Source organism: Lepisosteus platostomus, chromosome 5, assembly GCF_059453375.1.
Source record: "Lepisosteus platostomus isolate fLepPlt1 chromosome 5, fLepPlt1.hap1, whole genome shotgun sequence".
NCBI lineage: Eukaryota > Metazoa > Chordata > Actinopteri > Semionotiformes > Lepisosteidae > Lepisosteus > Lepisosteus platostomus.
This window is the reverse complement of record NC_142615.1, coordinates 37,061,435-37,133,038: the sequence shown is the minus strand read 5'-3', so window position 1 is coordinate 37,133,038 and position 71,604 is coordinate 37,061,435. Positions and strand designations below refer to the sequence as shown.

Here is a 71,604-nt window from a genome sequence, read left to right as displayed (position 1 = left end):
CACCAGTATTCCATTTCTCCCTAAACATTGTAAACTTCGAAGTCTTTAACTAACGTGATACCGGAGTCAACAAGCATACTTTTAGAATTTGATTAAAAGGGAATATAATATGGAATCGCGTATCTCAAGAATTTAATAACGGTATGATTATATCCATGTACTGCGACAGGGCTCTGTAGGGCTGTTTCGCCTATGTATTCATGTGAGCTCTCTTTTAGCCCACTGGTCTAGGTGCGTGACTACCAACTGGCAGGTTGTGTGTTCGAATCCAGCTGGTGCTGGACTTTTCATTTTTATTTATTTATTTTTTAATCACGTAACATAAACATATTACCGTATGCAAACTGTATACAGTATGAATATGTATATTTAATGTCTTAACTGTGCCCATTTAAGTATTGAATATTCATATCTAATTTTACCACTGATGGGAAATTTTATTACATGGGGATTCAGTTGTCTGAAAAAACGCGTTTATTTCGGGCTGAAAAACACGTTTTGAAAAGTGTGCTGTTACTGCCCCATAACTTACATGGGGTTGACCAAACTTGCAGAAACATGTTTATTTCTGCTGAGAAACACGTTTTGACCCTTTCTGCACACTGGGGTTAAGAGCTGAGTGTGTGGGCTCTTCTGAGCATAAAAAGAATAGGAGCATACTGTAACGCGTGTGAAGGCCATAAACGATATTAATTTTGGAACATAAACATACAGTATATGGCTGGTCTCGGTACTTTAAAGAAAAAAATACACACCAGTATTTCATTTCTTCATAAACATTGTAAGCTTCGAAGTCTTTAACTAACGCGATACCGGAGTCAACAAGCATACTTTTAGAATTTGATTAAAAGGGAATATAATATGGAATCGCGTATCTCAAGAAATTAATAACGATATAATTATATTCATGTTGCAAAAGAACTGCAACGGACATAAACACTCCCTTGCTTTTAACAGAGCGTTCCATAATTTCTAACTACGAAAATGCCAGGTGAAAGGATTTGTAAACATATTTTGTTAAAGCAAGTCAGTTTTTTTCCGCAACACATAAAATACATTTTTCCAAGAAAGTTTAGCCTTTGTCACTAATGAAACCACTAAATAAAGACATAAATATAGAAATCTTAAGATTTGTTTTATTTAATGTTGGTAGCAGGATGAACTGTCAGAGTGTATATTTTGTCGCAGAGTTGCTACAAGATGTTAACAGTGAAAAAGGTATTTAGAAATGAGTTATTTCAAGATGAAAAAGAAAACATACACGAAACATGGTTTCATTATGACCAGAATCGGTCTTGAGATATTTTTAACTTGATTTACAGTATTTGAAAGGTATGTCTTAACACCGATACTACAGTGCTTAAGTACTGCTCATGTATATGTTTCTAGGTTTATATTATGCATTTCATATGGTCAAATTACTTTTTGAGCAACTAATAAGAAGCGCGAAACGGTATCTGTTTTAGTTTCGTTTTGTGCTGGGACCCGTGGATTGATTAGAGATATCAAGTACATACAAGTCATTTTTTAAATGTTGTAGTTCATCTTGAAAAAATGTTACGAGTACATCATCTATCAACAATTACACAGGTTCTGTTTCCATATTGCGGATTTTGGTTACGTAATATTATTTTCTAGATTTCACGTTGTGAATATATGATTTGGGCAAACAGAGCCGCAAAGAAGTACATTATTGGTTGTTGTTTTTTTTTTGCAGTTTTATCTAGAACAAGCGATGCTTAAACCTTTGTCTGATTCTTGTGAAACTATCCACACGACAGTTACAGTACCTAGGAGTTGACTTCAGTGATGTCACTGATGGGATGTTTCTAAAAATCCATCCTCTGTAAAACGTCTTCTCTGGTTGTCCTGCATATGTATTCGCTAATGAAGCTGTGTGTTCTGAGCCTGGATCTCTACATTTCTGTATGAACCAGCTTAGAGGGCTAAAGACAGCTTGTGTTTAAATTGAGTGTAAGGCAATTTATGCTTCTAAAGTCATGGTCAGCATTTATTTTTGTACTGTGCTGTAAACTTGTTCTGTTAAAGTCACATTATTTTATAGCGTTTTTATAGCGTTATCAAATCCAGTGGCGCTGTGTGTTAGTTTCCTGACTCCCATGTCACATGGTCTGTGATTGAAACCTGTAAAACCGGTTTAATTCGCCACAGCCAGCACTCTTCAGGTGTGAGGGTCTTCTGCTCAGAATGAAACGCTAAAATGTTTGTGTATATTCTAATGGTAGTGGGGGCAGGGTGTGTGGGAACAGGTTTGGTTGAAATTGCATTGGAGATCTATGTTCTTCACACCTGAAACATTTTCTCTGAAAGCATTTTCTTCACAGTTTAACCGATCTTGTTACAGCATGTTACAGTTTACTATTATTAACCATATTAATTTTAAGTGCTTAATGTAAAATCTTGTAAAAATATATTTTCATTGTTCAAATAAACATTAAGTCTGACTATCATATAATAAGTTAAATACAAAACTAAAGAAAAAATAGGGTTAAATATAATTCAAAATATTTTGCTAACAATGTTAACTGTTGATGAATAATAAAATTTATTAACTAAGGTGTAGGATGGCACAGTTGTTAGTATGTTTTTTGTTTTGTTTCTTTTTCATAAATACAACAGTAGTACCTGATGTCTCAGTGGCTTTCAAAATTAAATTATGCATGCAAACCTGTGAACTAGAAAGATAACTAAGATATCCATCCATTATATTCCATAATATCCATGAAATATATGGCGCTGAAATATGTGTGACGCAGTGGTGGCCTGACACGGTGAGGTGCCCTGGCAGCTGTATGATGCAGTGGTGGCCTGGCACGGTGAGGTGCGCTTGCAGCTATGTGGCACGGTGAGGTGCGCTGGCAGCTGTGTGATGCAGTGGTGGTCAGGTATGTAGAGGTGTCGAGCGAGGCATGCTTTTTGCACGCATGAAGTAAATCCCACGATCGCTTTTGAACTTGGACAAAGTCCTTCCAAAGGAGCGCTATGCGCAAAGATTTAACAAGCTCAACCCCCGCCGACGATTTGGTGTGAAGAAGCAGAACATTCAAGTTTCACAGACAGAAGCAGCACGCCAGCACAGCCAACATTAAAACGGAGGGCACACTACGATTTGCATTGACACAAAAGTGATCTGGGCAGACGTCATTCCCTGCATAACGCAAAAAGTGGCAAGGCGCTTTTGGGTTGAGAGGACGCAAGAAGGTTTTTGTTTTGTGCCTTGATGTCAAGCTGAGAAAGTATCTTTAAACACTTTGCTTAGTTTCTCGAGAGACTGCCAAAAAGCAGTTCCCTCCCTTTCGTCTGAAGCCAGCTGAAAGGGGGTCTCGACAGAAGCACCTGGCAGCGGTGGGATTCGAACCCACGCCCCCGAAGAGACTGGAGCCTTAATCCAGCGCCTTAGACCGCTCGGCCACGCTACCCGCTGTGTGTTGTCTCTTTGTCTCATTACTTGCCTGGAGGAAGCCGGGTGGGTTTTGCTCTTGTCGCCCGACTTAGTGGCGTTATGACCGTGGAACCGACTGCACCTGCTTTTTCTGAGATGCTTCCCCTCTCATGGCGAGATCTCGACTTCTTTAACACCTCTGGATAAAGATCTTCTGTGGAGCAGGTTTCAGACCTCTGCGTACAGCACCCTTGATGTCATTTTATTTTTACAGCAGCCGCATCTGGAAATTTGTGTCTTTTACGTTTTATTTGAACAACAAAACTACATACAATACAAACAAGAGCACATATAACGTATCAAGAAAATCGTCAGGGGCACATGCTATAATACAATTACACTTTATGAAAAACGATTACACAAGGTAAATAAAGATAAGGTCCGCACAGCTTGTTCTTACATTTCGAAAGAGTCCGTAAATACCCCTTTACGTCTATTTTGAACTGTTCAAACGTAGGACTCTTCCCAGACCATTTCACTTTATACCACATTCCTAAACGAGGATGCTTCTCCTGTTTTAGAACTATTTTGGGCGGTATGGCTTATACAGCACACCCACAGTATTCTAATGGTGGACTGCAGATCTGTGCTATAGTTCAGTCGAATTCAAAGGATCCAGCAATCGTACTGGATTTGACTGGGATTCTGAAATGTCTCTTGCAAAAGTATTCGGGTTTGCTTGAACCTTTGATACAAAATGTGATCTGATCTGAAACTAGCCAGCTTACAATCTCTGAGGTAGTTGTCACTAAACTCGGACGTGATGTGGCACACATGTGCCGTGTGCCTTTACTTTTGTAAAAAACTGGTACTGGGAAAAGTTTCTTAATATTTCTTTTGATTAGCATGCAAGAAAATGTGATTTTACCTATGGAATTTCCCGCCAGTGTGGAGCTTGAATTCACAACCTTGAGACTCAGTGTTCAAGAGTCACAGAAGAGGTCAGCCTGGTCTTCAGTTTGCCAAAGATAAGCTCAGGCAGTGCTCCTCTGTAAAGCAGATTGTTCGGATCGGTTATGTAGGACGGTACTTCGATACTAAGATCGTTTGCAGCACACGCATGGTTTCCCCCTTCACGCAAAAAACATAGACGAAGGAAGCTCTATTGTCTTGGGCTGCTGACTCCCGGATTTAAAGTGCTCTGGGTGCCAGCTAAGTCTCTAACAAGCACACTATAAAGACAGGAATTACACTTTGCTCACGTCACGCATGGAATGGCGAGGCTTCTTGATCCAATATTATCTAGTCTTACCTCATATGGTGCCGATTCCTGGTTTTCATTTAAGAAAGAGCACTGCAAACACCGTAAACAGTGCAAAACGTGTGATGAAAGAAGTCTTTTCCCCCCTTTGTCTAAAGCAGAACACAGCGGAGTCATGCCGAGGGTTGTGAGATCAAGATTTCAGTGGAGCACTGTCGTCTACGTCTTTAGCTACATGAGTTGGACATCCTCTTGTACACGGAAAGCAGATTGAGATCCTCTGACATGAAAAGTGCCAGATAAAAGCCATTTCTCATCCTTTCTCTTAGTGGTGGAGCTATCGCATGTAAATGAGGCAACTTGCAAGCCGAGCATGCTCGGTGCACACCGAACGCAGATGTCTCAGAGCAGTTGAGACGTGTCCAAGTGGCTGTCAAAGGACAGCACTTTGCTGGCACCGTGGCTTAGTTGGCTAAAGTGCCTGTTTAGTAAACAGGAGATCCTGGGTCCGAATCCCAGCGGTGCCTTTCTTCCTGTCTTACTGTACAGAATTTATCCTTATGGGCAAATCCCATACCTTTTAATTCAGGTGAATGCAAGTGTTCGTTTCCTTTCTGGAACAACTTGTTTTGAAAGAAATCTATACAGCTTGAGAAAGATGAAACACAAATCTTGCTTATCAGTGAAGAAGAGGTGCTCCCAGCAGGCCAGCTAATACCAGCAAGTTTTTTTTCACCCTGACCCAGAGAATGGAGAAAAGTGAGGCGCCTGTGGCTCTGCAGTGTAATCAGTTCGGGAGTTCGGCGGTTAGCTGAAAGAGTGGTAAATGGAGCTCGCCCCAGCCCGTCCTTATTCTTTTAAAGAGGATAAAAAATTAACTTCGCCGCCACTACTACCGGTTTTTAAAGACTGCCATGGGCACGGAAAAAAACACACCACAGATGACTTTTCTGGAACCGAAGCAGAGATTCCTTTACGAACCAACTGATAAAGCTCAGCCAGTGAATACTGTTAACAGAATGTGAAAGCACGATCAACTTTGTAACTGCAACCACAGGAAAAACAGCAAGAAGCAGGCTCCATTCCCCATTTAAATCTGTCGTGCGAAGCATGCTTTTTGCACGCATGAAGTAAATCCCACGATCGCTTTTGAACGTGGACAAAGTACTTCCAAAGGAGCGCTATGCGCAAAGATTTAACAAGCTCAACCCCCGCCGATGATTTGGTGTGAAGAAGCAGAACATTCAAGTTTCACAGACAGAAGCAGCACGCCAGCACAGCCAACATTAAAACGGAGGGCACACTACGATTTGCATTGACACAAAAGTGATCTGGGCAGACGTCGTTCCCTGCATAACGCAAAAAGTGGCAAAGCGCTTTTGGGTTGAGAGGACGCAAGAAGGTTTTTGTTTTGTGCCTTGATGTCAAGCTGAGAAAGTATCTTTAAACACTTTGCTTAGTTTCTCGAGAGACTGCCAAAAAGCAGTTCCCTTCGTCTGAAGCCAGCTGAAAGGGGGTCTCGACAGAAGCACCTGGCAGCGGTGGGATTTGAACCCACGCCCCCGAAGAGCCTGGAGCCTTAATCCAGCGCCTTAGACCGCTCGGCCACGCTACCTCCGATGTACTTTGACAACTTAACTTCTGGATTTAGAGACATTTACCTTAGTGTCGGTATACTAAGATGTTTTGGTAACGAGGAAGGAGGGACAAAGCAAATTGGCAGAATGTGTGCTATTTTTAGTCCTCACATGCCAGAGGGTCAATATTAAAAAAAATGTAACAGTATAATCTCTTGTACTTCACAATTTAATAGTGTCTGTTACATTGTGTCTCACACCTCAGTGTCAGAATTGTGAGACGAGTTTGTAATCAGGAGGGAGGGCCATAGCAATTCAGCAGAAATTGCATTCATCTTTTCCCAATGCATTCTCACATGGCATTTTCTCACATGCCATGTTCAGAGGGTCATATTTTTAAAATGGTACCGTAAAATGTCCTGAAGTTCAGGATTTTGACAGTCTGTTATATTGTGTCTCACACCTTGATGTCAGAAATATGAGACGATTTTAAAATCAGGAGGGAGAGCCCTAGCAATATAGCAAACAGTGCATTTACCATTTGCCAATGTATTCTCTCATGCCATGTTCAGAGGGTCGTATTTAAAAAAACAGTACAGTAAAATGTCCTGAAGTTCAGGATTTTGATAGTCTTTTCCATTGTCTCTCACACATCTGTGTCAGAATTTTTAGACATTTTTATAACTAGGAGGTAGGTTCACAGCAATAAGCAGAAAGTGCGATCACGCCCTGCTCATCCTCAGTTAACCATATATTCTCATATACCATGTTCTAAATGTCCCATTTAAAACTGCTATATTAAAATTTCTTGCAAAAAGCAAGAGTTTGAGACTTTTTATGATCAGAAGGCAAGGTCGTGGAAAATATGCAGAAAGTTCCAGTGAATTTACGTTTTGCCTTTGTCTTATTTACTCGTGGTATAACATGCCAGTTTGTTTTATTGTGAGTTGTGTTTCTGAAATGTGTTTCATACAAAAATGCAATTTGGACAGTCTCTACTTACATATTCCATTTTACTGAGGATATGTACAGTAATACATCTGGATAAGTATTTTTAAAAATGACTGTAGAGAGCCATCTACAGGCGAAAGATGACATAACATCACAGCAGCAGCATTTAAAATGGAATGAGAAACGCGAAGCAGCAGCTGGTGAATAAGAAGCCAACTTCAGCCTCGTTAATGCAATAGCATTAGGTGAGGTGGAAAAATATTTCTTGCTCTGAATCTTAACATTTTTATAGGAGGTGTTCTAGGACTTCTTGCCTCAGAAAAAAAAACTGCCAGTACATCACTTATTTTTACTCCATCAATAGCAGCAGTGTTATCAGTACTGAGCCCTAAATGTAGGTCCTGTCATCATATAAAAAGTCGAAAGTATCGACTGCATTCAACTGATAAAATGTATCTTCTATGAGAGTTACATCTTTATCCAAAATACATCGGAAACAAATTTGCACATTTTTTTGGGGATCCTGAAGACTGAGAATCAAAACATTTTTTTCCCTTCTTTCCAGGACGAAGGATTATTCAGATGCAAACATTGTCCCAAAATCAATGTACTTTCCTATCGCTGTTGCTTCTTCAAATCCCTCATCTGAACGTCGATATTGAAATATGATATCGTACAAATTGTGGTTTTCTTTTTAAAGCAAATTTTATGCTTCAAATTAAATAAATGTTATTTATTATGAATATGCCAGAACTTTTTCAGTACTTAAGAGGGTTCTGCCATTTTAGATGTTATGCTGTTCCTGTCTGATTTATCAAATGTGTCATTTAAATCTCCCGTCATTTCTATATCAGTCTGAAGGCCTTGAAGTAAAGATTGCAATTCATCCAAAAATGCAATTCATCCAAAAAAAGTTTCCCACTGGTGATACATACAAGGAAATGAATGTACATTTTCCCCCCAAATCAACAAATTTAAAATCAAATACCTCCCTCATCTGCAGGTGGAGAGAATAATGTCAGAATAAATACAGGATTAAAAGTCAGGAGCATTGATAGTCCTATTTTAAAATGACACTAAAATGCTCACAATATATTAAAAAGCTCTGTAAAATAATAAAAAAATTAAAACAAGGTAAAAAGAAATAATACACAGTTATAAAGCTCAGGAATTATCAATGGGAACATACAATGGGTTGATATGATTTAAAAAAAAATATTTGAAAAAATCCACTTACAATATGCTAAAAATGGCAAGAATACTTAAAACAGGTTTTAAAATTAAAAAAAAATAAAACAAGTTAAAAATAAATACTAAATGGGTTTAAAATTCAGGAATGTGATTGGTCAGATGCTTACAATGAGTGTTGCTGGTGTTTCGTGTGATTTACTGAAATGAAAAAAAATTCAATTTAAAAACGGCAAGAGCTCATATGAAAAAAAAGGTCTTAAGTATCTTTGTTGTAAGAGCTGCACCAGAACTAGTGTATTCATATACATCAGAAAAGTAGCTGAACTTGACTGGTTTATATTCAGTTATATGCATTGGGGACGAAAAGGAGACTTACATGGATTTTATTAGGTTTTAGGAATCAGAAAATTTATTTTTACACATTTATGCCTACGAGCAGAAATAACTTCCTGCTTTCAGCGCTTTTATTGTTTCTGCTTGTAACCTCGAACAGAGAAACCTAGTACTGACTCACAGAAACGCCCCGGAGTTTCTGTGTTTCTGGGATTTAAGAGGGATGTACTGTATGAAGACAGTAAAGGGAGTTTTTTTTTCCCGCTGTAGAGTATGAAGGCGGTTTGATGAGTCTGGAGGGAGGAGACGAGCATTCCGCACGGGGAGCGCAGAACAACGAGTTTCACCTGCAGCTCGCCGAGTCCTGTCCTATATAACCGCTGAGCCTGGGACACACTGAGTCTCTAACCAGTGTTGGAGATGTAAAGGGTTAAACCCAGAAGTCAAGAGTGGAGTTTTTGTATAAGTGTAAGATTAAGGGAATAGGGCTTTGGTGGGTTTGGTGCACAGAAGAGGTTTCGGTTTAGGTTTAGTTTGCTTTTGACACATTTGTAACGGCCATGGCGGCCTGTAGAGTCGGCATGCGCCGTTACTTTTGCTCACGTTTGGTGTATAAGGGTGGTGAGGGTTCGGCTCACTCTGGTGATATTTCACGGTTGGACTTTTCAAGGAAGGTGTTACAGAAAGGATTAAGGCATTAGATGTCAAATGCTTAATCACTTTGCTGAAGGGAATTGGTTTTGACATTACTTTCAATCGGCGAAGTTACTGGAAGAATTTTGGATGAAAATAGAGGAGAAAAAAAGATGTGGGCCTGATTAGAATGTTTGAATGGCAGAAGCTGATGGATCTTTCTAATGTGGTGTGAGCCTGATCAGTACCTGGATGGGAGACCTCCTGGGAAAAACCAAGGTTGCTGCTGGAAGAGGTGTTAGTGAGGCCAGCAGGGGGCCCTCACCCTGTGGTCTGTGTGGGTCCTAATGCCCCAGTATAGTGACGGGGACACTATACTGTAAACAGGCGCCGTCCTTCGGATGAGATGTAAAACCGAGGTCTTGACTCTCTGTGGTCATTAAAAATCCCAGGGCGTTTCTCGAAAAGAGTAGGGGTGTAACCCCAGCATCCTGACCAAATTTCCCATTGGCCCTTACCAATCATGGCCTCCTAATAATCCCCCTCTATGAATTGGCTACATTACTCTGCTCTCCTCCCCACTGATAGCTGATGTGTGGTGAGCGTTCTGGTGCACTATGGCTGCCGTCGCATCATCCAGGTGGATGCTGCACATTGTTGGTGGTGGTGGAGGGGAGTCCCCATTACCTGTAAAGCGCTTTGAGTGGAGTGTCCAGAAAAGTGCTATATAAGTGTAAGCAATTATTATTAATTCATAGAACTGTGATTGTTCGCATGTTTAATGAGATGGTGATGAAGGAAGATGTTGTGACATGGTTGTCTAAGTATTGTTTAGTGAAAGGTGAGCTTCAGAAAGTCTTGGATGATGATGGCATCTGGAACTGTGCATGGAGAGTACCTGTTTCATTGCATGAAGACAAAAAATGGTTATGGTGGATTTAAACACATTCCTTCTTTGATTGGATTAGGTGAAAATAGAGGCCTTGTGTTCTACCAAGGGCAGCCAAAACTGTGCAGGAGATGTGGGGAGCTGGGTCACTTTGTGGATGCCTGTACAAAGGTGGTGTGTGGTAAGTGCAAGGAAATTGGACATGCATATACTGAATGTACAAGCGTGAGGAAATGTAATCTCTGTGAGTGTGAAGGTCATGTGTTTAAAGACTGTCCAAATTCCTTTGCAAATAGAACAAAACTGGGAAGACCAATGCTCTTCCAATAGCCTGCCACCTGTGGAGACTGAAAGTGCTCAAATGAAATGTACAGAACACAGGGTGCAGTCTAAAAGAGACATTAGATTTAGAAAATGATTTAACTCTGAGCAGAAGAGTGAGGGAAGATCATTTTCCAAGTCCTCAGGTAGGTTTTCCCATGGGTTTAGATGTCTCCAATATATGTGATCTTACTGACCAAGCTTTAGAACCAGAGACTCAAGGAGGGCAGGTGGAGGTATATCCTATGGATTGTGGGGGTGGTGGAGGAGGAGACAATTAAAGCAAAAGGGGGGGGAGGCCTGTTGGGTAGGTGTCACCTACTGAATGATTGTAGCCAGAGCTTTAAGTCTCCCCTGGTCCTACTTTAAGTATGGCTCTTAATATTGTGTCCATAAATGTGAGAAGCATTCGCTCCAAGTTAAGGGCAAGGAATATACTATCATTTGTGAGGAAGGTAAATGCTGATATTGTGTTGTTACAGGAGTGTGGGTTACCCTTTAAAAACTGCCATAAGGATATGGAAGAACTGGGGACATTGGGCCCATCAATCTGGAGTGGGTCCAAAGAAAATAAATCTGATGGTATAGCTGTTCTAATTAAAAATAAGATGGTAGAGGTACGTCAGCACCTTGTAGTGAAACCAGGGAGAGCACTGGTGGTGTATCTGGGTTTCATGAATGTCTGAGTTGCTCACATGACAGATATGTCCTAATTCAGGAACTGAGTATATTGACTGGGATGGGATTTTAATTCTCTTTTAGAAAGAGAAGGCAGAATGAGGGGCGAGAGACGGGTCCAATTTGATAAATCATCAATATTATTGCAAACATTATGTAAAGATTTTAAACTGAAAGATGGCTTCAAACTTCATAGTCAGGGGAGGGCAGGTTTCACATGGCACTAGTCTAATGGGACCCAAGCCTCACGCATTTTGTTTTGATACGTGATTTTACTTGCACGACCGCAGGCCTAACCCCTGTTTTTTTTTCTCTGACCATTGTCTGCTGTCATGTACAATTTCTATTCCAACAGCTTTTACTGTGGGGAAGGGTGTGTGGAAGCTCGATATTTTGCTTCTGGAAGGTGAGGAAGTGACGCACAGGTTCAGGGAAAGATATAAGGAATGGCGGTCTTTGTATGACCTGTTTGGCACAAGAGCACAGCGGCCGACCCTGCGCTCTGACCCCCAGCTTCTCTCCCTGTCTGTGTGTCTCATGGAGTTAGAAAGACTACAAGCTGTGCAAACTTCCAAATCTTTAACATCATTTCAAGGGTGTATGATAGATCATTCACAAGATCAAATGACTGTTTATTATTGTAAGAACTGTAGTTCACTACTGTTCTTTTTACTCTTTTGCTTGCATTATACAGCCGTTAAGTGCATTTAGAACCTAAGAGATATCCAACTGATTAACCTGTCTGATGAATGTTAAATGGGTTGTGACATTTGGCAAAGTTTTTTGCAACATTATTTGTTTCATGAATACCATTCATCTCTATAACAACTTTCCTGTACCCTGAACATATGTTTTAAATTGCTTGATCCCATTTGGTGCAACCTTTCCGTTGTACTCGTAATGTGTTGTTTGCATTAGGAGTGTGTTAAATAAGCAGAAAAGAAGCCCGTTTCTTCTACTGCTTCTGATCTTATACAGTGGTCAGAATCTCTCATCCAAAAGCTGATGAGTGGGAGGGGGGGAAATTAGTGTGTAAAAAAACATTAAAGAGCATAAGGGTTTTCATCACATGGACTTGTTTGACTGTTTAGGATTAATGTTTTGGTGCCAGATCAATTAAAGGACAACAACCAGAAACACTGGTTCTCACACTGAACATATTCTCCTTCAATAATCTTTTTTACCAACAGGTGAGTGGAGTTGCCATGGGCACCAGAATGGGACCCAGCTATGCCAATATCTTTGTTGGCTGGGTAGAAGAACTCTTCTTCGCTTCCTACACTGGCTATGTCCCTGACCTCTACAAGCGATATATTGATGACTGCGTCAGTGCCGCCACATGCTCCAACGATCAGCTTAAGTGTTTCCTGCACCATTTCACCAACTTCCACCTGTCCCTCAAATATATGGTTAACATATCTTCCACTACTCTTCCGTTTCTGGACATCAACTTCTCCATCAACTACCCCAGACTCTCCACTTCTGTTTATTACAAACCCACGGATTCACACAGCTATCTCTTGTTTTCACCCCAAACATACTAAAAATTCTCTCCCTTTTTCACAGTTCCTTCGGCTACAACAAATATGCAGCAACGACATCGACTTCCAGAATCAAACCCTCAAAATCTACTCCTTTTTCATCAACAGAGGATACCCCAGCAGTGTTATTGACAGGGCCCTTGCCCGAGCCAAAAACACCCCTCGGACCATCAACCCAATCAGGAACTCCCACCATAACAACCGCATTCCTTTGGTGCTTCCCTAACACACTTCCTATCCCCAGGACTGTTAACGACAACTTTTCCATCCTACAGGATGATCCCTCCATTGGGGCCCTCTTTTCTGACCACCCCATCATCTCATATCGCCAATCACCTAATCTGCGCAACCTTCGTGTTCACAGCTCCCTTGACCGCTCTCAGCAACCATCCACACCAGGTACTTTCCCCTGCAACAGAGCTCGCTGTATCGCCTGCAAGTACACATCCAACACCACACTCATTCAAGGCCCCTCAGGACAATTCTGGATCACCCAGATGGCATCTTGTACCTCCAGCAACCTTATTTACTGTATCTCTTGCAGTAAGCGCCCAGTTTCTCTCTATATTGGAGAAACAGGAAGGAGACTTGGAGACCGCTTCAGAGAACATGTCAGGGCTGTGAAGATTGAAGATCTCTCCAAAAACCACTGTTTCTCATTTCACCTCTGATGGCCATGACCACTCTAATCTCTCCATCTGTGTTCTCAAAGATGGTTTTCTGAACTCATACATTAGAAAGACTACCGAAACCAAACTTATCCTGCAGCTAGGATCACACCTTCCCCCTTCTCTAAACAACAGACTACTATTCTACTAAATTTTCTCCATTCATTGGAAGTTGTATTTCACACATCTCAACACCTATTCTGACTTCACACCTCTTGATTGCCCTCTCTTTCTGTCCCCTGCTCCCATCTCTCACTCCTCCTCCCTCCCAGCCTTTGTTCTCCCACTACATTACCTTTCCCTACTGCCTTTTCTCTCTCACACCTGAAGAAGGCTCCACAGCCGAAACATTGTTTTCTCTCTTCTTTTTTTTTCAGCCTGGAATAAACCTATTACTTGTTCCTTAACAACCGGAAACAATATCTTCGGTCTTTCCAGAGCTGTAAGTAGTCATTCCAAGTTTATTAACTTGTCTCTGTGCTTGTATGTACTCTTCAATAGCCACTGATGTTATTTACAGCAACTATTTTTAAAAATAAATTAGCATTTTTTTGGACTTCCTTTAAAGAATTGGCACATTTGGCAGAGCGGTGGCTCTGTGGCTAAGGATCTGCACCTGTGGCTGGAAGGTTGCTGGTTTACATCCCACGGTCGGCAGAGGAATCCTACTGTCACGGACGTCCAAAGGGACTCACCGTGGGGAGCAGGAGAGCGGAAAAAGACCCATATGTGTAGCGGCAAGACGGGAAAAAGGCCCGGGCTCATTAGTGCAAAGAGTTCAGGAATGCCGTATAGAAACCTATGCCCTCAGGGAGCGGACGTGGGGCGACCTGGTGCTAGGCGGGTCTCAGGACATCCGAACGTCAATGCTGAGTGAGGACAGAGTGCAAGACCCGGAAATATATAGCCCAAGGGAAAGAGAAAGACCGGAAGGACAGCAGACCGGAAACTAGGGACAGGACAGAGAAGGAGCGCCCTCTGGCTGCAGAGGGCGTGACACCTACTCCATTGGGCTCCTGAACAAGGCCCTTAACCCCAACTGCTCCAGGGGTGCCATATAAATGGCTGACCCTGTGCTCTGACCCCCAGCTTCTCTCCCTGTATGTGTGTCTCAAGGAGAGCAAGCTGTGGTATGCAAAATAGGAATTCCTAATGCAAGAAATTGTATATGGTCAATACAGTGATCATATCTTATTGGCACATGGTAATCTCCAAGGAACAAGTAATAGGTTTATTCCATGCTGAAAAGAGAAGAAGAAAACACAATGTTTTGACCATGGAGCCTTCTTCAGTTATGATTTGATTTTTTACAATCATACCCACACAAACTTTGCAATTTTTAAAAATCTTGCAAACACAACCCAGATATGTTGACTTTAAAAAAAACAAAAACAATTTGGGGGGTATTTTTTTTTAAGAAACACATACTTCTTTTCTAGTTTTTTATGTGGCTGTGACTGTCAGAAATCCTCAGTGAAAAGGTATGCAGATCCTGTGCAGATGTAAGTAGTTATTGAGACAGGCGAACAATCCAGAACGTCAGGCGAGGTCCAAGGTCGAGAGGCAAAAGAGAGTCCATAACCAGTAAGCGAGATTCAGAGTAAACGCGAGGTAGAGCTCTCAAAGAGAAGACTCAATACCGAGTAGCGGGAAGTGGGTTTGAATGGTTAAAACAGTGCTGCTTGCCGCACAGTAGAGCATGTGGTGGTGGATTAACACATGTTGATCTCCACCAGTTGGCTGGTGGTCGTGACATTGACAGAATGCTGTTTTGTGATTGATGCTATATCAAAATATAGGGTCCCTCAAAAATTAAACACAGAAATAAAAACATTGAATGGATTTGTACATCTGTTGCACTCCTACACTATTAACATCCACTGGGAGTTGAATTTCAATTATGTTTCCACTTCATTCAGATGTGTTCCCTATTTTTCAGATTGTTGGCAATGCCACATGTTAAAGGAGGACAGAGAAGTAGGAGGCCAGACCTGTGGCTGGTGGAGTAGGGAATGAGATCAAAGAATTTCTGAAGTTTTTTAAGCTAGAAAAAAAAATTAAGTGGCATGACAATATGTGGTCAACACTGTCAAACAGAGTCCTTGGAGAGGATTGCTCCAGCAACAGGAAATGGTTATCAGTGATTTGGCATGAAGATAGAAAAAAAGTAAGAATCCAAGTGCTTAGGGCGCAGAAGGAGGTGAGTATTGGTAAGGATTCAAAACCAGATGACAGTATACAATCTATAGTCCATATTTCAAGTCAAAGTGAGAGACATAGTTTGGAAGGCAACACAGAGCTCAGAAGTTCATCAGGAGATACAGAAGATGCATGGGCTGCACACGGCAGCACAGACAGTGGTGACATGTTTGAAGGAGAAAAAATCTGTGTAGAATCAGAAAAAAATCCTGAAGAGCACAGTGAATATTCCCAGGGGGCAAGCTCGTCTGGGACGTCACCTCAGGATAAAAGGGGATTAAGAAAGATTATGTCTGTGCCTAAAACTTTCCAAGTATGTCTGAAGGCTGAACAATGGAGAATAATACCACCTTTAAAAGGTACATCTAAACTAAGATGATCATGGACCCATATCTTATATAGAGAGTTCAGGAAGATAAATCCTTGCTGCCCAATAGCCTTCAAATACATCAGGAAAGAGAACAGCAGAAAAAAAACTTTCTTATAATTAAAGCAGTCTGTACTTTCAGTTCCTACCTTCAGTACCTTCAGTTCAGTACTTTCAGTTCCTGTAATGTAAAATACACAATGACAACAAGACAAACCAATGGGCAATGATGACATCACAATTGATGTTGTACTAGTAGGGCAAATACAACACAGTGAAAGGGAAACACAATTTCGACAGGCACGTCAGCCTTATCGTTGAAAGATTGCCCGTGCCCTCACAAAAGGAATCAGCAATGTGTACTACAGGCAGCTGAGCAGAACTCCGCTTGCTGAAATTGCAGCAGCCAATTTATCTAGGGCTCACAAGCAAGTATTAAACTTGCTTGGCAAGTTCGGCATTTAATTTATTCTGCGGAAACATCGTATCGGAATGAACTGCCCGAGATAAAAGAGTAATTGCGGCTTCAGATCGTTTTTACAGAGCATTGCGTTGTTCTGTTCATGCTGACTACACGCTTTAGATTTGTCATTTACTGCAAGCGTTGCTTTTCCAGGTTTTTCTGAAATTCCTCGCATTTGAGCCAGCACTAAATATTTCATTCCCGTCGCTGAATACATCGTGGAAACGGTATTTGCAACGGAATGCTGTCACACATGAAACCTCTTTGTTATTCGGTTCTGAAGTTTGAAAATGAAAATAAAACGGGGGTCACTTCATAGGCTTGAAAGAAGTCCAAGCAGCATAAAAACCCGCGAATTCTCACAAATTGCATTGTGCTGCACCTTTCTTCTGCTGCTGTTATAAATCAGCCTTAAACACCTGAATGCATACCTTACTGCTGCTAATCACATTCACGTATTTACGAAGCTTTTTTCTGTCTGTTATGTTTTTGCTAAGCAGTTTCTCCGTTTCCCTCGTACTGTGATTGTCAGTGAGCACAACAAGACTGAAACAGTGTAAAGGCAGGTAAAAAAGACAGGGTAAAACGCCTGACTGTCGGGAGTGGGATTTGAACCCGTGCCTCTATTTGGAGAGTGAAACACAAAGCTTAAAAGACACGAAGCTGTGAATTTGCTGTTTTAAACCGCTCGACTATCCTGAAAAAATGGATGCTGATTGCACCAGTCGCATTTTAATGTTGTTGATTAAAAGATTTTATTAAATGAGAAAAAAATCTGAATGTGAAAAAAGGTCAAAATGCTATTGAAAAAAATCAGTAATGTGAGGAAAGATGGATTGTGGGAGCCCCTTAACTACCCATGTCATGCTGTATTTCTCACTCATTCTACTGGGAGTGGTGCCGTCGCTTCTGGATAAAGTCTGTCAGTGGTCATCCCGACAGTGTTGACTTTCTTTCAGAGCCCGGATAGCTCAGTCGGTAGAGCATCAGACTTTTAATCTGAGGGCTCAGGGTTCAAGTCCCTGTTCGGGCGGTTGTGCTGTTCTTATTGTGTCTATTGTGAATGTCATCCTAAATAGTCTTTTATCTTTCACTCTTCTAGCTGTACTGTGGTTATTTTAAATGTCCATTACTTGTATTTACAGTAGTGTATTTAGTGTTTCATTTCACAAACCGAAAATGTTCAAGTAGTTCTTGTCACTCTAGTCCACGTAATCATCTAAATTAAATCACAGTAGAGTACAGAACACGCAGTGAGGAGCTCACACAGTGAGTACTCTTGAATACGACAAGAGGAAAGGCACACTGCAACTCTGCAGAACATCACGTCCGAGTTTACAGTGAGAGCAGAGGTTGGAAGCGACGTAGTTTTTTAATACTCGCTCGCTGAACGATCTCTCAAGAAACCTCGGTGGAGATTTAACGGGTGTCTAATAATCACGTTCAAAAAGATGACGATAAGTTTTTTTTTAACTAGGTAGCCTTAATGGCAACACGGTGTGAGTAGATCTTAAAGCAGCTGCAGAGTACCCGTAATGGCAACACACTGCTTTGAGTTCGGCTTTTCTTATTTCTTCTGCAGAACCAGTGGTATTGGAATATACTGATCCGCATAAGAAGCGCTTTCGGTTTTTGATCATTTTTATTGAGCACTGCTCTAAGTGCCACAGGCCAGATGGCTGGTGGTCTAACGCGTTACGTTCAGGTCGCAGTTAACCCTGGAGACGTTTGTTAAAATCTCACTTCTAATAAAGAGGTCTTTCTCGTTAGAGTAGAAACGATAGAAGCCTTAAGCGGGAAAAAAATCACAACATCTCGCATTTCACGTGTTTAATGTTAACTGTCTCAGTGGTTGCCTCGGTGATTGATGGCTCTTCTCCCTCGCAGGGTGACTGCAAACTTCTTCAGAGAGGGAGTCTCCCATGCACGGCTTTTCTTTATCAAGAGCTGAGACAACAGAAACAGACTTCCAACTGACATTAATTACTTCTTGAGCGTTTAGTTTAAAAGCTGAAAGCAGGTGAAAAAGTATTTGGAAATGAGGAAATGACTGCTGACAGTAAACAGAGCTGACGCTCAGCTGCAGACAAGCGCTCCTCTTTAGTATAGTGCTGAGTACCCCCGCTTGTTGCGCGGGAGACTGGGGTGCGTTTCTGTGACAGGGCGCTGGTTTAATTTTTTAACAACCTGAGTTCACTTAAAAAGTGTGTACTGTGTACTACGTTTCGGATTAGTTACGGCGGTAGAATATGGAGATCATCTCTAGCTTTGAGCTCAACTGCAACAAGAAGTCATGCTAAATGTAGTTTAGTGAGTAGACATCGCGAGACAACAGAACGAGAGAGTAGAAGGCGGGAATATACAGTATGGTGTAAGGGAGTGATCTGTGTAGTTAATAAAATAGTTAAAATAATATGAAAACGTCTCCTTATTAAGATACACAACATTTATGGCGACGAGAGATGAGTGGTTAACGGACTCAAAGCGAGCGGAACACTGCTGATTTTAGTTCTCTTGCTGGTAGAAACGAACTTCTGAATTTTCGGACTTTTCGTTTAGCTTTCGCCATGGAAGATATGGTAGCCGCGCCGAGAAGCTTTGCTTATGCTCAGCTTTTTCCACCATTTCTACTGAACCTCGGACCTCCGTATTTGTATACGGAATACAAGATATGGATGGAGTCGTACAGATTTTTTTAAATAGCCAGTGGATCTACAGAAGCTCAGGATGCCGTGAGACGGGCTACATTACTGCACTGTATCGGGGCTCCCGTGCAGCGGATTTTCGCCAACCTCCCTGGAGAAAAAGGTACATATGAACAGACTGTAGCTGCCTTAGACGCTTACTTTACACCGCGGAGAAAAGTGGTTTTGGAACGGCATAAATTTAGGCAGAGAACTCAGTCTCAGGACGAATCTGTTGTTGCTTTTGTGACTGCACTAAGAGAACTGGCTAAATCTTGTGACTTTGGAGTATTGGAAACTGACATGTTAAGATATCAACTTGTGGAAAAATGTGCACATAAGAGACTATAAATTGCTGCAGGAGGAAGGGCTGACTTTGGAAAGAGCTCTTACAGTCGCTAGAATTCATGAAGCAGCTCAAGCAGAATCAAGAATGCTTTCTGACCACAGTGACAAAGTGACACTGAACGGGGCGCTCGCTCAAACTTTACAAACAAAAGCCGAGCAGCCGGACGCAGTCATGCTAGAGATATAGAAGAACAGGGGACGGCTGACATTACATGTTACAGGTGCGGACTAACAATGCACAAAGCAGATGAATGCGGAGCGTGAACAGCAAAATGTCTACACTGTAAGAAAACAGGACATTATGCACACGTCTGCAGAACTTCACGTCCGAGTTTAAGGACAGCAACATCAGAGATTGGAAGTTAGGGAGTTTCAGGTCTGTTTTTTTATTATAGGTTCAAGAAAGTCTGAATACCTTTGCAAGAAGTATTTCAGAATCCCACTCAAATCCAGTACGAATGCCGCATAAATCTGCATTGTACAATTAGTATACTGTTTGTCCGTTGAATCAAACACGCCTTATGAAGCATTTCTAAAACAGGAGAGTTCGTTAGGGAATGCGTCTTCCTGTAAAAATAAAATGACTTCAAGGGCACTAAAAGCAGAGGTGTGAAAGCCTGCTCTACAGAAGAACTATAGCCAGAGATGCCAAAGAGGTCGAGATTTCACCACGTGAGAGAAAGCATCTCAGAAAACGAAGCTGCGGTCAATTCCACGCGTTATAAAAACACTAGGTCAAACAACAACTCTGTTGAGAGTAACGTGGCCGAGTGCTCTAAGGAGCTGGCTTAAACCTCCAGCCTCTTCAGGAGAATCTGTTGGAGTCGCACTGCTACAGCGTATCTCCTTGTTAAGTATCCCTTTTATTGTTGTTGCTGCCTCCAGGCGATGTAAACCAGATTCAGAAAAAAATAATTTGGACAACATTATTCCCACATTTCCTCTAAGGTGCGGTGGCCAAGTGGTAAGGCGTCGGTTTTGTAAACCGAAGATAGTGGGTTCACCCCGCCCGTGCCCGTTTCATTTGTCTCCACTTTCCTTTAGTTTCAAAGTCTTCAAAAAAACTCGCAATGTAGGAGTCTCAATAGTAAGAGAGCATAACTGTCGCCAGTGATTAGTATTCTTGCATATCCTGCCTTGTTTTTTAGTCGACAAAGCTTGTCTATCTTCACAACCATCTTCTGAATGATCGCCTCAGCATTGGGAAGGAACGTGCGCTTGGTACAGCCCCCGACTCCATGGTCGGATCACAAACAGATCGGGTGAGCTGTCAGTCCAGGTTGGAAATAACGTTCGGAAGCACTAAAAATCTGACTTAGGAACAAGAAGTGAAATAAAGTCCACAGTGTACATTTCTAAATACCACAAAGTTACAACATATGGAATAACATTTATTTTAAAATGTATTTTAAAATTTGCATTTATTTAGAGCTATATTTAGAGCTTAGTAAAGATAGCATTGCTAATATTGATGGAGTAGAAATGTAAGATGAATTGATAGCTTTTTCTGAACTAAAAAAGTCCTACAACGCCTCCTGTAACAGGTAAGGACTCATAGCAAGACATTGCTATTGCATTGCGCATTTTGCAGATACGACCAGTTTCTGCTTCTGGTGAGTGCATCTTTTCCAAACTGAAATTAACAAGAACATTTTCAAGATGCACCATGTCCCTAAATCGTTCATCAGGACTACTATTAATATCAGGTGAAAGCAGTACAAAGCATAAATTTAACCTAAATATTAAGAGACTATATCTGTCAGCTACTGCTGTAAGCCATGTTCAGGCAACGCTAGAAATATTACTGCTCTACTACAGTAGCTAAAGAAAGCAAGTCCGACTTAGAAACGGATCACAAGTCGAAAACATAAACCGACGAGAATGGGATTGGAACCCACGCGTGCCAAGCACGATGGATTAGCAGTCCATCGCCTTAACCACTCGGCCACCTCGTCACGAGAGCCACCCCCCTTGGGCATGATTTTGCTCGGCGACCAGGCTCAGCGCACATCGACCTCAGATGTCTCAGAGCGGTGTGTCCAAGAGGCTGTAAAGAATAGGTAATAGGTTTATTCCATGCTGAAAAAAAGAAGAACGAGAACACAACGTTTCGCCCGTGGAGCCTTCTTCAGGTGTGAGAGAGACAGGGCAGTAGGCAAAGGTAAAATAGCGAGAGAACAAAGGTTTGAGGGTGGGTACCCACCTGTATAAGAATAGTATTCTGCCAGTGCTGTGGTAAAGCTGGTTAAAAGACCTGTTTCATAAAGAGGAAATCCTGGGTCCGAATTCCAGCGGTACCTTTTTTTTTCCTGTCTTGTTTTACAGAACATGTAATTTGGGACACTCAAAGAGGTCTTGATTTGGTTTAATGCGTTTATTCATTTCCTTTGCAGAACAACTTGTTTTTTTTTTAAATCATACAGCTTGCGAAAGATGAAATGCGAGCGAATTTTTTTGTTCACCAAAAGTATGTAAATGAAAAAAAGCAAGGTGTAAGCATTTCTGTGGTGCAATCGGTTAGCGTTTTCGGTTATTAATCCCCAGGTGGGTTTTTTGATCCCACCCAGGGACGCACTTCTTCCTATAGTAAACATCATCACCGCAAAAATTTAATTGTTCCGCAAAACCTGAACTATTTTGATATTTACTCAAACAATTGAGTACCAGAGTCAACATTACCGGGAATTTCCAATAATTACCGACATTGGCAACTTGCAAGCAGTTAGTATTCACCCATAGAATTATATGTTCCAGTGAGTGAGGGAGAATTCACTTATGCTCCCGTTGCATCTTCAGCTAAAGTAATTTAAAAAACAATGCAAAACTGTTCGAGAACTTGTCAAGCAAAAACAACAGATCGCCGGAGTTCTATTTTAATATTTTCGTATATTTACCTTAATTTGAATATAAATGTTAACATAAACGCTGTTCAATATAATGTAATGTTGTTGTACTTTTAAAATATTTTAGCTGAGGGTGAGAGGGGGGATATAACGCCTTGCCAAACATCTAAAATAACTGTAAAAGGGGATGGCATTTTAATAAAACTGGCAATCAAAAGAAAGTTACAATTTGTATGGTATTATGCTCAATATCCCTCGATATTGAAGGTCAGATGAGGAATTTGAAGAAATTATCAAAGAAACAACGGCAATAGCAGAGGGTGTTGATTTTGAACCAGTGTTTGCACCTCAATAATCCATCAGTCTTCGCTTGACAGGCTTCCTCAAGATATTCGGTGTTCTATACAAAAAATCGACAATTAAGCGCAAATGTGACAAGAGGCAAAGACTGCGGTAGAGGAGGAATAAACTCCACACGATGACTGTATGTATACGTCTGTCTAATATTCGGCCCCTGCAGGGGCATCATATTCGCTGAACTGCCTGCCAGCGTGTGTACGGTCTTATAATTCAAGAATATCAATGGTCAGACGCTTACAACGGGTGTTTGTGTTTGTATTATTTAGAGAATTGAAAAAACATTTTCAAAACTACAGCTCGAATGAAATTTAAAAAAGTTTATTTGTCTCTTTGCTGTAACAACTGTGCCAAAACTATTCAGATACATCAAAATAGCATCAGAATGTAACTAGATTTTATTGGATTTTAGGAAATGTATTTTTGCGCATTTCTCTATACGATCAGAATACCTTCCTGTTTTCACCGTGTTTATTGTTTCTGCCCATGATCTCGGAAAGAAAGATCCAGTATCTGTTCACCGAAATATTCCAGGAGTTTGATATGGTTTGAGAGGAGTGTATGAAGGTAATGAAGGAGGGAGGACACGCGCATTCCGCACGGGGAGCGCAGAGCAATGAGCGGCGCCTGCAGCTCTCCGAGTCTTTTCTTATACAACCTCTGAGTCCGGACACACAGCGTCTCCAGCCAGAGATTTACAGTTCAGAAAACGTCTGTCTCGAGCAGAAACTGATCTTCCTGCTTTAGTTAAGGTTTGGTTATTGTGGGGGTTTAGCGCTTGTATCTCTCTTCTCTTACTAAACACTATCTACTGTAAAGTATATAAATAGAAGCTAAAATGCAGCTAAAATACTTCAGTAAGGCCGAGCAGATAGGAAAGTTTAATAAAAATGTTCTATGATCTATGTTCTAGTTGCCCATATTTTTTTAACTCTCGGTTCGAGCTCTGATTTAATCCTCTCGGCTCCTGCCGCTGTCACCGGGAGAGTGGCTGCATTCCGTAGGGCTACAGGCTGATTTCACAATGCCACATTTAATGAAATACAGGGGAAACCGCAAGGAAAACAATATGTTTTAATACATCTTCTTCTGGATTTATATTTCGGTCTTTCACCTTTGAATGCATACCTTGACCGTAAATCTTTACTCGATTACAGGCACCCCAAACAGTTCTTAAGGGAGAAATCGAAGCCTATTTGACTTTCTGCTAATCACATTGAAGTGTTCACGAAGCATTTCCCTGCCCATCATGTGCCCGCAAGCCTGTTTCTCCGTTTTCTTCTTTCTGTCGTTGTCAGCGAGCACAAGAAGACAGGAAAAATGCAAGAGAGGGAAAAGCTGTCAGGAGTGGGATTTGAACCCACGCCTCTATTCAGAAACCAGAACACCCAAGCAATGGAAAGACAGGAGTCCTTGAGTCTGGCGCCTTAGACCACTCGGCCATCCTGACGAGTTGCGTAAGTTGGTGTGTTAAAAGCACCAGTAGTTCACAAAACTGAGAAATGCTTTGCTGGAGAAGCGCCACGTTGCCTAATGTTGCCTAAACGGATCGCGGAAATCAAATATTCGGATCGATTTAGAGTGTGCTTTACAGCCTTTGTGTAATATTTTAAATTGTTTTTAAAAAGTGTGTACTGTGTACTACGTTTAGGACTAGTTAGTGTGGTAGAATATGGAGATCATCTCCAGCTCTGAGCTCAACTGCAACAACAAGTCGTGCTGAACAAAGTCAGAGTTCAGCTGAACCTTTGCTCAGTGTGGTGCTCAGGACTCAGGAGTATTGTTGTGGTTCTAATTAGCACGAACTGCAGGGGCTCTGAATCAGACCATTTCAATTTATCTGTTCAGTAAGTTAAAATGCAGGACATGTTAAAATCAGATTATCACTGTGTCTCTGTCCCGTTTGTATATAACCGAATGTTTAAAAGATACCAGTAAGGACACACAACTACTAATGCGGTACTTATTGGAAATAGTCCCAAAACAAGTACGTCCGGCAGCTGGTAGACTCCTGTAATAATTTTGCAGTGACACTTTGAAGATTTACGCTCTATTTAAATATTAATTTACTAAATTTCAGTTCTCTTTTCTCACACTCCCTGGCATAACTGAACTCTCACTCTCGCATACTAAAGGCTTTACATGCATTAGCTGTGATACAGATTCTAATAAAGACAGAATGAAACTGTTTGTTTTGTGTCTCATGGTGATCCTCTTCTCGATCCAAATTAAATGTTTAATATGATCCCTCGAGAAAGAAAAAGGAGTCAATTTCCGCCTGGAATGATTGATGCTCCATCAAACATTTTGTAATATCTCCGGAAGTTTATACAGTAGAATCCTGGTTTGTGGCTTAAATTCAAGGTAAACAAGACTAAGGAAACGAGTTGGAAACGATGTCAATCTGGGATTTAAATCATCCGGAACATTTCACTACATTGGGCAGTATGTGCCAGAGAGCAGCTCCTGACATCTGTTGATAACTCAGTTGGTAGAGTGGAGGACTGTAGTTGAAACAAGAGGGAATCCTTAGGTCACCAGTTTGACTCCGGCTTGAAGGAAGGTGCCCTTTGCGTATTTTGTTAAAATAGCTGATCTTTTTTCACTCAGACTTTGATCAAAAGCTCAATAAACGACGAAGCAGAGGCTCTTGTTCCGAATTCAGCTCATGTCTGATTGTCTTGTTTTGGCCAAGATCTGATCTTTGAATTCAGGGACTACTCTGTCTGCTTTGTACAGTAATTCAAAAGTAGATACAAATGTCACTTTTTTATTGTAGATATAAAGGTGTTCTCTGTTTTCAAAGGATAGGTACTTAATTGGCTTTATGATTTGGATTTGATTTTGTATCGTTGTATTATTAAGTTTGTGCTTTTTGTGTTTTTAACATATTGTGAACTTATTTTTTAAACAAATGCTTACAAAGGCAGACATGGCACACATCTGTTTATACCAGCGTTGAATTGTATATTTGTATTAAGTATAAGCTACTGCGCACTTCTGGGAGTATAACAGGTTCGATATAAAGTGGCAAAAATATAAAAGGGGAAAATACCCCAGACTGGGTGTAAAGGCCTCGTTGTGACTGTTGTTTTATTGTTGAATATGGCATACTGTGCATGAAATGTTGCAGAAACACAATCTGATAGTTAAATAATTATTATTTTAATAATTTGATAAGTATGAGGCCCCGGATCCAAATATTCAGTTCTGATTTTTTTAAAGTGATATCTTCCCTTCCTCTGGTGGAAGTAACACGATGTGAGCAATTGTTTTTTGTTCTTTTTTTTTCACGTTGCGATCCAAAAAGCCACAGATGCACAGTCTGACAGCAACCAAACCAGAATGGATTCTGCTGGGAGCCGGACTGAGCTCATTCTTGCTCCCTGTGCTGAAAACAGAATTAGCGCTTACCCGAGCACCATCTACAGCTGCTGGATGGTACTCTACATCCTGCTGCTCCAGCGATTATTTTGACGAAAGACAGATCACTTGTACGCTTTTAACCTTCTCGCAGCTACAGGCGAGACTGAAGCTGGCGATATAAAGGCACGCGCTGGTACACCTTCTCTAACTTTCACAATTGCGATAAACATTTTTTTAAGACCTTTGAAAAACTAGATATAGATATAGATATAGATATAGATAAAACTAGATAAAAAACATGAGCTTTATCGGTTTTTACATTAATCGACTTTGAAACAAATTTGATCTTTTTACATTGCATTTTACGTTGAAATGTAGCATGCATACCTAATGCACCAACGGACAGAGCAATATTTTACGTTGCCTTCCAGAGCTTCCAACGTGTGATGGATTTGTATGGGTGTCTGTATGATACCACTACAGCACTGGCGCAGGTGCAAAATCCACTTTCACACGACTTTTTCAGTGTCTTCTCTCTCAAATGGACCGAAGCACAGGAGCCAATATTAGAGAAAACGACAGGTGTTTAAACAGAGGTTTCACAGCTGAAACGTTGTGTTTTCTCTCTTCTCTTTTCAGCATGGAATAAACCTATTACTTGTTCCTTTAATATATTGTTCGGTTTGACTCAAAATGCTTTACTACTACAAGAGAGAATTATAGTATGAAGGATGAGACAAATTTATGATTTCTTGGAAGAAAATGTTTTTTCTTTGCATTGAAATGATTCGAAACTTTAGCGCGACACACAAACCCTTTGTCATTTTTAAAGATATAATATTTTTAAACAGACAGTATAGAAAATTTTTTTTTTTACTAAGCAATTTTGGCCGGGGGCGATGCATTACTAGTAGTGGCGCTGAGGTCACTATGGTGCAGTTGAGCACCGTAAGATTAGGGCCAGTGACGTAATGTATAACGCATCTGACTGTCTGAAGATCAGCTCCTGCTCTGAGCTCAATAGCAATGCAAAACTGTGCGAAACAAAGCTGGCGAGCAGCTGATCTTGTGCTCAGTAGTCAGTACGGTGCTGAGGGTTCAGTTCTGGCGTTGTTCTAATTAGCACGAACTGCAATGGCTCTGAATCTGACCATTTCTATGGAAGCCCGTTTCCGCCAGGGAGTAAAAATAAAAACGCGCTATGGTATCTCAGAATTCCGACTTAGTAACTGAGAATTGCGACTTAAAAACTCAGAATTCCGACTTTATATCTCGTAATTACGACTATCTCACATTTGGGACTTCGAAATAACCCATATTTCATTGTCTGTCCTTTTGTTATTGTAACGGATTCGGGTTCAAGGGCTTGTGCCCTCGCCGCTCCCACCCTAGTTCGTGCCTCACTGCATTGGCTCGAACCCAGGCCTTGCCAGCTGAGCTAAAGAAGAGTTTCTTTTTTAAGTAAAAAATGACATACAATGGAAATATTTAAAAAGTATAAGTTTCAGCTTTTATAATTGTGAATTCTTCTGGATGTGAAGTGTCTATTTCTGTATCTTATTTCATATTCTTTCTTCGTTTTTGTATTTCTGGTGTTTAAATAAAAAAAGAATTTAAAAGCCCACCATCCACTATTCCATCCGTGTACTATGGAAGCCTCACTACCGGAAATGGGATTCCATAAAAATTAGTGTAATTAATTTGATTTTTATCAGGGCACTGTACAAGACAAGTCTTCAGGCTTATAGATCCTATGATCTTGTACGATTCATCAATATAGTGTAACGGAACGGCCAACATACAATTTGTAGTTCAGGTGGGTAGCTGCGTCAGCATGCGTAGGCTGCAAAGGAACAAGTAAGAGGTTTATTCCATGCTGAAAAAAAGAAGAAAGAAAATATGTTTTGGCCGAAACGTACCAGTAAACTTTACATTAACAATACCAGCCAACGATACATTATCATTTCACACCGGTTCTACAGGAATCTACAGCAGAGCCCTGAGTTGACGCCCAGAGTCCCACTGAGCCCATAGAATTCCACATCACCCATCACTCCTGCACACAGTCCGCTGAGAGCGCCTGTCCATAAACTACTGGATTGAGAATGGGATCAAATAATTCCCCATTTTCTTAATTCTACATCAAAGGACTGTTAAAGGTCTATTTGAAGGCATCGATTTGTATTCTTAAACCAGATGAACGCCTGGAATAAGTTAATATTACTTTAAAAAATAAACAGTCGTGCTACAGTACTCCAGTTGAAGGCACGCTTCTAGCTTTGCGGTACTCTGGTGCGTCACAAATTTATGTTTGAATTTCTGTGGATGAACTACTATAGGTGTACCCTCGCTCACTTTCTTTAGCAACAGTCGTTGCTCCTCATCTGAGTGATGTATTTGCCTTGTTTACAGTTCACTTCCCTGCAAGGAATATTCACCTCAGAGCTCTCTTTCACAGACTGCAGGCGCTGTTTGTTAACAGGTATTATAGTGATGACATCTTTCTGTATGATCAGGACAGGAGCTGCAAGTCCACTGTGTTGTGGCTGCAGTACAATTTTAGCTTATTATTATAATACTTTTTAACAGCGACAGATTCTTAAGATCACGAGGTGTTACGATATTATTTCAGTATTAAGCTGTTACTACATTCGGAACTGTCCCATAGGATTCAGAGTTCCATTAGTTTGGCACTAAACTGCTTAGTCTATTGCAGGAATTGTACTTAGTCCTGTCCTGTAGTGTCCTCTAGAGAGCAGCAGCTGTTTCCTTGGGCTCATTGCAATTGGGAACATTGTGATTACTGAGCAGGGGACTAAAGTCAGCAGACGAGCGAGTTGCAAATTGGTATTAATCTGGCGTACAGAGCTGCATGCTAATCTCTGGATCATCTCCAGTTAATGCGATGCTGTTCTTACCTTGCAATTGACCCAATCTGACTACTGGCACCAACAACCCTGTTATTACAAATAAACTTCTTGTGTACCTACCGTGATACATAAGTTTGCTGGAGAGGTTTGGCAGCCTATATTCAGTCAAAGGTGTGTGTGCAGATCACTGTGATATACAGGCATCAACAAACTGACATACAATATTAAATGTTTAACTGATAAAACCCAAATGAACCAAACCTGAATAAATTAGTGGTGGAAAGGAGTCTTTTTATATAGCAAAAGGTCTCTGAGCCTTTGGTAATAACGATGGGTATATAACCCATTGTCCTCAATATTAGAAATGAATCCTTGAGCACTGCTGTTGTACCAACAGTCCTCAAAAGTGCTGCCATTACCCCCGTCCCATAAAAGCCTAACATTACCCTTTCTTGCATAAACTGTAGAACGTGCCTTCACATTTCAGTTGCAGTTTAATCTATTATCACCCTACTCTCCACTTCATAACCTTCACTCTAATTCTGGTCTCCTAACTGTCCCCCAAGCCCGTCTACACTGTATGGGTGACAGGGCCTTCTCCTGTTATGACCCCAGGCTCTGGAACTCTCTGCCCAAGGATAGCAGAGTCAGCTTCCCTAAACTCCTTCAAATTCAGACTCAACACCTTGTTCTGTAGAAGAGCCTTTACTGAACTGGTTCCATTCTTTAGCCCTCTGCTTCTACTTTCCTTAGTACCACCATCCATGGTCTCCTCTGTCTATTGGAATTATTTTATCCTGTGTATTCTTATTGTAATTCTGTCAAGTGCTTTGAGAAGCCACCTTCAGAACCATTATATAAAATAGTTTATCCTAAATCCTTGAAGCTTTAATAGGGCACTGCAGTAGGGCTAAGAATTGACAGTGTTAGTGGGCCAGCAGGATTTGTGCAAATTATAGGTAGGCACAAAGGAAGACTAGGATTCACTTGAAATTCGTGACATGGGACACTGAAACAGGGGAGAGGCTTTGTGTAGTAAGCGTTCAGTCTCAATCTACACAGTCTGTGCTGCTGGTAGAGGTGGTTGTGAACACCCGCCTTCCCAGTCAAGTACTGGGATCTCCAGTCTCAATCCTAATACTTCCCCATGACTGTCCAATACCACTACTGTGAAACCAACACCCATAAGACAAGACCTCCAAGATTCTAACTGCACAATTATTCACTGATGTTTGTGCACCAGTATTGTTCCTCTGCTAAGGTTGGGAAGGCCTACTTTACACCAAGCCCATGTTGACAATTCCTTCCTTGTGTTTCTTTTAGTCAGTTTGTGCAGCCTAGAATAGGACACCAGATCTCACTCTTACTGGGCACTACAGTAGCAACTCACACTCCATAAGCACTACCCATCTCAGAAACAGGAGGATTTCCAGTATATTGAACACCTCCGTCTCTCTCACAGTAAAAAAAGTCACACTGCCCTGCCCAAGGAATAGTGCGGCCATCTTCCCCCACTACAACGCTTTATTACTCCAGCCATTTTCAGTCCTCATTGGCAGCAATACGGGAAGCATTCTTGAAAGGGGAACCCCCACAAATACTTCCATTGATTAATGGGTCTCACTTCCCTTGAATTCCTCCACCCCATTCAAACCTATAAACCATAAAGAAACAAGGGCAGGCAGAAGGGTCTTTCACAGTTTTATTGAAATGTTGCCATTACAAGGCAAGTGGAGGCAGGAGAGTCACAAGGGCCAGGCTGGAGCCTTCATTCAGGCACCTGGGAAGAAAGGAGAACAGTCCAGCTGAACTGCAGGACACCACCCCTACAGGAGCTCCTCCTGCCAGACCCTACCTGTCCACTGGCCAACATCTCCAAAGTCCTCTGTTCCCTCCACATCCTCACTGCTGCTCTCTGCATCTTCACTGGAGCTCTGAGGGTCTCCCTCCTCATCCTCAGTCCAGTCAGCTCCCACATCCAGAGGAGCTTCTACTGGTGCCACAGCCACCCGACTGCTGGTCACCAGGCTCCTGGTACCTGTGGACAAGCAGCACCCAGGAGTGAGGGATCTGCTATACCCAGAGTCCCACAGTGATGCTACTCATCTAAACAGTCCCTTTGTCCAGCATGGGATCATTCCTCAGTTGTCCAAGCATGGTTGTCTCTTGAGCAGAGATGCATCCACAAGGGATAGAGAACCAGACCCACCTTCATTCCAACTGCCAGCACACCTGGACTCACAGCAGGCACAGGCCTCATGGTCACCATACAGCTCCTCCCACCTGGAGGAGAGGAGGACAGGTGAGGCCTCCACCTGGCATGTCCCAGAGCACCCTCAGCAGGCTCCTTGCAGAAGTACCTCTTCGCCTCCCTGTTGTAGGTGCAGGACTTGGTCCCTGGTGTTGCTTTAGCAGGAGCCACAGCCATGACACAGTGCATGTACAGCTCAGTCACTTCATGCTGCAAGAGGGAAGGTCACAGCATTAAGGGATCAAGGCCAAGAGGGACAGAGAAGGACCTTCTGCCATCAGTGAAGGCAAGCTGGCAGCTCTAGGCACTACAGCTGCCACAGTCTGGTTCACATCTAGATCATGGATGTGAAAGCAGACCATGGATCAGTAGAGCAAGAAGGCTGAGCAGCCTTTGAGAGCAGTACCTTCCTGGACAGCTTCTTCTGGAAGAGGAAGGCATCAATTGTGAAGCGGAGCACATCCTTCTGCTTGGAGGGGACAAACCTGGACAGGCAGCCATCTGCCTTGCTGTCCACCATGCACCTGGGGACAAGGACAAGGATGAACCCCTGCAGGCTCTCGGGGCTCCTGCCCACCTCTCCTCCCAGAAGGGGCCGTACCCCAAGTTGTCGATCACAGGGAAACGGGGCTGGGAGTGCTGGTCTGGTTTCTCCGTTACGTAACACGAGTGGATGTACAGCCTCTGCTCTGCTGTGGCAAAGTAGGCAGTGGCCTGGAAGTACATGGGCTGACCCAGGAAGTACTCATCCTTAGGAGAGAGCCGGACCCAGCGGGCTGGAAAGAAAGAGAAAGAGAGAGAGGCAGCATTACACCTGCACACAGCACCCCCTGCAGGCAGGAGGAGCCACTCACTCAAGGAGCTTACAGTTGGTGGTGAGCAGCACAAAGCTGTGTTTGTTCTTCAGGTCCTTGAAGAAGGTCCTTCTCCTGGCCCACGTGGGGACATAGCCAACCTTGTAGGAGTAGTGGAACCTGCAGGACAGAGGGGATGAGGGGCATCTGGACACTTTCCTAGCGGCTTCTCAGCAGCAGAGCCCTGCCTACCTGTTGTAGGAGCACTTGACAGGCACAGAGAAGGGAATGAAGCGATGCACAGGTGCACTGGAGGAGGGCGGGGCATAGCGGAGAGTGTTGGAGTACACCAGGCGGCCCTGGACAACCTGCAGGGTCACAGAGGAAGGGATATTCCCAGGAAAGGCAACCCCGACACTGGCCCTACAGCTCACATCGATACACTGCCTGTAGATGAAGACCTGCTTACCGATCGCTCGGTGCCGCACTCGTGAAGCCCGTAGATGAAGTAGAAGTAACTGCGTGTGGTTCGGCTGACGCTGCAGTTGCCCAAGGTCACCTCCGATGGCCGACAGCTGAAGCCGAACAGGAGCCGACTGACCCTCACGTACATCCTGCTGGAGTCACACCACACAGCCACTCCTCGGGTGCCCCCGATGGCCGGGCGAGCCGGCTGCCGCCCTCGCTGGGGAGGAAACAGGACGCTCTTGATGTAGGCGGGTAAGGGGCGGCTGCCGGCTTCGGGCTTCATCTTCTCCTTGTCGAAGTAGGGCGAGTACGCGTCTCTGGACACGGGAAGGCGGCGAAAGTCGGGAGCCAAGGACTGCGAGTCGTTCTCGCTTGCAGACAGGTCTTCGGAGGGCGCATCTGCCAGGTTCAAGTCCTCCAACTGGGCTGCGTCTTCAGGAGCCGGGAGGTCGGCCTGGAGCGCCAATTCCCGAGAGTCCCAGCCAGCCGGCCCGGCGGAAACCAGTGCGGGGAGCCCGGCCCCTGTGCACAGGCACAGCATAAAGAGAAACGAGCGCATCGCCAAATTAACGTCCCGCTCAATTGCTACAGGAGTAAAATAAGTAAACCACAAAACTGTGTTGAAGCAAGAAAGCATAAAGTGTGAACGCGGTGACTAGGTTTTTATACTGGCAGGACCTGTTACCGCACACCTGGTCACACAATCAACACAATCAATTACATACAGAGATCCGGATTGTTCTCAGCGTCTAATTAGAACCTGATTTCAGTCTGAGGCGGGACTCCGTGAAGCCGCCTGAACATTTTCCCGTGTGTATCTGACCTCAGCGGAGGAGTTCCACGCAATTTCGACAGAATTAAATCACCCACACGTGTAAAATTTGCTCAGATTAATTTATTGTTAAATTAGTTTCTAATTTCCGAGGAAAGTGTGTTAAACTCGCTGTCAGACAGAGTACGGAACATGCGACACGTCCGTCCACACTTTCTTTTATCGAGGGGGCTGTTCTATCAACACGTACCGCAATGAAAATAATTTTACTATTTTTCATGTGTAATTGCATGTCATATTAAAATGTGTAATACAAGCATTTCTTTGCTTCCCAGTAAAGAAATACTGATCAGCTTTTGACATGATCTGATAATAATTTGTCTGATTTTCCAGAGATTGCTTTTGCTTCGCAGCACCGAGAACCTATGGAAGCCTGTTTCCGCCAGGGAGTAAAAAAAACGCACTATGGTATCTCAGAATTGTGACTTAGAATCATAGAATTGCGACCTAAAAACTCAGAATTTTGACTTTATCTCTCACATTTGCGACTTCGAAAAGCCCATATTTCATTGTCTGACCTTTTGTTATTGTAACGAATTCGGGTTCTAGGGCTTGTGCCCTCGCCGCTCCCACCCTACTTCGTGCCTCACTCTATTGGCTCAAACCCAGGTCTTGCTAGCTAGAACCCGAATCCGTTACAATAACAAAAGGACAGACAATGAAATATGGGCTATTTCGAAGTTGCAAATGTGAGATATAAAGTCGGAGTTGTGAGTTACTAAGTCGCAATTCTGAGTTACTTAGTCGGAATTCTGCGATACCATAGCGCATTGTTTTGTAACTCCCTGGCGGAAACGGGCTTTCATACATTTCAATTAGTCTGATCAGTGCAGGACAAGTTAATGTAGAATCATTACTATGTCTGTCTCTTGTTTGTATATAAATGAATGTCTTTGACAACTTAATGTTAGTTTTTAATTTAGTTTTACGATGTAGGTCATGTGTTAACATATGCACGAGCATACGAAATGTCTCACTCCTGATTCAGCTCATGCTCCATAGGAGAGAAGAGATTCCTCCTGCTTCTCGTACAATCATATCAGAACAGAAGCCCGTGTCGCCCAGCTCTGATTCAAGAGCGACTCGCATCTTCAGCCCTTTTTTATTCGTGATCCTAATTTTCTTTAGTTATGATCAATATTGAACTTTTTCTAAATAAAACGACAATAATCAAACATGCAGGCAGACTTTTAAAAAGTATTAGGAGCTGACAGGGTGCCCCTTTGGAATAGTTGTCAGAAAATGTGAGAAAAGGAAAGGTACGTAAGCTCTCACACACAGCATTAGAGATTGGCATCTCATGGAAAAAAAAAACTACCTGTCTCCCCAGCATTTAACGGTGCTGTTGTTTTGATTTTACATATTGTTAGCATTTTAATGAATTGTTAAAAGATTGATACACAAATCGCTAAATAAGAAAACGTAAAAACCCTAGCTGTAAGCAATTGGCCATTCATATTCCTGAATTTTAAATCCAGGTGCAGCTAATTTGAAAGCAGAGTCTACCATTTACTGTATTGCAGAAGCGTATTGTTGCCACCAAGGAAAAAAAATCCTGAGTTTACAGGAGTAAAGAGGAAACAAATGCAAACACCGTTTAGAAAAAACACACACGTCTCGGGCCTTAACCATGACAAGGATGGGATTTGAACCTAGACGAGCAGAGCACAATGAATTAGCAATCCAAAAAGTGACTCCTGTTCAATTTTCTTTTCACTTGCTCGATTTGTAGTACGCTTCTAAATCCTTACAACCGATAAACAAAACGGCTTCATGTGCCACAGCATTCTGCTGCAGGTACGGTTTGCACCGTGTATTAGGCGAACCCGAATTAAATATTTCAAATATGTGAAGAATTTCATGAAACCTGAAAAAAGATCACAGCCAATGTCAGCAATTCAGAGCCTGTAGGCAGCTTCAACAGAACAAAACGATCTGAAGCCGCAATAATTTCATAGAGTATATTGTAACACTCTAACCACGTTGTTGCTATTACTGCTACTGCTACTGCTGCCGTTGCTTTAAACTCTACTCAGCGGGCAAGTAAAGTTGTCCAAAGAATAGACTACTTTGAGCCGTCCAAATTCCATTATGTGAATTTAAGCTTTTATTTTATTAATAACAGCATAAGTAATACAATGCGTGCTCAGAAACCTTACTTATTAGCTTATGAAGCAATAGTGTTTCGACAATTTGCGGTCTTCAAAAAGTAAACGCTGAAGTTTTTATACTTCCTTGTGAGCAGATCACCTTTGATTTAGAAAAGGAAAACTTACTCTCCTGTTGCTTTCATTGCAATATCTGAATCGAGACCCAAAGCTGAAAAACGCAGAAGTCATAAACCCAATTTTAATTTAGACACACATTTTCTAATGCAGCCTTCATTACAAGACAGTCTATTTCTCGAAAGCGTGTTATGTAAAAAAGAGAAAAACGAAAATATATGGATGACAATATTTAAAAGCTGAAGATTTTACTTTTGAGAAATTGTCATTTTATGTATCTAGACGCTTTTCAACCACTGCTTTTAGAACTTTGCTGTGCTTCCTGAATCATTTTCAGTGTTATAAACTGGGTGTGGAAGTAGCGATCACTTTGTAGAGCAGTTGATAGACTGGAGCTGTTCAGACTACTCTTGTTATTCCTCAAGTGCTTCCATCATTTTTCTTTCAGGCTAGGACGCGAGTGTGTACATGTGTTTGGTTTTAGTTTCACTGATTCTCATTGAAGATTTATGAATTAACAAGGAAAGAATCAGTTGCCTCGGAAAGCAGAAGGTTTGGTTCTCAACGATCTTGAAGACACGCCCATGTAGAGCAGCGTGTGATGATTCGTACTACAAAACACCAAGTGCTCAAAGTGACGTCTGCGTTTACCGTTGAAACTTTTCATCTCGGGCGCACTTTTAGAAAGCAAAGATAGAGCAGTTGTGTTGAATCACACTATGACAGCTGTCAGCAGAGTGGCACAGCGGAAGCGTGCTGGGCCCATAACCCAGAGGTCGATGGATCGAAACCATCCTCTCCTATGTGGTTTTTATGCACGATTGATAAGCACACCTTCAGTTTAATGAAGTGCATTAAAACTGATTTTTCTCTCGTGTGTATGCAAGCTTCACACTTACGGTACTCTTTCATCTTTACCAATAGCAGATGCCCAAATGTATCTTTGGTTGTTCTGCGATCCTTGATAGTTTCCTCAAATCCTTCAAATGAACATCCATATCAAAGCAATTGTGTTGATATATATTACAATTAAGGTACATTAAAAATATCAACGCACATTTGTATAATGCTCATTTAATAATAATTGTCAAAGATTGTCAAGTTCTCCAACAAATGAACAAATGATCAACAAATGATGATTAATCTCTTCTTGAATATAATCTCAAAAAAGAACGATTAAGGTTTACTAAGATCAAAGCTTAATCAGTGTATTAAGTTTAGCTTGCATCATAGTAATTGAGCAATAGTCTGTCCTAATTAAAGAGTACCCAAAGTTTGAAAGTACAACATAGAATAAGAGTACCTTTAATTGCTCTAAAAAGATTTGTGTCTCCCAGGCACCTCTTTTGTCTTTGATCTTTCTGGTTTGTGCCAGCGAAGTTGAATTCCATCATCAGTTAATTTGTCTTAAGTCTGAAAACCAAATTATGACTGAGCTTAGACATTTCTCAAGCGAGTTTTCACTCAACGTTTATTTACTCAAATATTTAGTATCAAATGTACTACTGTAATCCTTATATTTTAAAAGACAATTTAGCAGTTTTACACCTTGCAAATTCAGTGGTTAACAAGGTATCCTTAAGCTAAATTTTGTGGATATTTTAACTTGATCAAAGTAAAAATGTAATGTAAAAACATTTAAAAAATCTATAAGCAATACCTTAACACGCTTTCTATAAGCAATACCTTAACCTCACTTTCAAAGAAAGTGAACACACTTTCTTTGAAATCACTGTTGCCTACTCTCCAAAGTTGGTTTTGGAAATAATATTATATTAGAAATTATATTAGAAGCTATTTTTACTACTGGATCTTCACTAATCAACTAATTAGACATACCCATTACACATTTTCACATTTTAACTCCACTTTTCTGCAGTATTTGCTCAGTCCTAGAATACAAAGTGGCCATATTTCAAAGTTCAAAAGTTGTAGTAATTTCTTAGAACATGAAGCTTTTTATAAAACACTTTATTTTGGCATTAAAAGATTAGCAAGATTATACATTATAAACTAAAAATAAGAATGTATGCCAGAGATGGATCCTTGGATCCTATTAATCAGATGTAAGCTGTCATATAATGACCTATCTGTAACCTAGAATACTAGTAGTGAATATTTTCTACACCACAGAGAGAATATAATATCATACCAGTAGGTTTTGATTGTCCATGTTGTCAAGGACTCACTTGTGTGTACAGGACTCTTCCATTGTGCTCAGCCTCTTGATGTGGAATTGGGAGTTCACCAGTTCTGTACACTTTCCCACATGCCTCAGTTCATCTCTGATCTCTATCAGGAGACCCAATACCCGAAACTCTGAAATCATTCACATTTTGTATCAGCATTTGTAAGGAATTAGCTCAGGATTTTTTTACACTATTGTTATATTAGCATTACTGTAGTGTTGCTAATGTGCTACATGCAATTTATAATCCTAAAAATGTAAAATTCTCACATTTGTAGTTGATTTTGTGTGATCTTCACCTTCACAATATTTTATATGCCATTTATTGCTTATTAACGTACTATTTTTAATCAAAATAATATTAAGACCTGTATGTATTCAAATAGTATTATCATTATTTATACTTACACATCAAAAGACGATTGCTGAGAAGAACATGACAGTTTTTAACCTAAATGGCAAACAACAAATATCAGCAATGCATTGTGGTATATAACCAGAAAAGATGCTGTGTTAGATATGTTTTCAATTTCAATTATATATGCATTTATTAATGTTGTCAATATTATTACGGTTGCAATTTAACCATGGTGAGAATCCCTGCCTGTCATACAGGTGAGTGGGGTTTGATTCCTGACAGGGAGCTAAGGAGCTTTTTCTATGACCTGTTTACAATTTAAACTGTAGTGTGAGACACCTTTCTTCTACAGAAATCTATTTTTTAAAAAGGAGATGAATTAGTTATAACAACACAAAACATCAAAGTGAAGTTGGTTTTCAGCAACTCCTTGGCTACATGGGAATTTAGTTTTTTTGACAGCAGGGTCATTTGCAAAATTAAACAAGGAATTGATTCACTCCTGTGGAATACTGTATAAAATGGAAGACAGGTTTGATATGGAAACAACTACACACATTTTAGTTTTTTTTCCAATTGTACTCCCATCAAAGTGACCTAAGAAAAGTCATTGTCAGAAGTGGGATATGAAAACAAGCCACCAGGGGAGACCGATGTAATAACTTCACCAGAAATATATTGAAAACAAATGGGCTGTCACTAAGGAAATTCATAGAGAAATACAGGTCCCACCATAAAACACCATAAGGAGTGCAAAACATGTTAAGTTATTTCTGTACTTCATCAGTGTCGGTAAAAGAGGGACTCAAGGACACAAAGACTCTAGTTTGGGATTCAGGCTGAGAAAGGGAAGTGTGACTTTGGACACAGGGCATTGCAGAGAGGAACAAATGGCGCAACGAAACAAAATGCCAAAACCAAAATGCCATTGAACCAGGGACCTTTAGAGCATCAGTCTAAGGCTTTCTCAGCTGAGCTATTTCAACCTCTGTGTATGAGCCAACCTCTGCTGTCTGCAGTAGCCTCCCAAAGTTCCAGCATGAGTGCACGAAGAGGAGTGGTAGAGTGTTACTGCAACGTCATTCAGAAGGGGAGTGATCCAGCTCAGCTCTCTGAGGTTTGGTAGATACATCTTCTTCATGAGTAATGTAGGATCAACTTCTTCAGGCTGGAGGAAGGGCTTGCATTTCGGCAGTAGTAACTGACTGAGTAGTGACTTCTAGGACCTGGTCTTATCAGGTTGCTTTGCCACGTTTGTCAGTTCTGCTGAAAAGACCTGTCTCTAGGAAATTTAGGAAGCAGAAGAATGACTATCTGAAAGGTGACATGATCTGCTGGCTGTTTGATGTGATCATGAATGACACAGGAAATTCGAATTCTTGCAATAAGACAAAACAAGATCCATAAAACGCTGGCAGAAGTGCAAAATGTGAGAAGATAAAAAGACACCTGTTTCTGCCCGCTTTCAAACAGGGGATCTTGCGCATGTGTGATGAACGTGATAATCACAATATTACAGAAATGACAGCAGCATTGAACATGGCGAGACGTAAAAGATTGTTAATTTCCTTCAAATAAACACAGTGTGTTTATTCTGCTGTATTTATTTACTGTGCTCATCCGGCAGTTACAAACTTGTTATCTACAGAGCTGGATAGGTGACTCCACATTCTACAGCTCTCTAGCAAAAGAGGAAGTCAGACTATAGAAATGGAGAAAATCTCCTTTTCAGAATGTGGAAATATATTCCTGAGAGAAGTCCTTTCTCGAAGTTCAACACTCTCTGCAAGTCACCCATTCCCACCTTGCGCAGTGTAGTGGTTATCACATTCTCTTAACACACCAAAGGGTTTCAGTTTGAAAGCGGGCGAAAACAAGTGATCACTTTTTGCACATTTGTCACTGCTGACGTTGCTTTATGGGTCTATTTTCTATACTGTGCTGATCAATTGGAAATCAAATGGCAAAAAAGACCCGTTCCCACACCTAAGGTCAAATATTAGGAATCAAAACTGTTCGAGTGTATGGAAGCACACAGCTTTATTAAGATGTCCAAGTGCAAGATCTTTTTATTCCTAAGAGACCCTATTTATGTTTTATGAGAAATATTAATACAGAATCTTTTTTCACCAAATAAATGGGCTTCCTGACTTCAGAAAGCCTTCTAGACAAATACTAAAAGAGCAAAAATTCCATTTGGTAAATGAAATGAAAACACATACCCTACCAAACCTTGAGTACAGGCCATTCAGGGTGATAATACAAAACCATTTATAATTCAACAAATAAAACCTGTCAACTGGTAATCACCACTTATCATAAAAAATAAGTAGCAATAAACAGTAGGGGACTCTTGGGTGCAAGTTAAATCCATGCAAGGAGGGGGTTTAGTGTTACATTTCCAAATCAGATATGCAAATGAGAGATCTGGCCCAGCCAATCCCAAAGCTCCCTTGGTCTGGAATGGAGCTGCTCCCCTCTTCTAGTTATTCACACTGGAGTTAGGTTACATATTAGCACATTTCATCTAACAGTTGCTCCAGAAACAAAAACGTAAACAAATGACCTGGAATGTGACCACACCTATTAGAATGTAGTTCAACAGATAACTTGTAAACCTTTGTCATAAGATTTTTTTGTTCTACAAAATATACTTTATTCCGCAAAAAAAAAACATCTCAAAAGGAACATCTCACACATATTAACACTCCATGTAATAAAAAAACAACGGCGGAACGGAGATTGATTGTCCGTTATCAATCTTTGCAAGTGGGGGCGGATTTGCGCAATTAAGAGAGTCCCTCCAAACCTACCACTCGCTCCAGCTCCCTCGCCCCCCACTTTATGTTGTGCCGGATGAGTGTTCCTCGCCTTCCACAGTCCTTGTTTTGTGAGGGACAGTAGCAGCCCCCACAGGTCCTGTGTCCCCTTGTCCAGTCCGGTGGGTGCCAGCCCCCAGCAGAATGTACTGGTAACTGAGCACTGCATCCGTTCCCAGGAGTTGCATAATGTTGTCCATTCTGCCCCACACCGCCTTGGCGAAGGGGCAGCTCCAGAACACGTGCTCCTGAGTCTCCTCGACGAAACACTTGTCCCGGGGGCAATGCGGGTTCCTGGTAAGCGAGTGTCTGTAGAGGACCTCTCTGGTACCCAGTCACTTGTGTACGGCCATCCAGTTGAGGTCCTTCAGTTGGTTGTCCAGTTCTTTCGGCTGCGTTCTTTCCCAGACTTGTCTGGGAACTCGCAGCCTTTTGTTGGCGACCAGATGCCCCCTCACCTCTTTGTACAGAGCTCTGTGGTTGGTGCAGGGCTCTGGCTGTCTCGTGGCCTCGTACCTCCTGCTCCACTTGACAGCATGGGTGTAGAACTCCGGTCGCATCTCTGCCTTGGGCCCAGTGTTTGACCACTGGACCAAGTGCCTCATGGGGACGGAGAGCCACAGCCTGACAAAGTACTGGTACTTGTGGCCGATGGGCTCCCGCAGCGCCCGACAGAGGTTGCAGTAGAAGATGCAGTCGAGTTTCAGGGGGAAATGTGGGACATCTCGACCCCCTTCCTCGACCGGCTGACACATCCGGTTTCTCGTGATGTACTCGTACTTGCCGCCCCAGACGAAGCCGAAGATCATCCCTTGCAGCGCTCGTCTGAGTCTAGCCGGCAGTGGGTACACCACTTCCAGCTCGCATAGTCTTTACGGAACAGTGCCTTGAAGTCGTCTTCCTCCAGTATCTCCCGGTTCAGCTTCCAGTACCCACGACCGAATGCCGGCAGGTTGGTGTTAGCCACCACTGTCAAGCGCTCGTGGTCGGAATACCACTCTGGGGACACCGTCGCTGATTCCAGGGAGCAGGTCGTGTGCAGAAAGATGTAGTCCAGGCGGCTGCACACTCCCCGGGAGTTTTTCCATGTCGTTCCGGTGTCGTTAGGGAGGCACCGTCTGAAACCGTCTACCAGGGAGAACTGCTTGAGTAGCGACTCCAGCTCTGCCGAACTAGCGTCGCTCCCCTTCTCCCGGTCGACGGTGAAGTCCCTGCCAAGCACCACCTGTCTGTTGGTGGTGCAGCAGCTGGTCAGGTCAGCAAACACTTCCTTCCGGATAGAGGGTTCCGTCGGAGCATAGACGTTAATTGCTCTCAACTTCTGCCCCCTCCAGTCGATGTCTGCAACCAGGATCCGGCCCCGCACCACCGAGAAGGAGGAAACCAGCGTCATCTCTGGGTTTCTGAGGAGGATTCCCACCCCGGAAGAGTGGACCCCTCCCACGCTCCAGCATGATTCTCCCTTCGTCCATTCCCTGGTGAATGTCAGCTTGTTGCTTTCATCCTTCAGGTGGACCTCCTGTAAGAAACAAACTGAGAAAGACTTTGAGGCCAGATCATGAAAGACTCCCCGTCTTTTCACCAGATCTCTTAGCCCTCTCACGTTAGTTGTTAGAAAGGTAAGTTTCACAGTCATGATTAAACAAGTGAAAGTTGAACCTCCTCTCTTTGTGCTTACAGTGGAAAACTTGGGAGTCTACATCTGGGCACTGTTTAGCCTAGATGTAACTCCTCTCGTTCGGGTCCTGGGGGGAATATGCTGGGCTCCCTCCAGGTCTCGCTGGGGACTGAAAGGTAAACATGCTGGACAGGTCGAGCCCTACCATCAGTCCCGGCTCCAGGGCGGCTTCAAAGTAATCCTCGTCTTCCTCGACTTATTGGGCTGCCTCTTCCTGTTGTCCCTGGGCCTCGGGGGAGGGGGTTACCTCTTCCTGGGCTGCCTCTTCCTGTTGTCCGTGGGACTCGGGGGAGGGGGGTTCTGTTTCCTGGGCTGTCACTTCCTGTCGTCTTTGGGCCTCGGGGGGGAGGGTTTCCATTTCCTGGGCTGCCTCCTCCGGTTGTTCCTGGGCCCCGGGGGAAGAAAGTTCCGTTTCCTCTAGGACGAGGAAACGGTTCTCCCTTACCACTCTTTTCTTTTGTCCTTCCGAAGGTGGATCCGCCCTGCATCTCTTCTCCCCCTTTCTCTTTCCCTTCTTGCTGGGAGTTATTAGGGCCCTTCCTCCGGTCAGCCATTTTGTCCGTCGTCCTGGCGGCCATCTTGTGACACTGGTGCGGCTGGGGGTGTGACCTCGGCAGTTTCGGATCTCTGCGGGGGAGGTGCGGATTCTTTGTTTTCACCTCTCTCCCTTTGTCTTGAGACCGGTTTCTGCCGGCCGGCTTCCACCACCTGCGCAAACAAAGGTTTGTTTACCTTGCATTGGTGAAGGAGGTGTCCCTCGGCGCCGCATCCGTCGCACTTTTTGGCTGCCCGGCAGGTTTTTGCCAGGTGCCACTCTTTGTTACAGTTGTGACATCTGACGATGTCACACATGTTCTCCTTGTGGCCGGACTGTCTGCACTTCTTGCAGAAATCCGGCATCCTGGGGTAGTAAAGGTACCCCCTGTCGGCTCCGATGTTGAAGCGGGCCGGGGGGTGCTGGAAACCGTTGACGCCCTCTGGGTCCTCTTTCAGGAGGACTCGGTACTGGCGTTTGCCGTACCAGACGCCGCAACTGTCCCTGATCTCCGTCGGTTTGCCCACCACAGTTACATACCTCCCTAGGTACGCTGTTACCAGTTCCATTGGTACGTAGGGGTTGTATGTGATGACTGTGATGGTCCTCTGGTTTGTCTTCCTCATAGGCTCCGGCCTGAAATCAGAGAAACCGGGGTGCTTACCTTTTTCTCTGATCATTTTCGTTGCCTTTTCATATGAAGCGTCCGTGGCCATGTAGGCCTCCATGTATCTCTCTGCCTTGTTGTCTTGCAGGCAGTAGAGATCTCCGGCCACCAACTGCAGGATCCCTCTCAGGAAGGTAATGAAAAAGGATTTCGCAGTTGGCATCATCTCTGTTTTCTTGGATCAGTGTCTTCTTGTCTGCCATCTGGAAAGGAGAAAAAAGAAAAAAGGAGAGAAAGAGAGAGAGCAAGGTCCTGTGGAGAGGAGGGTTTAGCTGCTAAAGGAGCAGCGAGGGAGCCCTGGCCTTTGTCCTTGTGGGCAAAGCCCAGCTAGGTGCAGGCGCAGGAGGAGAGAGAGAGAGGGAGCGGATAGTGCTTCTGAGTCTCGAGGAAGAAAGCAAGCACCGCGGGCAGGCCACGAGTACCTACTCCCAGCCAACAGGCCAAGGAGGCGGAGCAAGAGAAAGGGGGAGGGGAGAAGAGAGAGCAGAGAGAGAGAACGTTGCTGCCGGATCCCACCCAGCTCAGCTGCTGCTTGGCCTTAACCCCCTAGGCTCAACCTAGGGCGATACCAGCTCAAGCACTCTTCAGGATCTTCGATCGCCTTCTAGAACTTTGGAAAGACAAGAACTGCGGGCATGCCAATTGAACTTGATCTTAGCCAAAAGGCCGATAAAATTGGATTCCAGCTCACTGGCCCTGCAAAACTTAGTTCAAGACTTTAAACTCTCAGACACATATAGATGTATATATCCCACAACAGCAGGATATACATGGTCAGGGAGGAATAGCAGCTCCAGAATTGACTATTGCTTTGTCTCAGAGAGAGTTGTTGGGGTCACTCTTCAGCCTGTCTTCTTCTCAGATCATCAGGCTTTAGGGTGTAGAGTGGAACTCCAGGGCGGGACTGTCTTTGGCCCAGGCCTCTGGAAACTCAACACAAAGCTGCTAGAGAACGAGGGGGTAGTATCCCGCTATAAGGAGAAACTATCACAGTGGCTGTCCTTGCAGTGTCTGTACGGGTCAGTAGGAGAGTGGTGGGAGGAGGTGAAGGTGAGGACAAAGGCCTTTTTCATGGCTGAGGGAAGGAAGGCTGCTGCCAGACGGAGAAGAGTGCTAGCCAGGAAACAGAGGCAGCTGCAGCGTCTCTACACGAGACAGTGGCTTCGATGTGCTCGAGGATGAGCATAGCGGAAGAAAGTAGTCGAGGAGTGCTGTTAAGAAGCAGAGTGCAGTTCTTGGAAGAAAATGAGAAGTGTACTCGCTTTTTTTTCAGGAAAGTGGTAGGCTCCAAGTCTGTCATGGAAAGTGTAGTTGATGAGGAGGGAAGAGAGAGAACAGAGCCGAGTGCTATCCTCTCCTGCATCGAGGCCTTCTACTCAAGACTGTACAGCTCTACAGAGGTAAAGGATGAAGAAATTCATTTTTTTACCTCAAAGCTAGAAAACGTTTTGAGTGAAGAAGATAGGGAAGTACTTGAGAGGAATTTGACAGTAGAAATGCTGAGACAGGCTATGGAGAGCTTACAAAAGGGGAAAACTCCGGGTGCTGACGGGCTCCCTAAAGAATTTTACTGCACCTTTTGGGATCTGCTTCAGGACCTGCTACTGCTCCTATTCGAGGAAAGCTATAAGACAGAATTGCTGCCTGACTCCTTAAGAGAAGGCACTATCTCTCTCTTGTTTAAGAAAGGAGCAAAGAATGACATAAAGAACTGGAGACCCTTCAACCTGTTAGGCATGGACACTAAGATCCTGTTCAAAGCCCTTTTCCTGCGCCTACAAAATGTAGTGGCCTCACTGGTAGGGAAAGAACAGACTTGTGGGATAGCAGGACGCCTGATGAGCGACAACCTGGCCTTGTTGAGGGATGTCTGTCTGTACTCAGAGGATCGCTCCCTCCCTCTGTGCATTTTAGGTGTAGACCTAGAAAAGGCCTTTGACCGCCTAAACCGGCAGTACTTAACATCGGTACTTGAGCACATGAAGTTTGGCCCCATCATGAGAAAGTGGATTAACCTGCTGAACACAGGTAGCAACAGCAGAGTAATGGTTAATGGCAATAGATCACGCCCTTTTGAAGTCTGTTCAGGGGTGAGGCAAGGCTGCCCATTATCCCTTTTTATTCGTTTTGGCTATGGAGCCCTTAGACTGTGCCTTGCGCCAGGATCAGGCCATTAATGGGATACCAGTGCCTGGAAGTGGGGGAGGAGAGGTAAAGACATCTCTATACATGGATGACGTCACCCTGCTCCTCTCTGACAATGCCTCAATTAGCAGAGCTCTGCAGTGCTGTGATCGTTTCTCTTTGGCTTCCTCTGCAAAAATTAACAAATCTAAGAGTGAGATTTTTTATCAGAACTGGAGGGAGCCAAAAGAAGGACATGATCTCAGGCTGCAAGAGAAGAGAATTAAGGTCCTGGGGGTGTATTTTGGAGAAGAGATGGGAACAGTAAATTGGCAGAACAAATTGCCAATCTTAAACAAAAAACTGATGCAATGGAAGGACCGAGACCTCACCATGACAGGGAAGGTGCTGGTCATCAAAGCCGAGCTCTTGCCTGTCTTGAATTTTCTGGCTTCTACCTTCCCAATCCCACACCGTGTTGCGGCGGTGGTGAGGAGATTGATGTTTCAATTTCTATGGGATGGGAAGCAGGAAAGACTCAGAAGGGAAATAATGTACAGGCCGCTACTCTCAGGGGGGAAGTCCGTCCCAGATATTGCTACGAAGCTGCTGTGCATTTTCCTGGCCTCTGTGCTGAGAGGCTTTGCAACAGCACCTGCAGCACGTACCTGGACTTTTTTTCCAGGCTCTGGGTAGGTAGGGAGGTGTTCAGAGTGTGGGGTGTCAGACCCAAGCTGGATGTCCCACTCTCTGACACATGCCCTGCAATTTATGGGACAGTTAAAAGTTTTCTAAGATCTCATCCAATTGGCCATATTCCCCTCCGAAATGTCAGCGTCCAAAAACTGGAAGATTTCGTTGCACCCCAGAACAATAGGCAGACCCCTGTGGGCATTTTAACATCAGCCCAAACAAGGAAGGTGTGGAAACACACATCCTCTAAGTTTCTGTGCAACATTCACAGAGATTTAGCCTGGAGTGTCGTCCACCAGTGCTTACCGGTACGAACTTTCTTGTACCGTAGGGGCCTCACCCCCAGCCCTCGCTGCGTTAGGGTGGGCTGCGGTGAGGAGGAGACTGTGACCCATCTCCTGTGGTTCTGCTTTTTTGCTAAGACCTTCTGGGCCCAGTTTGAACACTGGTTGCAGGCTCTCTCGCCCCAATTTTCTCTGACCGCTGCTTTCGTTATATTCGGCATCTCTCCTGACAAACTTCCTCCTGACATGTTTGACAGGATCTGGGCCGTGGTGAACAGTGGGAAAGACGCTCTGTGGAGAGTGAGGAACATGGGGGTGTTCAAAGGCATCGAGGTCCCAGTCAAGGCAGCAGGTAGCCTGGCTCTGTTCATCACCCGAGAGAACTATTACCTCAGAGATCTGTGGAAAGAAGGGAGGGAGGAAGCAGAAAATCTGTGGGAAATAGAGGGCATAGGACAGTATCTCAAGATGCTTGTGGTAGTGGGGGACTGCGTTCGAGCTCTCCCCCGATGTGCTTGGTCCAATATCAGATACAGAAGATTTCCGACACCACGAATCATGTTCTTGCTATAGGGTCCCAGTTTGAAAGGAATCGATGACACTACTAGTTCTATATAGTTCTATTCTATTATTTACTTATAGGTCCAGAGAACCAATTCAAGCTGGTTACACTACTCCTTCCGGACATGCATTCCCTTTTCAAAGTGAGTCTTTTTGTTGTAGTTTGCATTACTTAGGATGATTATCGAGGTTAGCCTTTATTTGGTCATGGGGGGCCTCGGTACTGTATGCTAATTCTAAAGACAGTTTCACCCATTTTCTGATTGCTAGGATCTGTACCAGTGCAGACATGTCAAACTGTGAATGGCTGTACCTCTATTGTATCAGTGCATCCGTGCTCAATGAATGAAATCAGTAATAAGTGAATATATGTATAGTTATATGAAAAACAAGTGGTTTATTGACTGATCTTCATTTACAGATTTAGAGGCAGCTTCGATATTCGTTTTACAAACGGGTTTTTTTATATGTATGAGTCACACATGCCATAGCAACAAAACATCTCTAGAAATTAGGCTATAGATCACTTTTCTTGGAAATTTTAAATGTCCATACTTCAGGCTTTCCTCCCAAAGCCTACGGCACCAATGGCGACCTCTGCTGGCTGAGAGAGCAAGAGCTTACAGCACCTGGCATTCCCAGGCGGTTTCCCATCCAAGTACTAGTCAGACCTGACCCTGCTTAGCTTCCAAGATCAGATATGTTCAGGGTGGTATGGCCATAAGCTAAAGCAATGGCACCTGACACGCTACTTGAAGCTGTTTGGCGGGGGTTCCGTGTCCCCTGAGGAGGACTAAAGGATCTTTCATTTGCAATTCTTTGGAAAGGAGCTTCTTTCGAAATCAATGCGTGGCTGGATGTTCGCAAATGTGCTCCCTTGTGTTGGCTTGTCCTGCACTGGATAAGGACAAACAGGTATCAGCTTGTTCCCTTCTCCCACCCCTCTCTGTGTACAGTAGAGCCTCCTGTCCTGACTGGAGGACCTCATCCAGCTGTGTCTGAAGAGATGCCAAAGTACCAGCTTGATCCACACCCAGGCACGTCTCTGTGTACAGTAGAGCCTCCTGTCCTGAATGGAGGAGCCCATCCAGCTGCGTCTGGAAAGAAGCCAGGGTATCAGCTTGTTCCCTCCTCCCACCCCCCTCTGTGTACAGTAGAGCCTCCTGTCCTGACTTGAGAAGCTCACCCAGCTGTGCCTGGAGAGAAGCCAAGGTATTGGCTTGTTCACTTCTCCCATCCCTCTCTGTGTACAGTAGAGCTTCCTGTCCTGCTTGGAGGATCTCATCCAGCTGTGTTTGGAGAGACACCAGGGTATCAGCTTGTTCCCCTCTCCCACCCCCCTCTGTGTACAGTAGCGCCTCCTGTCCTGACTGGAGGAGCTGATCCAGCTGTGTCTGGAGAGGAGCCAGAGTATCAGCTTGTTCCACACCCCCACAGCTCTCTGTGTACAGTAGAGCCTTCTGTCCTGACTGGAGGAGCTCATCCAGCTCTGTCTGTAGAGAAGCCAGGGTATCGGCTTGTTCCACACCCCCACCTCTCTCTGTGTACAGTAGTGCCTCCTGTCCTCACTGGAGGAGCTCATCCAGCTGTGTTTGGAGAGAAGCCAGGGTATCAACTTGTTCCCCCCTCCCATCCCTCTCTGTGTACAGAAGAGGTTCCTGTCCTTACTGGAGGAGCTCACCCAGCTGTGTCTGGAGACAAGCCAGGGTATCGGCTTAATCCACACCCCCACCCCTCTCTGTGTACAGTAGAGCCTACTGTCCTGACTGGAGGAGCTTGAAGGCATCCTCTCACGAGGCACCAATAAATGTAGGTGTCTTGTGCATTTAACAGGACAATTATTAATTGTAGCAGTAAGTCACAAAATGATTCTTTGATGGTTATTATAAGACCGACCCAGCAGGATAACTCAGCAACGCACACACACATGGATACTAATACACGAGAATACATTTATTATTACATAAGATGTGCATATCAACATTACAGATCTTATAGTGAGGGTTAGCAGAATACAAAAGGTATATATTCAATCACAAAGAGTTACAAACCAAGAGGGACATACATTCCGTATATCATTCATTTAGACCGTTTTGTAAATGAACTTTGTTAAAACTTGTACATTAGATACTCAAAAGCAAGTATGTGACTCATAGGAATTAAATTGATATCAACTCAGGTTGAGGTAACAATTGAATTCTCGAGCTGTAATGCAGAATGTTGAATACTCATCCGCTCTGTGGGGATTCAGATCTCCCGCGGACGCAAAGAAAGCAGTGGCAGGCTGTTGCTGCATGCAATCGGTGCTCTCTGGCCCTCTCTGGCTCTGCTGGTGCCAGGCAGTGCTGGTTCGACGTGAGAGAAGAAGAATAAGAGAGATTTCTGCTGCGGTGCGCTGCTGATGCTCTCTGAAGACCGGCTAGTCAGTGTTGGCTTAAACTAATGAGAGATTGCACACAGAAAAATGACTACAGATCCGAGCAAGTCACACTCTTTAGACAGGAAGAAGACCGGTTTGTTCCCGATGTAGCGTGAGTCCTGAATACTGATATTCAGCTGTCCACAGCTCCGACCGTAGTTCACTCGTTGATCAGGTGAGCGTTTGCGGTGGGTTCACGAGGCTTGCTGCTGGGCTAACTTCGGGTGGATCCTTTGGTTACACTGGCAACCTCCGTTCTCGACTCTTAGAACAAGGAAAAGTCCTGGCACTCGGACACATTGGCCGTTACGTGACTGTCTGAGCTGAGTCTGAGGATGTCCAGGAGGAGCTGGAGTTTTACCTGGAGGAACTACGGTCGCTCATTGGTTGAAAGTTCCATGGGCATTCGAGAATCATTTTGTGACTTACTGCTACAATTAACAATTGGCCCAGTAAATGCACAAGTCCCTACAGTTATTGGTGCCTCGTGAGAGGATGCCTACATTTATTGGTGCCCCGTGTGAGGATGATTAACCATGAACTCTGACCTTGGGGTTGTAAACCACTTGGGATGAGACTCTCCCTTGGAATCTCCCAGACAGTGAGGCACCAGAGATGACCATTAATTAGGGTGGCTGATGTGTCTCAGCTTTGGGAGTTGTTCCTTATCAGAACACTCTATCAGCTAGAAAAACACCTTAAATGTGAACCAAATTCAGACAGTGCAGCATGTTGTCAGAACATCTTTCATTCACCTCATAAATATTGCTCAACTACGCCCTATGTTATCACTAACTGTGGCTGAAAAGTGTTGTCTAATCTTGAATGGACTAGTAATGCTCTACTCTCTGGGGTTTCTAAATCCACATTGAACAAACTTTAGTATGTCCAAAATTCAGCAGCCAGAACCCTGACCACCTCTAGTACAAATGATCACATTACTCCTATCCTGGAGTCCTAGCACTGGCTTCCTGTCAAGTTTCATATCGACTTAAAAATCCTCCTGACTGCAGCTGAATGGTCTCTCTCCTGTGTGACTGTGCTGGTGTGTTTGTAAGGAGTTTTTCTGACTAAAACTCTTCCCACACTGACTGCAGCTGAATGGTCTCTCTCCTGTGTGAATGTGCTGGTGCCTTTTTAAGTGACTTGACTTACTAAAACTCTTCCCACACTGACTGCAGCTGAATGGTCTCTTTCCTGTGTGAATGTGCTGGTGGGCTATTAAGCTATTTGACTGATTAAAACTCTTCCCACACTGACTGCAGCTGAATGGTCTCTCTCCTGTGTGAATGCGCTGGTGGGCTATTAAGCTACTTGACTGTCTAAAACTCTTCCCACACTGACTGCAGCTGAATGGTCTCTCTCCTGTGTGAATGCGCTGGTGGACTATTAAGCTACTTGACTGACTAAAACTCTTCCCACACTGACTGCAGCTGAATGGTCTCTTTCCCGTGTGAATGTGCTGGTGGGCTATTAAGCTACTCAACCGACTAAAACTCTTCCCACACTGACTACAGCTGAATGGTCTCTCTCCTGTGTGAATGTGCTGGTGGGTTTTTAAGTCACTTGACCGACTAAAACTCTTCCCACACTGACTGCAGCTGAATGGTCTCTCTCCTGTGTGACTGTGCTGGTGTGATTGTAAGGAGTTTTTCCGACTAAAACTCTTCCCACACTGACTGCAGCTGAACGGTCTCTCTCCTGTGTGAATGCGCTGGTGAGTTACTAAGTTACTTGACCGACTAAAACTCTTCCCACACTGACTGCAGCTGAATGGTCTCTCTCCTGTGTGACTGTGCTGGTGTGTTTGTAAGGAGTTTTTCTGACTAAAACTCTTCCCACACTGACTGCAGCTGAATGGTCTCTCTCCTGTGTGAATGTGCTGGTGCCTTTTTAAGTGACTTGACTTACTAAAACTCTTCCCACACTGACTGCAACTGAAAGGTCTCTCTCCTGTGTGAATGTGGTGGTGGGTTTTTAAGTCACCTGACCGACTAAAACTCTTCCCACACTGACTGCAGCTGAATGGTCTCTTTCCTGTGTGAATGTGCTGGTGGGCTATTAAGCTATTTGACTGATTAAAACTCTTCCCACACTGACTGCAGCTGAATGGTCTCTCTCCTGTGTGAATGCGCTGGTGGGCTATTAAGCTACTTGACTGTCTAAAACTCTTCCCACACTGACTGCAGCTGAATGGTCTCTCTCCTGTGTGAATGCGCTGGTGGACTATTAAGCTACTTGACTGACTAAAACTCTTCCCACACTGACTGCAGCTGAATGGTCTCTTTCCCGTGTGAATGTGCTGGTGGGCTATTAAGCTACTCGACCGACTAAAACTCTTCCCACACTGACTACAGCTGAATGGTCTCTCTCCTGTGTGAATGTGCTGGTGGGTTATTAAGCTACCTGACTGTCTAAAACTCTTCCCACACTGACTGCAGCTGAATGGTCTCTCTCCTGTGTGAATGCGCTGGTGGATTATTAAGCTACTTGACTGACTAAAACTCTTCCCACACTGACTACAGCTGAACAGTCTCTTTCCTGTGTGAAAGTGCTGGTAGGGTTTTGAAGTGCTAGAATGACAGAAACGCTGCTTCTCCCTTTGCCATAATGGCAGTTTGTCCACTCCATCTGAGCAAGGCCTTGAGTGATTCTTCCTCATCCTCTGATCGTGCTGGGGTCTCTTATTCTGCAAATGCTCCATGGAATGGTCTTGCTCTGTGTGCTGAAACTGAGATTTGTTTTCTCCATCGTGTCCTTCAGTGTGCTGCTCAGAAGTGTGAATCATCTGGGACTCCATCCCCAGCTCTCTGAGACTAAAACCGCCCAGTTCATTCAGTTGTTCCTCTCTTTGCCCAAGAACAGACATACTCTCCAGTTCATTAAAACTTTCAACAATTTTCTCAGTAACCAGATTATTAAACCTGTGTGTAAAGTCATCAGATACTAAGGGATCATATGATTGTTTTAGACTCTGCAGTGACAGTCTCTCCACTTGAACAGAACAAGGCCTAATTATTATCAAGCCCTGTAGGAGCTGCTGTTGCTCCTCCCTGTACTGACTCTCCTCTCGGTGCTGTAACTCAGTACTGTTCTCTTCACCAGGGACATCAGTCTGCTGCTCTGCAGGTTCAATCAACTTGGGATCCATATCCTGCTCTGTAAGATTTAAAACATCCAGTTCTTCACTGTGCTCTTGTACAGAGACACAGCCCAGTTCATTACAACTTTGTGTAATATTGATTGTGTCCAGATTATTCATCTTCTCTGTAAAATCATCACATACTAAGAGCCCCGGTGTCTCACTCTCAAGCTCCGTCTTCATCATGGGCACAGAGTCCAGATCCTTGACACTCTGTTTGCTGTCTGTGTGCTGCTCACTAAGTGCCTCTTTCCCTGCTGCAGCAGTGAGCTCTGTCTCCTGCATCAGACTGGAGCCCCACTCCTCCTGCTGTTCAAGGAGAGCCCTTTCCCCAGTGTCGGAGAGAACACTGGCCTCTGAGCCTGTAAACACAGGACAAGAAGACACGACCTTTATAAGAATAAACTATTTTATAGTTTTATACCTTTAGAGGTGGCTTCTCAAAGCATTTTACAGAATGCCAATTACAAAAAATACACAAAATTAGCACGATGAGAACACACAGTTAGAAGAGACAGTAGACAGTGGTCCTAAGCACAGTAGGAACAGAGGGGTACAGAACAGTTAAATAAAGTCTCTTCTGAAGAAAAAGTTTTTGAGTCTGGATTTGGAGTTTAGAGAAGGTGACTCTCTGATATCCTTGGGGAGAGAGTTCCAGAGCTTGGGGCAAAACAGGAGAAGGCCATGTCACCCATAGAGTGTAGACAGACTGGGGAACAAATAGATGAACACAATTAGAAGAGCGAAGACTGCAAGGTAGGGAGTAGGGTGATAATATCAGACCAGTATGGAGGTGCCAAACCAAGACATGGAGAGTCTTATAGGTGAGCAGGAGGATTTTTAAGTCGATATGAAACTTGACAGGAAGCCAGTGCTAGGACTCCAGGATAGGAGTAATGTGATCATTTGTACTAGAGGTGGTCAGGGTTCTGGCTGCTGAATTTTGGACATACTAAAGTTTGTTCAATGTGGATTTAGAAACCCCAGAGAGTAGAGCATTACAGTAGTCCATTCAAGATTAGACAACACTTTTCAGCCACAGTTAGTGATAACATAGGGCGTAGTTGAGCAATATTTATGAGGTGAATGAAAGATGTTCTGACAACATGCTGCACATGTGGGTCGAACGTCAAATATCATCCCCAAGTTTTTCAATTTAGACTGAAGCTCAAGTACAAGACCATCTGCAGATAGAGTTACACATTGGTTGTACAAAGGTGATGGGTGGTGCCAATAAGCATGACTTCAGTCTTGTCACAGTTAAATGAAGGAAATTTTGAGTCACCCAAGTTTTTATATCGGGGATGCAAATAAATAGAATAGAGACAGCCACATCAGCGTCAGGTTTGGTATGGATGTATATCTGAGTATCATCAGCATAGTAGTGATAGCTGAGGCCATGTGATCTTAAAAGCTTTAAACTACACACACGCTTACAAGTACACTCACAATCAATTTGGGTTGTTTAAACATAGCGGAATATGTGGGTATAAGGGCATGTTCTGATTTAGCTTCGTCAGAAACCTAACTGCCATGTAAAAAGTAAGACTACTGTAATAATATCACTATTACATTACATTTACATTGACACTGCACTGAGAGAGAGGTTAATACAGACACATTGACTGGACACTAAAGCACATTAACACTGCACTGAGAGAGAGAGGGGTTAATACAGACACACTGACTGGACACTACAGCACATTAACACTGCACCGAAACAGAGGTTAATACAGACATGCTGACTGGACCGTACAGTAGATTAACACTGCATTGAGAAAGAGAGGGATTAATGCAGACACACTGACTGACTGGACATTCCAGTACATTAACACTGCAATCAGAGAAAGGGTTTAATACACACACACACACTGACTGGACGCTCCAGTGCATTAACACTGCACTGAAAGAGGGATTAATACAGACACACTGACTGGACATAACAGTAAATTAACAGTGCACTGAGAGAGGGGTTAATAGATACATACGGACTAGACACTACAGCACATTAACACTGCACTGAGAGAGAGGTGTTAACACATACATACTGCCTGGACACTACAGTACTTTAACACTGCACTGAGAGAGAGGGGTTAATACTGACACTGACTGGACACTACAGGACATTAACACTGTACTTAGAGAGAGAGAGAGGTGAATACAGACACATTGATTGACTGGACACTACAGTACATGAACACTGCACTGAAAGAGAGAGGGGTTAATACAGACACACTGACTGGACACCACAGTACATTAACACTGCACTGAAAGAGAGAGGGGTTAATACAGACATGGACAAACTGGAACTTAGAGCATATTACCACTGCACTGAGAGAGGGGTTAATACAGACACATTGACTGCACAACACAGTACATTAACACTGCATTGAGAGAAAGGGGTTAATAGACACACACTGACTGCACATTACATTACTTTAAAACTGCACAGAGAGAGGCAGGTTAATACAGACACTTACTGGACACTGCAGGACATAAAGACTGCACTGAGAGAGAGGAGTGAATACAGACACAGTGACTGGACACTACAGTACATTAACACTGCAATCAGAGAAAGGGGTTAATACAGACACGGTGACTGGGCACTACAGTGCATTAACACTGTACTGAGAGAGGGGTTAATACAGACACACTGACTGGAAATAACAGTACATTAACACTGCACTGAGAGAGAGGGGTTAATAGATACATACAGACTGGACACTACAGTTCATTAACATTGAACTGAGAGAGGGGTTAACACAGACTGACTGGACACTATAGGACATTAACACTGCAATCAAAGAAAGGTGTTAATACAGACACACTGCACACTACAGGTCATTAACACTGCACTGAGTGAGGGGTTAATACAGACACTTTCTGGACACTACACTAACACTGCATTGAGAAAGAGAGGGGTTAATATAGACACACTGGATTAATATTCAAGGACTCAATACAGACACAGACCCTGGACGACAGTAATACTTAAACCAATTAAATAATGTTTATATACACAATCATTAGTATACTTAGTAAAACTTTAGACCAATACAACGTAAATACAATATTTACAAATGTTCATGTGGATAGCTGCGTCAGCATGCGTAGGCTGCAAAGGGACAAGTAATAGGTTTATTCCATGCTGAAAAAAAGAAGAGAGAAAAAACAAAACGTTTCGGCCGTGGAGCCGTGTTTTTTCTCTCTTCTTTTTTTCAGCATGGAATAAACCTATTACTTGTTCATTTATAAATGTTGTTTCCTAATGACGTTGGAGTACAAATGAATTAAGTGAAACAATTGTTGAATGTGAACTAGGTGTTTTCAGCACCGTAACCGGACAAAACAGTTCAGTTTCCAATAAAGAATCCCGCTGATACATCACACAAGTCTTTCCCACGTCACTCTGCATCTCTCCACTATATTCTCACCACTGAGGAAAGTTTTTTATGACACTTTGATAGTTTGTTAGATAACGAGAATGTTTACTCTTGCGAGATGTTTTCTTTAAAATAAAGTTTATTTTAAAAAAATCTCACCAGTGAGAAAGTTATAGACACTGGTTTTAAACACACTGACTTCATACAAGTCACCACACTGACCTGAGAGCTGCAGTTTCGTGTCCATTTCTTCTTTTATTTCTGCAGTGACTTCACAGGGAAGCGTGTGTCCAACACGATCTGTCTGTTCCTTATCTCCTCCTACTCCCGACTCCTTCTCCCTCAGCTGCAATCTCCGCTTCAGGCTTTCGTTTTCCTTCTTCAGCTGCGCCATTTCACTCCCGACACTTTCTTCCACACACTGTGTGATTTTAAACACGGCCCGTCTCACCAGAGTTTGGGAGACGCTGCAGAGTTTGTCTTGAAACTCGTCCTCAGAGTCAGACATCATGTTTCGGAAAACTTCTGACACTTCATACACGATCGATTTGAGCAAAACCTGCATGAACGAGTCAAGCTGGGTTTGCAGATTTAACAAGCACTCCGCCATCCTTCTTCAGAGTCGGTCAGAAACAAAGGCTGACTTCCGAAGTTTAAACAGAACAACTTATTTTTTATTCTTCACAGATCCTGTTGTCAGGGCTGTGCTCTGTTCAAGCATAAACACAGTCGACAAGACGTTACGTATTCAGAACCTGAAGTTATTTTAAAGAAAAACAACAACTTTCTTTATCTAAAGAAAATTATTCAGTCACCCACACGTGGTTGAAGTACATGCAGGGTCGCGCAGTATAATGACGTCAATCGTTAGGGCGACCGCAGCTTCAAAACAATAGAGAAGCGGAGCTGAGAAAGAGGAGTTTCTTCAGCCGGATATAAACTTCTCTGCACCTCCTAGCGCCACCTAGTCAAGAGGAGTGAATCACCTGCGACCTTCGCCGTTCGTAACGGAACAGATGGATTTTTTTGCCCTTCCACAACCATCCCCCCCAACGAAAACTTCTCAAGTGGATTTTTTCAATTGGATTTTTATCTCCCTATGCAGGTTTTTGGTTAAAGAAAAAAAAATGGTGTCGTTTTCTTGCCAACTGGCAGTATTTCTTCTGCACTGATAAGCAAGATTTCTATTTCATATTTCACAAATTGTTAGAAATTCTCGAAAAACAAGTGGTTCCAAGAAAGGAAATAAATACTTGCATTTAACAAAATCAAGCCATATGTGGTCGTCCTTAATGATATATTCTGTATGACAAGACAGGAAGAAAGACACCTCGGGACTTCGGACACAGGATCTCCTGTTTATTGAGAAAAGGTTTAACCATCTGTCAATTTTCATGTCCAAGGAGCTCAATTTGCATTCCGTGTACAACAGCGTGTCTTCTACACCCGCCACTGAAGCACAGCTCGGGCTCAGCATCTTGACATCTCCCAAACAGAGACACACAGAGACCTTTTGGTGGGATTGTGGCTCACAAGGGGAGAAGAGACAATTTCCAGAGCAGGATTTGTTACATTTGAGTATCATGAACACAAATCAGTGCCCGCTTGTATTTCTGTGTTTTTTTTTTTTAATTTTACAGAAAGTTTAAATGTGACTTTGAAGGCATTATAATATTCACAACCTTGGCAAAAAATGGTTGTCCATAATTGTTGTTTATGTTTGATTAACAGACAAAATATGACAACCCCTCTACTGAGCATATACTTTATTTTCCTGATGTACAGTACGTTGATTAAACGCATACCTTAGATGTATAAATGTGGTCCGTAATTGGTCTAGAATGAAATTTTAAAATACGTATATCATTATACGTCAATTACACATCTCTGATTATACAGTATGTCCATTATACATACATGGTTAGAGTTTTATTATACGGATACATTAGAGGACTATTATACCTATATAGTTAAAGGTCTATTATACATCAAAGATAGGTCTCATAGGTGTAGACACTAGTAAATCAAGCCAATGATTTGGTTTAGAAATGTATTCTGAGAATATACAATTATTCACCCCTGAAAAATATATAGTTCAAATTATGCATTTTATACAATATTGTAATAAACAAATGGCTAATCATCATAAAAAACACAAGTATTAAACTTCAGCTACAAATTCTGGTAACATGGCAATATATATATATAGTAATGACAAACACAAACTAATTCCATGAACACGCTAATATTTAACTCAAAACCACATTTTGATTCAAATATAAGTTTTAAAAATTACAACTTCTATATTTCCACGAAAATATTATTAATGTAGCACAAATGTTACTTTCTAATAAAGACAAAAAGAAACTGTTTTGTGTCTCATGGCGATCCTCCTCTCGATCCTAATGAAATGTTTAATATGATCCCTTGAGAAAAAAAGGTGTCAATATCCGCCTGGAATGATTGATGCCCCATCAAACATTTTGTAATATCTCCGGAAGCTCATACTGTAGAAACCTGATTCGTGGCTTAAATTCAAGGTAAACAAGACTAAGGAAACGAGTTGAAAACTTGATGTCGAACTGTGATTTAAATCACCCAAAACATTGCACAACATTGGGCAGTATGTGCCAGAAACAGATAGCTCAGTTGGTAGAGCAGAGGACTGTAATGGAAATAGCGAAGCATCCTTAGGTTGCTGGTTTGACTCTGGCTTGGAGGAATGTGCCTCTTGTGTACTTCAATCAAAGAGTTGAAATAGCAAATGTTTTTCACTCAGACGTTGATCAAAAGCTCAATAAACCACGAAGCAGAGGCTCTTGTTCCGAATTCAACTCCCGTCTGATTGTCTTGTTTTGGCCAAAATCTGATCTTTGAATTCAGGGACTACTCTGTCTGCTTTGTAATTCAAAAGTATATACAAATGTCACATTTTTTTTTTGTAGATATAAAGGTGTTCTCTGTTTTCAAAGGATAGGTACTTAATTGGCATAATGATTTGGTATTGATTTTGTATTGTTATATTATTAAATTTGTGTTTTTTGTGTTTTTAACGTATTGTGAACTTATTTTTTAAACAAATGCTTACAAAGGCAAACAAGGCCCACATCTGTTTATACCAGCGGTGAATTGTACATTTTTATTTACAAGCTACTCTGCACTTTTGGTAGTGTAACAGGTTTGATATAAAGTGGCAAAAATATAAAAGGGGAAAATACCCCGGACTGCGTGTAAAGCCCTCGTTGTGACTCTTTTTTATTGTTAAATACGGCGTCCTGTGCACGAAATGTTGCAGAAACACAATCTGATATTTTAATAACTATTATTTTAATAATTTGATAAGTATGAGGCCCCGGATCCAAATATCCAAATATTCAGTTCTTATTTTTGTAAGTGATACCTTCCTCTCATGGATTTTGAATCAAATTTGATCTTTGTACATTACATTTTACATTGAAAAAAACAAGCATACCTAATCCACCAACGGACAGAGCAATCTTTTATGTTGCCTTCCAGAGCTTCCAGCTTGTGATGGATTTGTATGGGTGTCTGTATGATACCACTACAGCACTGGTGCAGGTGTAAAATCCACTTTCTCACGACTTTTTCAGTGTCTTCTCCTCTCACAAATGGTCCGAAGCACAGGAGCCAATATTAGAGAAAACAACAGGTGTTTAAACAGAGTATGTCCAAATGTCTGCGACAACGCATTGTCATTTTGTATAAACGCAAATGGTTCATCATTTAAAAGCCAACAACGTTCTTTTTCTCCCTGGCGCTAATAAGCTACAGTACCACACATGCGAGCTGTTGAGTGAAAGAAAATTCATATGTGCGTAGGAAGGCAGAATAAAATCCAGAACTGTACTGGTGATAGCGATAAACAGGGCCCATGTTCAAAATAAAACGTTATTGTATAAAACATTAAGATTCATAAATATATTTTTTTAATCATGCAAAGTGTCTGTTAAACCATTCATGAACGAGTTTTAGACAAAAAAACACACCATTATATGAGAAAATATATTTACTATATGTGCATTTAACTTACTTTTTAACAATTTCAATTTCAAGGTCGATGAAAATTGTTGCCCTGCTTTTTTTCATAAATACACAAGCTTGTTATGTCTTATGTCAGAAATAAACTGCATGAAATTCGATAAAGCAACAAAAAGTAAGCGCCACAAAGACGACAAACATTTGCGTTTATATTGCACTGTTATCTCGAGCCTTTAAACTTACTTTAAACGCAATTTTCTCTGTAGTTCTAAGGCTTTGTCATTTAGGTTTGCTGTTTTTTTGTACATGTAAAAAAAGTCACTAAATGATACGAAACATAAAAGCTCCAATTGTAAACAATTGACCATTCATATTCCTGAATTTTAAACCTATGGAGTATTTTAAACCTTGTCTTCGTATTTGTGGATAATAGAGCTCCTTTTCAAAAGCTGTCACTATGGATTAGTGCTTAGGTTTCCTGTTTTTTTTACCCAGGCGGTCCAGGTTTGGCTCTTGGTATAGGAGCGCGTCTGTGTTGCCTTCTGAATTTCAAATGAGCAGCTCAGTGCAGAAAGGAGCACGTAGATCAGCATGTACATTTGTCTGGACAGTAGAATTTTCAGAAAGTGTAGTTGGATTATAGCACGTGCCCCTGACGATGTTATTGATACGTCATATGTGCTCTTTTTTGTATAATATTTATTTTTGTTGTTCAAATAAAAAACGGTTTCTCCGTTTTCCTCTTCCTGTCGTTGTCAGCGAGCACAACAAGACGGGAAAAATGCAAGGGGGGGAAGAGGAAGCGGCTGTCAGGAGCCTTCTACCTCCTTTTGCTTTCACTTCTCTGTGTTTCTTTCCACAACGCCGTGCACCTTTTCATTGCTCTCACTTTCAGAGCCTCCGCACACCACACGACTCGACATCAGAACGCGCATTGAAGTGAAAGCAGGAAGCACTGCGACATGCACTGTGCAGATCCAGCCACACTAAGAGGTGAGTGGGTCTGTTCGATGCACAAAGAACGCATTGATACGCGTCAAAGGCAAGTCATTCCGAGTTGGTCGTTTGTGTTTTCCGTTCAGACGCGAAATGCTGAAATGATCTCTCGGCTCCTCGGTTGTCATTTCTGCTCCGTAAAGGAATCACAGCATGCGTCGGCTTCCAGCACGGTGGGTCGGAACACGATGCCGGGGGTTGGAGAGAGCGATGTCTTCCTCGTTAGTATAGGACCTGTCACGCGGACCAGTCACCTGTCCCCACCTGTCACGCGGGAGACCGGGGTACATCAGGACGCGCATTGAAGTGAAAGCAGGATGCGCTGCGACATGCACTGTGCAGATCCCGCCACACTAGGCGAATCCCCAATCCCCTTTTGTGCGTGGCGACAAAAGAAGTCTGTTTCTGCCCGGTTTTGAACCGGGTACCTTTCGCGTGTGAGGCGAATGTGATAACCACTACACTACGGAAATGGTGGTAAGACGTGCCAGAGGCCCAGCGCTGAGCTTCGCCAATGCGATTCAGCTGCTTCCAGTGCCTTTATTGGAGTGCGCTGATGGACCGTGCTCTCTCTCCAGAGACCAGCAAGCCTGTCATGGACGGAGCAGGAAAGGCGGCGCCACATTCTACAGCCCTCTCCACGCAATCGACGAAATCGGGCTACTGAAGTGGAGAAAATCGCCTCTCCAGAAAGTGCAAATATCATCTTGGAGAGTATAAATCCTATTGCCGAAAGTCAGCCCTGTCTACCAGAGTAACCCTCCCACCTCCTGCAGCGATGATCAGCTCGTCTCACACGCGAGAAGTTTCGGCAGGAAACAAGCGCCCCCTCTTCTCGCACGTTTTGCACGTTCCAGTAGTTTTTATGCGGCTCATTCGTACACGGTGCTGATCTTTTGGAAAGCAGGAGGCAAAACTGACACGTTCCTATACCGGGAGTTGAACCCAGGCCGCCTGGGTGAAAACCAGGAATCTTAACCGCTAGACCATATGGGAGCGCACAGCTCTGCTGTTCCAGGCATCATGCAAGCAAACTGCATAAATATGAGAAAACACGCAAGAGAGTTGTCACTCAGAGTGTCGAAGGGTCGATGTATACTGGGGCTCAGTTGAAATGCAACGTCAGGACTTTTCCGAATTATGTCACACGAAGAGAGCACAGCCCTTTCCGCCCTGCCACGTGTGTCTCGGTAACTCGCTGTGATCGTATAGTGGTCAGTACTTTGCGTTGTGGCCGCAACAACCCCGGTTTGAATCTGGGTCACGGCAGAATAGGGGCGTCTGCTTTTACTACTTGCACGAATGAAGCCAAAAAAAAGCCAATCGATGTGAACGAACGGCGCTTTACAGAGGAGTACTGCCTGACTGGATCGTTGATGAACGACAGAGGCCACTCCGACCTCTTTTCGGTTTTCTTCAATGACTTACTAAGGATCTTCTTCACATTCGCCCATGCAGGGGAAGCCAGTTACACCAAAGCAAACGCAGGAAAGTGCATTTCAAGCAGAGACCAGGAGGGACTTGTTTACACCAAGAGTGGTTGGAGTATGGAACAATACGGCTAGCCCTGTTGCTGGAGTCGATTCTTGATGAGATTTTGGGCTCACTAAGAGGCCCCTGCTGGATGCTAATCTTTCTGTTGTTCTTGCAGGTCCTGCGCTGCTTTTGAGCTGACAGGGCTCGTCCTGGTCTGTCGGCACAGCCCAATTGCAAATGATTGGCTCCGCATACAGAAGGAACGTGCATTTGGTACAAGAGTGCATGAAGGCACCGGAAATACATTGGGAACAAATGACCGGTCGCTCAAGACCTCTGTGAAGTACAGGAGCGTGCAAAACGAGGCTGTTTCCACCCGGTCTCGAACCGGGGACCTTTTGCGGGTTAGATGGACGTGATAGCCGCTACACTACGGAAAACTGCAGGGACTGGTGCTGGTGTCTCGCTTGCGTTTTGGGCTGAGAAAGGGACGCGTCACTTTAGGCAGGGGGCGCTGGAGAGAGGAACAAAGGGCGCGATGAAACAAAATGCCGAAACCCGGGATCGAACCAGGGACCTTTAGATCTTCAGTCTAACGCTCTCCCAGCTGAACAATTTTCAGCGGTGCACAGAGCACACAGCCACCTGCTCCAGCTTTCCTGTGTTGCGGCATGAGCGCACCAAGAGGAGCGGGAGAGTGTTGCAGGAACGTCATTCAGAAGGAAAGCCACCCAGCTGCGCCCTCTGAGCTCTGTCCAGCGCATCTTCCTCGCATGGACTCCTGCCTGCGATGGGCAGGAAACAATTAGCAAGAACAGAACAACACCCCATGGGTGTCTCATGACCACACCTTAGGTTGTGACACGTGCAGGTGTGAGGGGTTGCCGGGCTACTTTGGAGCAGAGCTTGGGCGGAGGGGGGGAGGGAAAGCAGACAAAGAGGTGACACCTCAAGGTCTGCACGATCACAGCTCTCCGCCGCCCCAGGCTTCCACTCGATAAGCTACTGGACACACCAGCCCCTCCTCACACAGACCGTGGAAAAGCCCCCGAGTGGGAGGGCTTTCTCTTCCTCCCAGGAGCTCTTGGACACGACGCACAGACAGAGCGACGGGAACCGCTGCCTGCAAACACGGCTCCAGGCGGGACTCCACTCCGCAGGAGCCGCAGAGCAGAGGAGAGGGGGGCAGCTTAGCTCCTGTGCAGAGACTAGAGGTGTTGTTGCTGCGGACGCTGTCTTTTTTTTCTCGGGGTTAGAGTGAATGTTGAGTTGCCGTTAGAAATGAAGCAGAGCACTTCAACGGTACTGGTGCGTGTGTGTGTGCCCTGGTGATTCTGGGAGACAGATCGAACCTGGTGTCGAAGAAAACTCAGTCTTTACTCAGGTTAGGAGATTGTCAACAGAGATCTTTAATACAATCAGCTGAAGGGGAGCACATCACAGAGATAGGGTTTCCCCTAGCACTCAAGACATGCTCACTGGACTGAAGCTTTACTTTCCTTTTTATACATTAAAACTAGGCAAGACTTTTACATATCAAAGGAACATACAGGGAAAGGGGCAGTGTCAGAAGTCAAACAAACAGGACAAGGAGATGACATTTGTCATCCTACAATCTGTTTCATATCTCTCTGGTTGAATGGGTGTGAGGAATCACAGGCTTTAGTTTGCACCTAAGACAGTGGTCTTAGGTGCAAACAGAAAACCTTTCCTGTGCATAGTCACTGTCCTGACCTTTTGACTCGATCTTCCACACTGGGCTAAAAGAGAGGGGGCTTAGCCCTCTTCCATTTGCTAGTTCAAAGTTGTACAACCCATTTGTATCTGCTAGGCGGCGCAGTCGTCGTGCACAAAGAACACTTTGAAAAGCATTAAAAGTTTGTGTTTTCGAAATGCTGAATTGCTGCGAGATGCTGAAATGATCTCACGGCTCCTCGGTTGTCATTTCTGCTCCGTAAAGGAATCACAGCACGCGTCAGCTCCAGCATGGTGGGTCGGGACACGATGCCGGGGGTCGAATAGCACGACGTCTTCCTTGTTAGCATAGTGGTGAGTATCCCCGCCTATCACGTGGGAGACTGGGGTTTGATTCCCTGACGGGGAGTTGGTCTTCTTCTACCTCCTTAGAGAAAGGACTGCCTTTCACTTCTCTGTGTCTTCTTTCACAGCGCTGTGCACCTTTTCATTGCTCTCGCTTTCAGAGCCTCTGCACAGCACACGACTCGACATAAGGACGCACATTGAAGTGAAAGCAGGAAGCGCTGCGACATGCACTGTGCAGATCCCACCACACTAAGAGGTGAGTGGGTCTGTTTGATCACAGCGCTAGGCAAATCCCCAAACAGTGTGCGTGGCCACAAAAGAAGCCGATCTGTTTCGAAGCGGGGACCTTTTCCACCCCGCCATGTGTGTCTTGGTAACTCGCCGTGATCGTATAGTGGTCAGTACTTTGCGTTGTGGCTGCAACAACCCCGGTTCGACTCCGGGTCCCGGCAGAATAGGGGCATCTGCTTTTACTACATGCACGAATGAAGGCAAAAAAAAGCCAATTGATGTGAACGAACGGCGCTTTACAGAGGAGTACTGCCTGACTGGATCGTTGATGAACGACAGAGGCCACTCCGACCTCTTCTCGGTTTTCTTCAATGACTTACTAAGGATCTTCTTCACATTTGCCCATGCAGGGGAAGCCAGTTACACCAAAGCAAACGCAGGAAAGTGCATTTCAAGCAGAGACCAGAAGGGACCTGTTTACACCAAGAGTGGTCGGAGTATGGAACAATACATCTAGCCCTGTTGCTGGAGTCGATTCTTGATGAGATTTTGGGCTCACTAAGAGGCCCCTGCTGGATGCTAACCTTTCTGTTGTTCTTGCAGGTCCTGCGCTGCTTTTGAGCCGACAGAGCTCGTCTTGGTCTGTCGGCACAGCCCAATTGCAAATGATCGGCTCCGCGTACAGAAGGAACGTGCGTTTGGTACAAGAGTGCATGAAGGCACCGGAAATACATTGGAAACAAATGACCGGTGGCTCAAGACCTCAGTGAAGTACAGGAGCTTGCAAAATGAACCCATTTCCACCCAGTCTCGAACCAGGGACCTTTCACATGTGAGGCAATCATGAGAACCGCAACACTACAGAAACCTGGAGATATCACTACTTGTGTCTTGCTTGTATTTCGGGCTGAGAAAGGGAAGCGTCACTTTAGGCAGGGGGCGTTGGAGAGAGGAACAAAGGGCGCAATGAAACAAAATTCCAAAACCCGGGATCTCCTCCCTATTTTGCAGTGAGCACTATATTTTTCATTTTCTACCCATGTATTTTCCTTGCTATTTTACTGTCCCTTTCCCCCCACGCAGAGACGGAAAACATGCCGAAACCCTGTTTCACTCTGTGTTTGTGCAACGTACGTCTGTGCATGGAAAATAAATCATGCAGCTGCAGTGGCGCAATCAGTCAGTGCGTGGTGCTTATACGGCAGCGCCCAGCGGAGTTATGCTGAGGTTGTGAGTTTGAGTTTTACCTGGAGCAGTGTAGCCTGTGCCTTTAGCTACTGAAAGCAACTCTTGAGTTTAGGTGCTCTTAAGTATTTGTTGGAGATCAGGTCTAAATTATCATGAATGAAACAAGTAAAGGTTTACTCTGTACCACACCCAAAGAAGGCTCCACTGCCCGAAACGTTGTTCAGCATGGAATAAACCTTTACTCGTTCCTTTGCAGCCTATGCATGCTGACACAGCTACTTACTTAAATTACCATCAGCTGTGGACCCTCAGCTTTTCTGTACACAGGTAGATGAGAGATATCTTCTTAGACGAGAGGAGCACGATGGAGTACCGAAAACTTGAAAAAGCTCTCGCAGTTAGATTCTGTGTTTTTGTTGTTCCCCAGATATGTTTTTAATGTTCTGTTTCATTTTGTTTTGCAGTGAGCACTGTTTTTTCATTTTCTTCCCTTGTATTTTCCTTGCTATTTTACTGTCCCTTGCCCCCCAGGTGGAGACAGAAAACATCCCAAAACCTTGTTTCACCCTGTGTTTGTGCAACGTCAGCCTGCGCAGGTCTTAAGCTTCTGAAAGCAACCAGTTTAGATGCTGCTACGTATAGGTTGTCCTTAACAGCTTATGTAGTGGGATTGTAGTCTGTTAGGTATTTGCTGGCGATCCGGTCTAAATTAACATCAAAGGAACAGGTAAAGGGTTTATTCCACGTCACACCCGAAGAAGGGTCGACGTCGTGTTTCCTTCTCTTTTCAGCATGGAATAAACCTATACTTTTTCCTTTGCAGCCCATGCATGCTGACGCAGGTCACTACTTAATTTCCCATCAGCTGTGGACCTCCTGCTGATCTGTACACAGATAGATGAGAGATATCTTCTTAGACAAGAGGTATACTGGGACTAAGGGAGCACGATGGAGTACCCAAGACTTGAAAAGGCTCTCACATTAGATTCTGTTTATGTTGTTTCCCAGATTTGTTTTTAATTTTCTTTTTGTTTTGAAGTTGTTCCTGTAAGTATTTTTTTTTAAATTGTATTTTCTGTAGTAGTTAGACTACTACAGTTATTTTTCCTAGGTTCATTTGGCTTTGTGTTTGTTGTGTTTTTGGGTTTCGGGTTTTTTCTATTGATAGGACCCCACGCATTACTGTGGGACTAGTTAATTAAGTTCTTACATTGTACCTGAAATTACCACATAAACTACTACTCTGTTTTTCTTTTTCTAAAAAAGGCACAAATGATGTTTTTTTTTCTTGCGGCTGATTGGAAACAACCCTACAACGGGTCATTGCAACGACCATGGCCGCTGAAATTTGTCAGCAGCTCTGTACTATACCTGTTCTCAATTGCAACAAACCTAAAATAACATCTTCTGCCCATTAGTTGTTAGCGATGTAGGAGACTAACTTAAACCATGTCTTCAAAGGGTTTAAGTCACTCAGTAGTGGAACACCTGTTGCTGTCCATAACGACAAACTCTGCATGGCAAGTGAGTGTAAGAGGACCCGGGGAAGAGTCATTTATAACCGGTATTTCCGGAACGAAACGCTGAAGATACTCGATATAGACCTGGGCAAGATGGCCACCCAGGATAACCAGCTGACCTGCTATTGGGGAAAGCCTACGCAGCGAAACAGGGAGACACAGCTGAACGACATTAGGAAACAGGATATAAATGCCCCAGAAGCGATGAGCCGGCGCTGAAGCCGATAAGGTGAAAGCGTTTTGGAGAAAGGAGAGATTTAGGAGTGTACTGGAAGGAATTAAAGAATAACGGACTATTGGATTCGGTTTTGGACAAAGATTACGGATTATGGCTTGGATACAGCGCAGAGTAGTGTGGACATACGGATTTAGGAATTTGGATTGTTTAAGGATACTGACAACGGATTGTGGATCAGATTTAGAGAGACATACCAACGAAGAAGACCAGTGTGGTGTGAGTTAGATCTCTTTTACACCTATTTTCACCCGGCGACACAACAGGAAGAAGGGCACTGTGCTGATTTGATCCCAGAATCTCTTGTTTACTAGACACACACGTTAACCAGCTAAACCACAGAACCCAAACTGCTCTAGGGCCGCTGTACAATGGCTGACCCTGCGCTCTGACCCCAAGCTTCTCTCTCCCTGTCTGTGTGTTTCATGGAGAGCAAGCTGGGGTATGCGAAAATTTGAATTCCTAAATTCCTGATGAATGAAAAGATGAATTCCTAGAAATTGTATAGGGCCAATAAAGTGATCATATCTTTTCTACACTGAGCTGCTTATTTGGAAACCCAAAGGCGATAGAGATATGTTCTTATACTGGAAGTCAAACCCAGGCCTCCTGGGTGAAAACCAGGAATCTTAACTGCTAGGCTAACCGGGTCATTCTATGCATAACGCAAGCAAACTGTAGTTCCTGTCTCTATGGCGTGCTTGCTAGAGAGCTAGCCGACAACCAGAGCGCTGCAGAGTCTAAACAGAAGGCCACAACTGCATTCAATATATTCGCACCAGAACTTGAACACAGATATACACCTGATGAAAATCTTGCCACATTATAAACTTGCAGACCTGGGTCTCAGTTAATTTTGGTAGCCTTAGCCAATCAAAGCCTGTATGGCTACCAATTATTTACAAATAATTGTCCAATCACAGTCTCTGCTCTCATTCCTGGTAGTTTTCACTGAATAACAGCCCTCCCTGCTGCCAATCATGAAGTGGGGAGTTTATCCAGTTGTGTGCCAGTTAATCAATCAAGTGGTTTTTCAAACTAGAAGTGCCAGAACCCGGGGGCTCGATGTGTTTCTTTGTCCTTTTTTAAAATAAGCTTCTCCGGAGCTGTTAGAAATAAATCTAAATAGGTACGTTGTATTTTAACAAATCTGGCGTTTGACTCAATTAAGGGGTGTCTCCGTCTGCTTTGTAATTAAAAAAAATAGGTAAAAATTTTAAGTGAAGCTTGATGTATATGAGGGTATTCTGTGTTTTTACGAGTTCGGTACTTAATTGACATTTTAGTTTGGATTTTGAATCACTATCATGTCATGCTCAGGGTGGGACCAGCTACTTTCTTCACAGAAATGTTCACATACTATAAACAAGTAAACCACGTACACTCAGGAAAACAATCTCAATTTCAATTTCTCCTCTAGTCTATTTTGATCAATCAGGTGATTGATATTATTGATATATTATCTTATCTGTATTATTGACCGAGCTCACGTATTTGTTGTAGAGTATTTCTATTCTTGAGAGAACAGCTGTACTACTGTAGTATTAACAGGGACTCTGTGTTAAGTACTATCTCCATTGTTGTAACCACTTCAATCAATTCAGAGTACCGGGGTAGGCAGAGCACAAGGGCACAAGACAGGATATGCCCTGAATGGGACGCCACAGACACACCCTCACACCAGGGCCGGTTTTCTCAGAAGCTAATTAACTAAACACAAGCGAACAAGGGGAGTACATGCACATACCTAGGGAGCAGATCGAACGCCAGGAACTGAACCCAGCAATGCTAGCCTCTGCACTGCCTCGTCACCCTGACAGAGATATAGTATAGAATAATCCACAACACAAGTCATATTGATCTCCCTTCATCCTTTATTTCTTATCTACTTTCTGGTTTATCGATTCTCTCTTCCTAGTGTGGTGACTCCTTTCCTCTTGATTCTCAACTTTATTTCAGTATTCTTTCAGCTCCCTTCTCTTCATTCTAGTCTGGTGAGAAGTCAGGCTCCAAACAATAGCTTGAACAGTTTCTGCAATCTGCAAACATGAATAATAATAATAAATTATGCTCCTTCTACTAATGATATCACTCCTCCTGCTGCTTACAACAGTAAACCCCCCCTTATGTTTATAGTACTGATGACACTACTAGTGCTCTGAATAATATCACAGCTGTTTCTAGTGCTGCTCCTGCTAAACCTATAGTCTGGTCTTACCTCCAGGCTGTTCTTCACCTCCTTCACTCTCTTCTTCTGAGCTTTCATTTCTCTCTTCTTCTCTTTCTCCACTTCCCATCTCCTCTTCTCCACCTCCTGCTTCATCTGTTCCTTCTCCTTCTTTTTAAAGATTTTCCTTGTCTTCTCCTCCTCTTTTTCCAAAACTCTCCTCCTCTTCATCTCCCTCTTTTCCATGATTTTCCCCCTCTTCTCCTCCTGCTTCATCTGTTTCTTTTCCTCCTTTTTCCTCCTAGAATCTGTACAGTTGACTCTACACAAGGACAGAGGTTCTGTTCGCTTCTCACCTGTTTCTGAATCTCAGGAGCTCTGATGTTCCTCGAAGAAGAGGGCTCTTCCAGGTGTTGATGGGGGTGGCATGGAGCAGTCAGGAGGGTGTTTGTACAGATGAGACTATACAGTGTGTCCAATAAGAGTCTGTACAGGTGAGACTATACAGTGTATCTAGTAAGAGTCTATCCAGATGAGTTTATACAGTGTGTCCAATAAGAGCCTGTACAGGTGACTCCACACAAGGACAGAGGTTCTGTTCACTTCTCACCTGTCTCTGAGTCTCAGGAACTTTGAAGTTCCTCAAAGGAGGGGGCTTCTCCAGGGTTTGATGGGGGTGGCATGGCACAGTCACCAGGGGTTTCTCTGAGCTCAGATGATTGAGGAGGGAGGGCCCAGGGGCGCCGAGGTCCAGGAGAGGGAGGGATGAACATCTTGTTTTTTTTAACAGCCTCGCCCATCTGGATTGTGAGTCTCCTTGGCTGTGGAGACTGAAGACACACAGAAGACCTTTCAGTTCCTGCTGAGTCCCACAACAAGTCAGACTGTCCTGAGACTAACATTAACCTGCTATTCACAGACCTCAGCTACAGGGACTCCCAGGTACTTCTGCAAGATGAGGTCGAGCTCTGCTGCAGACTGGCCGAAGCACTTGTCCACCTCAGAGAAGTCACACCTGACCTTCGTGTTTTCGAAGTAGGACTTCAGTGTCTCCTTCGCCTCCTCCTAGTCATCCTGCTTCATGATTCCTGTGCCCTGGAAGAAAATCCTAGGAAAATGAGGAGAGAGAATCAGGCAACATGTCCTGACCATGTCTGCTCCTGTCAAACCAAACCTCCATTATCAGAGCTCCAGTTGTGTTGCCTGTTGTCTTCACTGTTTTAATTTTGGGATTTGGTAAAATTTCTTATCATATCCTCTGTGAAACTTCACTAACTCAGTACCAACTCCTGTACCAGAGAGAGAGAACAAAGAGTGAATCATCATCATACCTCCACAGCGCCAGACAGGAGATGCAGCCTAGGGGTGGAACTGTGGTATCTCTA

The 71,604-nt window shown here is 43.4% G+C and overlaps 1 protein-coding gene, 6 non-coding genes and 1 pseudogene across 8 annotated transcripts; 1 reads left to right on the top strand and 7 right to left on the bottom strand.

Moving 5' to 3' along the window:
* Window positions 1–3,358: 3,358 nt before the first annotated feature.
* On the bottom strand, window positions 3,359–3,440 carry trnal-aag (transfer RNA leucine (anticodon AAG)). The gene has a single exon. It is a non-coding gene; the product is annotated as a tRNA-Leu (tRNA).
* A 2,757-nt stretch (window positions 3,441–6,197) lies between these two features.
* trnal-aag (transfer RNA leucine (anticodon AAG)) lies at window positions 6,198–6,279 on the bottom strand. The gene has a single exon. It is a non-coding gene; the product is annotated as a tRNA-Leu (tRNA).
* An 11,156-nt stretch (window positions 6,280–17,435) lies between these two features.
* Window positions 17,436–17,508, top strand: trnak-uuu (transfer RNA lysine (anticodon UUU)). The gene has a single exon. It is a non-coding gene; the product is annotated as a tRNA-Lys (tRNA).
* A 6,538-nt stretch (window positions 17,509–24,046) lies between these two features.
* Window positions 24,047–24,157, bottom strand: trnal-caa (transfer RNA leucine (anticodon CAA)). Its single transcript has 2 exons — window positions 24,120–24,157; window positions 24,047–24,092 (listed from the first exon to the last, which is right to left on the bottom strand). It is a non-coding gene; the product is annotated as a tRNA-Leu (tRNA).
* A 6,558-nt stretch (window positions 24,158–30,715) lies between these two features.
* Window positions 30,716–33,167, bottom strand: LOC148666076 (zona pellucida sperm-binding protein 3-like). The gene is made up of 8 exons (XM_088630967.1): window positions 32,458–33,167; window positions 32,241–32,356; window positions 32,062–32,168; window positions 31,796–31,970; window positions 31,601–31,718; window positions 31,304–31,404; window positions 31,153–31,226; window positions 30,716–30,723 (listed from the first exon to the last, which is right to left on the bottom strand). The coding sequence occupies exons 1-8, from the start codon at window positions 33,091–33,093 to the stop codon at window positions 30,716–30,718; spliced, it is 1,335 nt and encodes a 444-aa protein (XP_088487093.1). The 5' UTR covers window positions 33,094–33,167.
* A 7,029-nt stretch (window positions 33,168–40,196) lies between these two features.
* On the bottom strand, window positions 40,197–40,254 carry LOC148666075 (U7 small nuclear RNA). The gene has a single exon (XR_015938901.1). It is a non-coding gene; the product is annotated as a U7 small nuclear RNA (small nuclear RNA).
* Window positions 40,255–51,033: 10,779 nt separating this feature from the next.
* LOC148666074 (uncharacterized) lies at window positions 51,034–57,647 on the bottom strand (annotated as a pseudogene). Its single transcript, XR_015936609.1, has 2 exons — window positions 56,587–57,647; window positions 51,034–53,343 (listed from the first exon to the last, which is right to left on the bottom strand). The product of XR_015936609.1 is annotated as an uncharacterized LOC148666074 (transcript).
* A 4,636-nt stretch (window positions 57,648–62,283) lies between these two features.
* Window positions 62,284–62,355, bottom strand: trnae-uuc (transfer RNA glutamic acid (anticodon UUC)). The gene has a single exon. It is a non-coding gene; the product is annotated as a tRNA-Glu (tRNA).
* Between the last annotated feature and the right edge of the window lie 9,249 nt (window positions 62,356–71,604).

Coding starts and splice junctions, on each gene's coding strand:
- LOC148666076 (XM_088630967.1), bottom strand. CDS start 33,093: ATGCTTTCTTGCTTCAACACAGTTTTGTGGTTTACTTATTTTACTCCT. Junction 32,169..32,240: donor GTCAAGTGCTCCTACAACAG/GTAGGCAGGGCT, acceptor TCTGTCCTGCAG/GTTCCACTACTCCTACAAGG. Junction 31,971..32,061: donor TGTGCTGCTCACCACCAACT/GTAAGCTCCTTG, acceptor CTTTCTTTCCAG/CCCGCTGGGTCCGGCTCTCT.